The 72,089-nt window shown below is 29.0% G+C and overlaps 3 protein-coding genes and 1 long non-coding RNA gene across 15 annotated transcripts; 3 read left to right on the top strand and 1 right to left on the bottom strand.

Moving 5' to 3' along the window:
• Positions 1-2,515: 2,515 nt before the first annotated feature.
• LOC111033502 lies at positions 2,516-9,507 on the top strand. 4 transcript variants are annotated; one of them, XR_002604425.1, is made up of 10 exons: positions 2,518-3,172; positions 5,654-5,794; positions 5,865-6,045; positions 6,110-6,293; positions 6,378-6,555; positions 6,625-6,858; positions 6,962-7,312; positions 7,387-7,579; positions 7,825-7,888; positions 9,000-9,036. XR_002604425.1 is itself a non-coding variant. In XM_022314255.1 (9 exons), the coding sequence occupies exons 1-9, from the start codon at positions 2,870-2,872 to the stop codon at positions 9,170-9,172; spliced, it is 1,938 nt and encodes a 645-aa protein (XP_022169947.1). In that variant the 5' UTR covers positions 2,516-2,869; the 3' UTR covers positions 9,173-9,507. The 4 variants fall into 4 exon arrangements, 3 of the variants coding, with proteins under 3 accessions (XP_022169947.1, XP_022169948.1, XP_022169949.1); XM_022314255.1 differs by lacking the exon at positions 7,825-7,888 and having other exon boundaries at positions 2,516-3,172; positions 9,000-9,507; XM_022314256.1 differs by lacking the exon at positions 7,825-7,888 and having other exon boundaries at positions 2,517-3,172; positions 6,116-6,293; positions 9,000-9,507.
• Positions 9,508-25,864: 16,357 nt separating this feature from the next.
• LOC111033506 (protein Gawky) lies at positions 25,865-50,697 on the top strand. Of its 6 annotated transcripts, none has more exons than XM_022314266.1 (23): positions 25,865-26,118; positions 36,865-36,966; positions 38,645-38,680; positions 39,317-39,392; positions 39,474-39,694; positions 39,910-40,414; positions 40,486-40,982; positions 41,077-41,432; positions 41,538-41,737; positions 44,203-44,379; positions 44,925-45,132; positions 45,190-45,397; positions 45,464-45,538; positions 45,598-45,816; positions 45,887-45,988; positions 46,063-46,353; positions 46,415-46,594; positions 46,673-46,851; positions 47,257-47,422; positions 47,875-48,119; positions 48,188-48,443; positions 48,697-48,816; positions 49,682-50,697. In XM_022314266.1, exons 2-23 carry the CDS (start codon positions 36,913-36,915, stop codon positions 50,078-50,080), a joined length of 4,770 nt encoding a protein of 1,589 aa, XP_022169958.1. In that variant the 5' UTR covers positions 25,865-26,118; positions 36,865-36,912; the 3' UTR covers positions 50,081-50,697. The 6 variants fall into 6 exon arrangements, with proteins under 6 accessions (XP_022169958.1, XP_022169959.1, XP_022169954.1 ...); XM_022314267.1 differs by having other exon boundaries at positions 41,535-41,737; positions 47,290-47,422; XM_022314262.1 differs by having other exon boundaries at positions 41,535-41,737.
• Positions 50,698-60,464: 9,767 nt separating this feature from the next.
• Positions 60,465-70,703, top strand: LOC111033503. Of its 4 annotated transcripts, none has more exons than XM_022314258.1 (15): positions 60,465-60,575; positions 62,348-62,462; positions 63,236-63,560; positions 63,905-64,008; positions 64,402-66,309; positions 66,376-66,468; positions 66,545-66,634; positions 66,811-66,900; positions 67,197-67,284; positions 67,337-67,647; positions 68,489-68,622; positions 68,938-69,090; positions 69,532-69,674; positions 69,737-69,946; positions 70,687-70,703. In XM_022314258.1, the coding sequence occupies exons 3-15, from the start codon at positions 63,256-63,258 to the stop codon at positions 70,700-70,702; spliced, it is 3,645 nt and encodes a 1,214-aa protein (XP_022169950.1). In that variant the 5' UTR covers positions 60,465-60,575; positions 62,348-62,462; positions 63,236-63,255; the 3' UTR covers position 70,703. The 4 variants fall into 4 exon arrangements, with proteins under 4 accessions (XP_022169950.1, XP_022169952.1, XP_022169951.1 ...); XM_022314259.1 differs by lacking the exon at positions 60,465-60,575 and adding an exon at positions 61,975-62,046; XM_022314260.1 differs by lacking the exon at positions 62,348-62,462 and having other exon boundaries at positions 60,466-60,575.
• LOC111033505 lies at positions 60,475-62,141 on the bottom strand. Its single transcript, XR_002604426.1, has 3 exons — positions 62,072-62,141; positions 61,839-62,009; positions 60,475-60,557 (listed from the first exon to the last, which is right to left on the bottom strand). It is a non-coding gene; the product is annotated as an uncharacterized LOC111033505 (long non-coding RNA).
• Positions 70,704-72,089: the final 1,386 nt, after the last annotated feature.

Genomic DNA, 72,089 nt, shown 5'->3' with positions numbered 1-72,089 from the left:
ATACATACCTATCTTTATCTTTACCATTTCAAAAGTACCTAGGTATCAATACTGTAAAATAACAAATATTAATTTAAATTTAAAATGTTTAACATTTCTTATGGGTGCTCGAGCCCGTGTGGTGCGGCATTCTGGCGTTTATAAACTTGGAATAATTCATAGAGGTAGAATACAGATTTAATAATTAGACATATAATATTTTTATTTTAACTTATTAGTTATCAGCAGTGGTGTTTTTGAATGTATTCGGAGGTATATGGCATTACCCATTTACCGTTTTCTGAATTAGCGTATACCCTTTGAAAATAGGTAAACGGAAAACTGGTAAGGTTTTTATAAACTTGAAATATTGGTACGGTACGCAATAGTCAAGGTTTAACAAACTTCTATGAAAAAGGGGATAAAATATCAACGATTATTTTTAATTTTATTTTACCGACGATAGATTTTAAACCACGAGTGACTGTACGATTTAATTATATGATTATGTGAACAGAGAATAAAATTTAAAAAATACTTTGCAAGACAAACTACACAACGAATGTGAGAGCTTCTTAAATAAAGAAATTCAAATGGGACAATTTTTAAATAATATAGCAAAATATACGAAATAATTATTATTAATCATAAATTATATTATATTATATTATATTATACCTACATTTTATATTTATTTTACCTGCCGGCTACTTTATATGTACTTATTTGTGTTTTTTGTTCATTTTGATTGCTAACATTATTTTTTTGTCTTAAGTATCATGTTTATTTAACTTGTTGACGATGGAGATTTATCAAAATTATATTAAGCATTGTAAATATTTTAGGGCCCTTGAAATTTAAATTTTGAATAGTACCAGTTTTCCGCGTTTTTATTTCTTTTGTTATAAATTGTATGGACTGTACCAATATTCCGAGCATCCTGAAAATAGTACAGATATAAGCACGTATAAGCTTGTATAGTTGTATCTATACATTACATTATTTAAAAATTAAGCAATCCGTATTCTGTATTTTTATTAATTGGGAATCGCCAATTTGACATTGATATATAACAAAGTTAGAACTGCGTAACAAATAATATCGAAATTATTTTGTAGTTATAAATTTAAGAACAAATCGAGAATTTAATACATGGTTAATTGTTATTCATAAATCTTAAGTTGTTCTAACACATATCAAAAAATCTTAAAAATATAAAATGACAATATTTTCAATAATTTCAAGTTCAAACTTGGACGATAAATAACGATTTTAGTTGTTGCATTGAAATTGACGTGTACGTATTATCGAAAATTTCTAGAAACCAAACTTAATAAAAAAATGTCGTAAAATGGAAGTTCGTTACATGGAACGATGGAAGTTTCACTGTATTATTATCATTTATCACACTATGATAGATATCTACTAAAAAATAATAATAATAATCGTTCCTAAAATTTTCAATTTTGTTTGGATATTTTGAACCATAGACATATAATTAATCCATGAACCAAGATATAACTTAGTTCACAAATAAATCTATCTAATTTATTATTTTATCATAATGTATCTAAACATGTCTATGTTTTGAACATTTTAAATTTAGATAATATTATCTAAGATTTGAAATTGGTTTATCACACAGGCATGTAAGATAACGTATTTTTATTGTACATGCATCTCGATATCTATTCTGTGTTTAATTATTAGACTATCAATATTGTGTTTATTATTTTAATTGTTATATTGTTATTATATCTAAATATATGTATACAAATAAATATAATATGTTATTTAATCACAAGTGAGAAAATTACAATATTATGAAGCCGCTAGACTGCGTGACGCATGATTTGAGCTTGCCACTTATTTACTGAAAATGTCACATGTGTACAGCAGCAGTAGCCTATAGTACTCTGTAGCACGTATTGTGTCCCATGAAAAATTAATTATTTAGTCATGCAGCGTACAGTCCTATAATTAGGATGTGTTGTTAGCGGGTATCGGTTTTGCGGCGCCTATCAACGGAGGAACGATAACGATAAAAATATGATACTGTTATTTCGACGATAACGAAAACAAAACGTTAGAAGACGTCGTCGGTGACGGGTAAATAATAATAATTCGAAAATATCATAATGACATAATCGGAATAGTATTATGTACAATATTATAATATATCGCGGTCGTTTAGAGCCGGCGTGGCGGCAGCTCTCGGAAGTCAGAACCTCCTTGGCGACGATAATACGAAAACGGCGCTTACAGTGTCCTTGCATCAGTCGCGCGCGCGGTTCTTTGTTGTCAGCGGTGGCGTTTGTGCTACGCGTGGTGTAGGGTGGTGAAGGGGGCTCCCGTCGACGACGACTTGGGATAACGCGATCCGCAGTGCTGCCAACGTGGAATGTTTCGCGCGTCGACGCCACGGTGTCGGGGGTCGCGGTGTCTGGCCATTCGATAGAGCGGGGGGGAGGGGACTGCGGCGGTCGGGCCCGACCGACGATGATAGCCAAGCCCCCCAGCCCCGCCGCCACCGCTGTCAGTGCAGGACCGCCATTTGCGTTTACCGAGATTAATAATCGTCCGTGTGTGATAGCGTCATTTCGTGTGTACACGGTTTATCGTACGTATTGCCCGTCGGCCACCCGCCAACGATTGACACTCAGCGTTCCGAATAGTTTTCGGAGGAATTTTTTTCGAAAAAAAAATCCAATTTCCGGGACGACGACGAGTTTTTATTATGTAGTGACGTGATCGGCCGGGCCAAATACGCGTGCGAACAGCCAGCACAGTTAGAACCCACGACAAAGAAGTGTAGTTGGTCGTTTTCGGGCCGAGAACGATTTGCTCATCAGAACGTGTTCCGTCCGCACGCTACGATATAGACGCCGCGATGGACAGCAGCACAAACGGCGAGACGATAGAGCCGCCGCCGTCGTCTTCTCCACCTCCGCCGCCGCCGCCGACGGCAGCAGTGACGATGTCGACAGCATCGTTGACGACAACGACAACGACGACGACGATGTCCATCACGAACCTAACGACTACGATCACGACGACGATGACCACGACGAGCCCGACGGATCTCTATCAGATGTGCCGCCTGTGTCTGAACACGCTGAAGGCGGACGAAGGCGAATCGGTTTTCAACAACCAGGTGCCCTCGCTGCCCGAGAAAATCTACCGTGTATTCGGGGTAAGCGGACGGGCACTCGCCCGAATCATAATTATCTTTTTCAATATTATTTGTTTATGGCGGGCGGTCGTCTTGTTAACAGGACGGGAAATATTGTTAACAGGCCGAGATAATACGGGAAAACACGAAAATGTGATAATGCGTTCGGCGGCTTCCGATAATGGCGTTGCGCGGTTTTATCATCGCCGCCGCCGCCGCCGCCACTTATTGTTATTATTATTATTTCTCTCCCCTTTATCTCGCTCACTCTGTCTTTATCTATTCACATTTATTTATCTATTCGTCCGTCCGTGCGTACTCCGTGCAGCGTCTTTCGTTAACGCGTATCGTGCGTGTGAGGTGCGCGCGGCGGTCACCCCCCCAGGACACCGCTCGCGTATGTCCGGACGATAATAATCGGCCACCGCGCCAAACCCGTCCGCCGTATCTCGGTCGGCCGCTCATTTCGTAACGGGCGTGCGCGCGCGCGCTGACCGCCGCCGCCCGCTGCCCGCCAACGTTATTGATAATGGCGACCGCTTTATGATAGGCCATTGTTTGGCAGCACGTAATCACGCGCGCGTCCCTGCGCGTACGTACGTCCGCGTGTGATTGCGTTGTTACCGCCACCATCGTGTTTTCTGTTATTGTTATAATCATCGTAGACCGAGTGTATAGTATTGAGGTCTATGGTTATAATAATATGAGAAATGCAAAATAATAATAATATGATATCGAAAATTGTGTGACAATAATATCACTTCGCGGTGGCGATGATAATAACGATTTTCGCCGGAAACCCGACCACATTAATATTGAATAGATCATTAGAGTTTTAATAATATCATATACACTCGTTCGTAACGTATTCTCTATCAGTCTAGCGAGAAATCGTAATACTGTTGTACCGTAATGATATATTGTATAATATAATGTGTATATTGACATTTTGGCTCTCCGTGTCGTTTTTATCATTGGCACACACATGTTTTCGTACCACAAACGCGGGCGTGCGCGTGCGTGTACGTTATTTTTATTTGATATATATTTTTATTTTCGTCCTTCCCTCGTCGCAAGTCCCGCACATTTCTCCTCTCCTCACCCCTCCATCGGCGCAAACAGGTTTTATTTATAGCCGCCCCGGTATCTCTGTGCCCCTGGTTTTTTTTTTTATCATCACGCCGCTCGCGTTTCATTATCGTCGTTCTGGTTGGTTTTTTTTTTCATCACTCCTCCGTCCTTTCTTTGCTCGACGTCATTGTACTCCGTCCTCTTCCTTGCGGCACCTGAGATTCTAGGTCCGATTTTCGAAAAAATTAAAACTCCACCTAGATGAGTAGTGAGGAGGCAGACACTTTGGGATCTGCCCATTTCCGTACGTCACGGACCAAGATGTACTTAGTTACTTAGTCTTCTTAGTCCGTGTCGCACTTCGTCGCCGCCGCTGTCCGAAAACGTAAATGCGTCGTCGCACATCTGGCGAATGCGGCCGGTTTTTATTTTTTGTCGTCGACGTTTCCAATAATAATATTGTAATGCCTTTACACCACTAACGGTTGATCAGTGGGCAAACAATATTCTCTTAGTTTGCCTTTATTATTTATGCAAAACTTTTCAAACAGTAGTTGTTTTTAAGGTACCTATTACAGAATATGCAGTTTCAACAGTAATAAACTACAAGATAATAATAACCATTATCACCAATAGGTATATAGTTTTAGTCCTCATTTACTATTCAATTTATGAACAGATTTCAGAACACTATATTTTAATAATTGCGTAAAATAACACCGAATAAGTTATTAAAAATACACATATTTTCTTAGATTTACAAATGGTTTTGTAATATTGTAAACACACTATTCATTTTGTCACTTTAAGTACATTCAAAAATTATTATTTATTTTTAATTCAGTATAATATATTATTAAAATTATTTAGGTAATGAGATACCTACTCAATTAAATATTATTTCTAAATAAATTAAAATTCAAGATATTTTAATTTTATAATTACCTATTATATAATAGTTAATCTGATGATTATAGAACACATATTTATCTGTTATCTATTGTTTGTTTTCATTAACCAAAAGTTTTAGGTACCTATCTTGGTGGTTAGGTTAAATTGTAATAGTTATCCTCATTGAACATAACATTTCACTCCAAATATATGTATTATAATTACTAACAAATAATTTTTCATTACACCTACGCACAAGTCAATTATTTTATATTAAAAAAATAATAAATAACTGCACCTACATAATAATAAATTAATGAATACTGGCTGGATATTTGAAGATCTGAAGTCTGTACTTCTAGGACTCAGAAAATGTATTAATTTATAGTTGTAGATAATAACACATAAAAACAATTAAAATCAATAAATAAATCATTGTATATTGTACCTAACATTGTAAAAATACCTGGCATACCTATTGTCATAATTAAATTTATAAATATAAAAAAAAAATCAATTTTTATAACAAATGTGTTTCAGGTACAAATTACTGATGCTAAAGATTTGCCAAATAAACTTTGCTCAAAATGTGTGCAAAATACTGAACAGTGTTATAGCCATAGAGAAACATACAAACGTCAAGAACGTGTTTTATTTGACATGATTAAAAAGCCAGCAATCGTGAGAATATTTTTAAAATTTTAAAATGAATAGATTGAATTAAAATGTATTTTATTCTAAATAAATATAGGAGGAAGCTAAGAATTCACCAAATTCTGAATATGTGTACAGTCCTGCAGATTCAAATCACTCATCATCATCGGGTGTATCATCTGATCCTCGGTATATTAAGACCAATAGTTCAGCTAATAACATGAATCATAGTTCCAATTCTCCACCTTACGAAACAAATGCATCTCTAGCTTCTCATGGTAAGTTAAAAAAATACACTTGGAATAGTGTGTATAAAATTATATCACATTTATTCATATATAGTTGAAGTTATTCAAGGGTGTGATGAAATGGCAGCAGAAGTGACAATAGCACATGATTCAGAAGAAACCGTTTCAGGAGATGACACTATTTGCACTGACAATAATGCTGAGTATGGAACATATAATGACGATGAAAATATTATTGTAGTTAAAACTGAACCCGACGATGATTATGATGAAGAATAGTAAGTATCATTTCATACATTTATAATAAAACTATATAATTATTTGTTATTATTCACAACCAAACTAATATATTATATTAATAGTTTCAATGGTTTGTATAGCACTAAAAATGACGATGGAAATGAAAACTATGAACAACAAGAAGGACCAAAAGTTATTGCTAGTGTTCAATTCCCAATGGTGAATGGTACAATTGTTAATGGTACCCATAAAATTGGCCAAAAGCAATTTTCTCTAGTTAATTGCATTCCGACATCCTGGGTAAGATTCATTAAAATTCATAAAAATCAAATATTTCTGTTATTTTGACTATTTTATTGTTTTTATTAGGCTTCTAGTACAAGCAAAGACCGTCGTAAACAAAGTTGTCCTACCAGAGCATTGGAATTAAGCGGTTTCCGAACACAAGTTGCTGGTGATGATACTAATTCATCAGATGAAGGAAATGTTACTAATTGGACAGCTAAAAAAATTCGTTCCAATTCCCCTGCTGTTATAGTGAAACCTGCATATGCATGGCCTAATTTACAAGGCAGTGGCCAAACCCTAATATTTCAAACAAAAGTAAGTACCCAAATTTATAATAATTAATAATTATTATTGATAACAATAATATTGTTATATATTGGTATTATTTTTTATACTTATTATTTATTTATTTATTTAGAATCCTGATGGTACAACTTCTGAATTACGTCCACAAGTTATGCAAGTTGGTGAATGGGCCAATAATCAGGGTCAATCAAATGCTCCTACAGATCCATCAGACCGCATGGGTATGCTGTTATTTGCTGCTACTCATATTCAAGAACTATCCACTGAGAGTGATGATGGCCAGTCTCCGAGCACACCCAAAGGCGCAACTGTGGTACGTGGTAAATTAGTATCGTCAGATCAAAAGCGTAAGATATATCAGACACAAGCTACAATTAGGCGGTATTCAGATGGTCATCCAGTACAATCACAACAAGTTAATAAAGACATTAATGCTTCACCTAACATACCCAGAAAGCGTACTGTAAGTATAAAGATGAGTAATGTTTTGTATATTTATTTTGTGATTTACTTATTGTAAGCCATGTTTTTATTCAGGCAAGAGAATCGTCGGTTCAGAGAATGTGCAGCAATTGTGGAACTACATGTTCAACAATATGGCGACGACTAAATGAAGACCCAGTATGCAATGCCTGTGGATTATACTACAAACTACATGGAAAAATTAGACCACCCACCATGAGACGTGACACTATACATACTAGACAACGTAGAAAACGATCAGACAACGGTTAGCATTCTCGCCTATATTAATTAACTAGAAAAAATCAAATATATATCCTTCTTTATTTAAAAATCTAATATATTCTGTTTTTATAAAAAAATTCGGACGTCTCCTTTCTGTCTTAAACTAACACCCTTCTAGTTACTTTTATTATTCACGTTGTGTAGTAATACTATAGCTAAGTGCCAAATAATTGTATTTATTTATTTTTTTTTTTTTTTTGGTACACTAATATATTTATGCAACCGCAGCACATTAAAAACTAAAATTAAGCGGTGGTCAGGACAATTATACAAGATTTTACGCTTGCTTCAGGTAAGAATGCCAATGCGGTAAAAGTTGATGACATTAAGTCAAATTTCTTGTTTATTATTATTTTATTATATTAAAAACAGCTTGTAATATGCTTAGATTTATTATACTTTTTTTTAAATTAGTTAATTGTTTATATTTAAAAACTCACCATAATTACTAACTTCACAAAAAGTTTCATATTAAACGCATTATTTTTGTTAGCATGAACATAATACTTTTGTAATTAATAATAACATGTTACAATTCAATTGTGTAAAAATCAAATATGTTTAAAAAAATTAAGTATTTATAATTTTTATAATATTAAGTATTTTTAAAGATAGTTGTCAAATGTTAGAAATATTGGGGTTATTAAAAGTGAGATTTAGTGTATTAAAAAAAAACTTTAAATCAACTTAATAGGAAAATAGTATAACTTCTAAATGTTTTATATTATGCTTACACTTCTGATATATTGTTTATTAATTATTTATAGTACATAATAATTATTTTAATATTTAATTAATTGATGCAGGATAATAATTTTAATCAAATTTTTCATTATAAAAATTTATTTATTCTAAATATTTTTTTGTAATTAGTAAAATTTTAAACTTGACCAGATATGTAAATTAGAATATGAAATGTATGTTTAAAAAATACTGTTTTTCGTGATTATATTAAATTGGGCCGTATTGATACTTTTTAATTCATATTTTGTGATAATTAAAATTTCATTCCAACATTAAGCATTTTCTGGTGGATAGTTATAAATGTTTGCTTTTTATTTCTAATATTAGCTAGTGGGTGGTGGTTGTTATTATGTTATTATCTGCTTTACTAAGTATATAGTATCAGGATAAATGAACCTGTTAAGAATGTAGTATCTTAAATTCTTATTATTCTCATTTGTTATGCTTAATGGAAATGGGTTCAAAATTGTTAACCGTGTATTGGCCTATGAAAAATATTCCATTATTATTATTATAATAAATATTTATTTTACTATTTAATAATGTAAGTCAAAGAAGTATTGGTTGTGAATTTCACATACCCACTTACAGCTCATTGTGGAGTCGTCCGATTATGCATCAAAACGGTTAAAAATACTTAACAGTTTATTCTTGTGTAGGTATGGACATAAGCATGAATAAGAAAAAAATCAAAATTAAAAAAACAGAAGATGCTAAATTAGAAGAAAGCTATGAAGTTGATCAACCGCCATCGCCCAATTCAGCGGCTGTTCAAACTATAATTGAAGAACCTGTTCAAGATGAAACACCATTAAATCTTGTCAGCAAATAATGAGCGTGCGTGATACGCAAGGTTCGTCATAATATTCCTCATTTTTAATTTTTTTTTTTTTTGTCCTTATGTGTACATGAAATATTATAGCTTAAGAGATAATTTGAAATTAAGTATAAATTCTGTATTCTTGTCTTGCACTCATTATATCAATAGATTTTAATATTGTGCTAAATCAAATTGAGTTTTGATCTTTTATTTTTTAATCCCAACACCAAACTATAATTCATAACTTCTATTAAATTAGTTAGCATTAATTTCTTTTCCATTCCATTTTATTAATGGAGCAACAAATTAATTAATGACCAACAAATCAAAAAAAAAAAACGTCTACTTATAATATTTTGATTACTATTGTAATGATCTGTTCAGTTAAATATTTTTTATTTTTATTTTTTTTGTCATTAATATTTTCTTCTAAGACAATGTGCCCCTTATATATTAAGTTATGTACGTTTTGCCATACCAACATGATAGTAGGAGCTCTCTAATCTTAAGTTCCCATATTTGTGGTTTCCTTGCTAAGTCCATATAAAATGTCTACCTCCTTTATGATGCACCTATAACCTCCATACAATTATTTTTTGAATGTAATTCAAACTTGAGTTGTATATTATAATTTAATATTAATGTATACAAATTGAAAGTTAATCTTATGAAATGTATATAATATAATATATATAATAAATATAATATAAATATATTTATATTATATATAATATATTGTATATTATATATTATTAATATTTTTACAGATTTTTTTTACTAACTTTTTATGTATAAAAATTGGTGTTAACATTGTAAATAAAAATAATTATTTAGGCCATTTTCATTCAAAGGGTAATCTCGTGTAATAGTAATAGCAATGACAAAATAGAAATATATTCTGATTTAAATTTAAATGAAAGTATTTAGATTTTTGAGCTTAAGTTTCTATCAATGCGTTATTTGTTAAGCATTTAAATTACATACTTTTTTCTATTTTTTAGAATTTAATGGTGGTTATATAGCTTTAATCTGCAGTGGCCACAAATTGATGTCCACTTGAAATTTGTAAATGCTTAAAAATATTTGTCTTCACTAATATGGTTTTGAAAACTATTATTTTACAATATTATTGTAGAACTAATATAGTATAGTATGATGGATAAGTTACGAAATTAAAATTAGCTATAGAAATTGATAGGACAACCAACAGAAAACTTTTGTTTTCATTTAATACATAATGGCGACTGAATTTAAATAATACATACAATACATATGGATATGTATGTATGGTAGACACATGTATATAAATTTGTGAGTTTTGAAATATAACTTCTGTACTTCAATTAGTACTCACATTAAAATTAAAAAAAAAAATTATATTTATGTCTAAAAAAATAATTTTATAAAATGCAAAGTGTAAAAATTGATACATCTATTGATACACAAAAGTAAATTTGCATTTTTATACTGCACTATATTAATGTAAAGAAGGAGTTTCTTAAAAACTTGTTAAAGTATATAATGTTTATTTATTTTTACGTGCGCTTTTACTAATAACAAACTATAGCAATAATTTCCTTTCCGTTAGTTGTTGTATAAAGAATATTTTTTCAATTGGTATCATGTTTAAATATATTTATTTCTTTGTTTTGTAAACATCTATCTGTACTTATATTGATATATTTTTTTTCAAAATCTATTTTAGATTGCATTTATATTATGTAGGACTCTTGGTGTCTTTATGTTATTTCCTGGTATTTAAATCATACACTATTATATATACATACATAAGTAGTCTTTAAATTATGATTATTTTCACAATAATTTTATTACTTTAAACAAGTTAGTTTTATGTTTATAATATAGCTTCTATGACATTATAATTTTAGAGTTTACCATTTAAATAAATATATAAAATGTAAAAATTAAGTAACAATAAACATTAAAAATATTATTTTATTAATTAAATGCATTTTTATTGTCATTGGATTAATATACCTATAGTTTCCTGATAATTAAAATGTATACATTATAATATATTTATAGTTAGCCTTAAACTTTTAACCAACAAAAATTAATTAATTGGTCAAAGATGCCTAATTTTATTTTACATTTATGAATTTATAATATATAATTAACTAACTTTAACACCATTTTATCAATTTCTCAACCATACAAATATACAATACTGACCTAAATATCATAGTTAATTATCGATCACGTTCACTAAAATATGAAAATTAATTATAACATACCAATAATTTATTTACTTAAAATCAATAACATTGAAACTACAAACACTATTCATTAGAAATATTTTTATTAGAATACTAGAATATTAAAGCATGAATCATAGACTTAACTATAAATTCAAATATAATAATTTATTTAATGAAAATAAAAATATTATTTAAACATTATTATTACATTTTATAGATCTTATTTTGATAAGGCCTATTGTGACATCAAAGCCTGTCAAAAAATGCTCGCATTTAAACTGCATAAATTATTTTACGATTTTCAATAGGTACTCGCCAAACGTAATAGTATTAAAAAATATAGATCTGATCATACTATAATTTATCTTTGTATTTTATAACAAACATACAGAATTACAACCATTATCTCATCGGGTAAGTACATACAATTAGTTTTTTTTTAACAATATTAATAACGTAAACCAAAAATCTATATAATGTAAGAGCTAAGTACAAAATATAGTGGACTCGTGATGTAAGAAATTTCATGGACTGAGAAATAATTTAATACACGGAAATTCATTACATCAAGATCTTATACCAACAAAGTTTGTTACAACGAGATTTATCAAAATTTAAATCAACATAGTATACAATTACATATTACATATTATTTACATATACATAGCAAAATCATATTACATGTGTATAAAATACATTAGTCATGTTTTATTTACTACTTTTTTACTTTATTTAAGTTAAATAATCAATTCATTTACAACAAATATTAGGCAAGTAACAGTTTTCATTTTTTCCACTGAAGTCAACTGTACATTCTGTTTAAAATATGTGTTTCTTATCACATATTAATGATAATAATAATAATCTCCCCTTTTAAAAACAATTTTAAATAAAAAGTTACAGTAAACCTACACATCAATAACTGATCGACATAAAATACAACATTAATTCTGAAAACAACTAGGTCAAACCATAGATATATATCTAGTTCTATTTGTATGGTTCTCATCTCTATCTTTAGTTTAAAAATCCTCGTCTTCAAACTCATTCAACCCATTTAGTCCTTAATCTTCTTAATAAATTTAGTGTTTCGCCTCACCAATCTACCATTTTCGTTTTTAATTATATAAGATCTTGGAAAATCTGTTTTTTTTATAATGACACTGTTGGTGACCATTTATTTTTAAATATGTCTTGTACACGAACTTTTTCACCTGTATAAAATTGTTCTTTACTGACATTTTTATTATAATTGTTTATCTTTAATATTAATGATTTCTTTTGTATGATAAATTACTTTAAGCCTCAAGTAGTTTTCATTAAAATTATTAATTAATGTTCTCTAATTTCTACTTTGTAACATTTCAGCTGAGGAGTAACTTAAGTCTGCTACTGGGGTGCTTCTGTAGTTCATAAGATATAATCAAAGATCGCCTCTTCCTTCACATACTTTGTTTAACATTTTTTTAGAAATACCAAATTCTTTTTTCCGCTAGTCTGTTGCTTTGGTGGTAATTAAAACTGCATGGTACTAAAACAATATCCCAGTTTCACTCTTAAAAATTATTATTATCAGCTAGGTACTAAAATGTTAGGTATCCCAAATCTACTAAATGCCTTCTTCAATTTCTCTATTACTTCACTACTAGTATTTCTTTTAAGTTTCAATACCTTTAGCCACTTAGTGTAAAAATGTATTAGTTATTACATATTACAATTCGGTAATATTTCCCTAAACACTGCAATATTCATACCCATTTTATAAAAATGTATCTCAGGTAAAGTGACTCTTCGTACGTTTTTTATTTAAGATTTACTCAATTTTAAACATATTTTACAGACCCCAATGTGATTTTAAATTTCTGTTTTCATACTTGGCCAGTAAAATAACTGATTTGCTTTTTCGCTGTTTTGGTCATTCCGAGATGGGTGCTATGCAACTTTACCACATGTTTTCTCAATATTTTAGGTAGGTACCTTTAAGCACATTCCCCAATATAACATTTCATTTTCTAACATAATTTCATTCTTTAATTTGTAATAATGTTTTAATTCTTCTCTTGAGGTACATTTTTTAGGCCACCCATTTTTTAATAATTTTATACACTGTATTATACATTTTATTACATGTGTAATTTTTTTAATCAGTTGCTTTTTCGTGTGTGGTTGTTTGTGCTTATATCCGGCCAATAATATTTTCCCGGTTTAAAATGCTAGAAAACACTTTTGTCAATTGCATGTGTTTGTAAATAAGATGTCGCCGAGACCTGATTTAGCTATTTATTATACTGATCGAGCCTATATCGAGATAATACATTAATCGACATGAATGAAAATAGCGATAATGTACTAGAGCATATTATTACATGGTAATCGTCAGAAAAACTTCGTAATTGCGAGCTATTTATTTTTATATATTTAATATTTATCCTAGTTATTATACACTAACAGACGTGTATCTTATCTTAATAGTAATTAAAAATTCTTAATGGCAAGCTCTAAAATTGTGATACTTTGTTACACCAAGAGGAGCAAATTTTTCGTTTAGATTAGATTAGAAATTTTCAAGCATAGGTACGACAGTTTCATTTCTTATATCGTGAGCTTACTGTATTGGCTAATAACCAATAAGCTAGGTACCATCATTTGTTCAACAAAACCTTACAAATATTAGGAATTGGCTGTTTGTCTATCGGCATAATGTTTAGTTTTTTAATTTAAATGTGATATTGATAAGTACATGAAATTCATATTTTAAACAAAACGCGAATTCCCTCCTTTTCACTTGTTGCATCGTTGTATAAGATATTAATTCTTCCATTAGTGTGTGTCTCATGGAGAAGCAAATGTGGCGGTAACCAATATTAATATTGTGATTGGATATTTTCGGGAAAACTACCCCAATCCCTGCAAGATGTGACTATGTGTCAATTCTTGTCATTTGAGGTTCTACTTCATTGAAGTTTTGTATTAAGTTGACTGATAATTTATCCTGGTATTTACACATTTCATCATATGAAGACAATGGTCGATATCTTCACAGCGGGAACAGTTAAGTAAACATACATTTTGTTTATTATTATTTGAATAGCTACAATAGGACTTAGAACAAGGCCTAAAATGATGTTGAGCTGTACCAGTATAAACTCGTCGACGGTTTTAGCAAAAAAATTAAAAACCGTAATTTGTATTTCTGTTTTAATGCGTGCCTACGCCTGTGTATATTTTCGTCAATTTATTTATTTAATTTCAAAGTCGGCCTTATTGAGTAACAATTCCTAAGTGTACCTACCACTTTAAATTATTTCATATTTCCGTATGCAATATCATCAGTTACAAGCAATACCTTTCAATTTAGTGGGGGGGGGAGGATGTCAAAACCCTCCACTGGCTTTTGAATTTTTGATCTTGATTTTTTCATGAACACAGAAATAAAATGGACGCAAGTGGGTAACGGTCTGCTGTATTCAGTTAAAGTAAGGCACGTTTCGCATGTGCACGTTTTTTATTTACATTGTTTAACTTCGTACAAGCCGAAAACTTAAGGTTAAGAGGACGTGACACTGTCATATATTGTTCTCTCCTTACAAGTGAGTAACATAATAGCAAATTTACTCTAAGAAGACATCGTGTGGTTATGTTAGCTTGACAATAACAGCGAATCGACCTGTTATGAAACTTGATAGTAAAAAGGCTAAGAACATTATTTGTGTTTGTATGTTGGTTTTTTACGTTGGTTCCATTTTAAGTGACTTTTGAGCATTTCTAATTTACCCTATTTTATATACTCATAACTTACTAAAAAATTGAACTATCGTAAAAAACCAACATACAAACACAGATAATGTTCTTACCATCAAGTTTCATAATAGGTCATATCACTCTAATTTTTAAACCAACGGAGCTATACGTGATATCCCGAGAGTAAATTTTCCATGTTACGCACTTGTTAGACGGAGACAACAAATGCCAGTGTTACGTACTTACGTAGTCCTCTTAAATCGTGCCATCGGCCCATACCAACTAAATAAACGAAAAACTCATGAATTGCAGATACCAGCGCCGGCGAGAGTAATGTACTGCCCCAGACATTTTTTTGAGACGCCTCCAAATACTGGTATGAATTGTTTTCTATTTTACATAACTTATGTGAGATATATTTTTTACTCATACAATTACACTAAGTACCTATTAAACGTAAACTCTTCAATATATATTTATTTTTAGAATCCGAGAGTAGGAAATGAATGTATGGTATTTAAAATAATGTTTGTGTTTTTTTCTGTCTGTCATCGACATTTGACGTTCTGAAATTCATCAAAATCGCGAAAATTTGCAAATTATTTTTAAGTTAGACAATTTTCTTTTGATTAAATAAAGGTATATTAAATAAATTAATAGACAGTTCACCACAAGTTTCTCTTGACTAAAAGAATTTTTAGGAGTGTTTGACTTTGAATTAAAAGTATTTACGATATTGAATATTCAACAGTAAATTAACAAATCCTATTAATCGATTTTTGATATTTTGTTGCAATTCAAAAGTGAAGAAGTTCGCCATCATCATTCAATTCTACGAAAGGCTGGGGGGGGGCTAAACAGCTACCCCTTCTGCCCTGCCATTCCGCCGGCGCTGTTGATACGCGAGCGTGAAACGGGTCTATAAAAGTGTCAGATGTAGGTACTTCGTCCTTGAGTAGGTCACTTTAATGGGCATATTGTGTTAAATTTGAATTCAATCATTATTCATTGAATAAAAAATGTTTTTGAACTGATACGATCTGTCACTGCCTCTATATGATTAAAGGTATGGGTACAGATAGTATTAGTTGCCAGTGGTTAATCGGGCAGATCCGGTATAGTATAAGCATGCATCAAATTGAATTTCCACATATTTCCTATAAAGGTGGCTGAGTACGCATCAGGCGGGGTCCATAATCCACCACAGGTGGATTGCCTACCCGATAATATACTGCTCGCATTATCACAAACGAGTCTCACATAGAGTGGTAAATAGTTGGCATTTTTAACGGACAACGAAGTGCACTAACTATATATATATAATTTAATAATTATTATAACATTAGGCAGTCGCCAGTAATAAAAAAAGTGAATAATCAGCCAATAAAATAAATTATGACAACACAAGACGATTCCAATTACAGCAGTAAGGCCAGTAACTTTAATTTGTCATATAAAATAATATTATATGACATAATATATTTAATATATTGTGTATACCTACTGTATATTGTCCAACTATGGATGGGTTCAATGACATTATAATTTATAAGTTACCTATATGAAATCAAAAAAGCTATATGAGATATTCAACCGATATAATAGGTATACCTACGATAATAAGTCAATACACATATATAATGTCTACCAATATTAATAAGGTACTTTATAGATTATAAATAATAATAATATTTATTTATGATCCAAGATAAAACTAATTTTAAAAACACATATATGATACATTTATATTTATGCTTCCGGAACAGTCAATTACTTATGCTATCATTGGTTTAAAATGTACGAAGTATGTGTAATAGGTATCTATCTAATACACTTTATAGAAATTTATTATACTAGAAATTCATGTATAAATATTAAATTATGATGAATTAAATATTCTACTATGATACCTATTACCTATGTTCGTTAGGTTCCTGCATCATACTGACACCTTTTAGAGATTTAATGTTCTATATAGACTATAATATAACGAGTTATAATTTAAAAATTAAAAAGTTCACCTATCTAAATTTGGGAGTCAATTCGTGTGGACTGAAATTAGCATACTTTATTAGCAATTTCTAATATGATACCAGTGGCGGAGTTAGGGGAGGAGGTTTCTTAGGGTGCTGAAGCACCCACTGTAACTTAGTAATTCACCGGGATTGTCAGAATTAAAAATCGGGTATCAAAAATGTTGAATTTTTCACAAACGACAAAAATTGAATTAAAGGTTCAAATTATTTTACATAACGATTTAATTACTTTCAATATAAAACTAAACATTGTTGGCCAGTATAGTTTAAATAATATAAAAGAAAAATAATGTCAATCGGTGAGGGTCATTATTGAATGAATTCTGACATCAAGTATCTATCGCCTGTAAATATAATAATATTATTAATTCTTAGCGTGATTAATAAAGTTAATTTATATGACGTATTCTACACTAACCACGTAAACCTATTGTGCCCCAAATAAATGAAAACAAATTTGCATTGCATTGATGTTCATAGAAATATAAAATTATATTTTATATTGATAAAATACCATCGCAAAATATCTTTTGGGCTTATAAATAATTTAATCAATTACATATATTATGTACTTATTCTAAATATGTATTTTTAATTTTGGCTTAAATATTGGTGGATGTGATGAATTCAGAATTGGATGATGTTGATTGTTGACATGGATTGAAGGTGTTGTGGAGTATTTAGACTATAGTGATTCGGGTAGGTTGTGACTTGTTCCGATGTTGTGATATACTCAGCTCATTTAGTGAGAATGTGGTTAATGATGACTACTGACTTGAACGCCCTAGGCTGTGCATATTGGGAATTCTTACTTGGTCATTAAGAAACTGTGGGAGATTTGAGTGTGTCCGATTCTGAGTCTTGTTAAGGATAAATATATGATTTCAAGAGTTGTATAGAATTTTGTTATTTTATTCATAACTGGTTTAATTGGTAGTTTTGATCTACAGCTGTTTCTGTAAAACCAAGATTGTTTTACATAATAATATGGTTCTTTTTTTAATTAAATTTACCCTAGATGTGGGATAAATGGCTACATTTGAAATACATTTCATCAAATAGGTGATTTTGAAGTCAACCACAATTTTGCCTTTTTGATTTAAAGTCTTTAAAGTTAAAACCAGTTTTGAAGTTCAGTATTTTACATAATATTTTTTAGTACAGTGTTGTCACTTGGAAAAAACCAAAGTAAACTGCAGTTTTGAAAAATGTTGCTTTTTTTCTGATTTTGAAAATAGACACCCATCTATTTATTATAATACAGGTATTAATATGTATTATAAATTGACCATGAAAATTATATTTTGGACATATTTTTTTTGGGATACAATTTGGAAATCCATATAGAGCCATACACATTGACAAAACGACACATCTCGAATATTATTATTGGGAAGAATGACGAGCTTGCCTTAAAACTGAATACAACATTTTATCGTGTTAAGATAATATAAAACTATAATATTGCCAATATCGGTACATTTACGTTACTATTTACTTCTCATCTGTCTTTTTTACATTTTCTAAGTAAGGAATATCCCACCATTTTCTTTTTTGCAATATTTCTTAGCACTCAAGTTCAAATAGACAATATAAAATACATTAAATAATATATATATAATACATTTTAAGTATTAGCTTAGGTCTTTACCCACTATAAACACATTCTTTATTATTAAGCTACCTGTGTAGTATGTATTATACAAAATACGTATAAAACTATACTTATAGGCTACAATGTTTCTAATAATATGTAGATATCTGATATTAGATATCTGTTGAACCTACCTATAATATACATAGGCAGTCATTGAGAAATGTAGTATACCATATTACCATCGAGAGCACTTCAAATATAATTCATTTGTTTTTTTTCATTTTTCGACTTTTTATTTGTAACTAAATACTAAATAGTATAGTATGTTATGTTTCAAGTTTCAACAATATTGTTTTATTTATTTTAAGAATCTGGCAAGTTACCCATTTATTAATACACACCCGTTTAATGTACACAAACTTTTAAACTATCCTTAACTTTGTTTTTTTTTATTTCTTGATATTATGCAATATGAAAATAGTTGTTTTATGCTCTGTAAAATTTAATACTATCAAGTTATAAACATTATTTTAGAATATAGTTTAACTTTGCCGCTGATATTAAATATTATTTTATTCCAAAATTATTGGTATTTGTGTAATGTGTAGTATATCTATACATTTTACTGACAATTAATTTACATAGTTAGGTACCTCTACTACATGTATAATGATTTACACATAATATACATTATTTTAGTATTATACATGTCTGGCCTACTTCAGAAAATTGTATACTGAAAATCTATTAAAAAGTTAAAATATTTCTATTATTATTATTTTGTGAGTTATAACTTATAAGTTATAACTTAAAAGTATAAACATATTGTATTTGTATAAATACATTCGTGTTAAATTTAAGACTTATAACTATATTTTTCACATTGTTGGATTGATTTTCAATATGTTATTTTCTGAAGAACAATATTTATGGGTAATTCTAAAAAGTACATTATTTTAAAATGTTCAATAAAATCATAGACCTTAAATAAGTAGTATCAAAACTGGTGATGATAATCCTTATAAATATATTATAAAGTTATACAATAAATGATCGATATATAATCATTTTTATTTTAATTTTTTATTTTAGTTCAAAATATTTTATGGGCTGACGAGAGATTAGATCATTGTTAATTGTAGTTACGCAATAAAATAAAAACATTCCATGTAACTCATCACATAACATGATTATTAATCTGCACATTTTATTAACACATTTATAATTTGAATATATTATACCTATATTATATTATTTTGTATAATAATAAAAATAACGCTATCATGTGCAAGTCACAGATATATAATATTATGCATCACATGATAAGTTTTAGGATTATGTTTTTATATTACCTAGATGGCTAGATATATATTGCATCAATTAAACATAATATATTATAATATAATATAATAATATACATGTTGAAGGTAAACAACGATTATTATTGTCAGAAAATATTTAAAAATGGATATTCGCTAAATGAAAGTTCACTGAATTATTATTAACTCAAAACTAGGTCAATATGTTAATACGTTTGTTGAAATTAATTACTATAGGGTTGCCTCGCGAGGATTTATCAATTTAAAGTGGTGGGGTAATGCTTAGTGCAGACTCGATTTTATAATACCGTTTTGATTTAGTGAATCTTCGTGGGACACCGTATTGTAGTAGTGCGTACATCGCAGTATTATATATATAGTATTTACGATTTACCCATGCCCTAAATAGGCTATACTGCAGCTGGGCTATAATATGCCTACTATGATAGTACTACCTAGTAGTACCTACTATATTTTATTATATTATTTAACAAACAAGACTTGTACAATCAAATGAATTATTTCTTGTAAGATATTGAAATAATATATTTTACTTGAATACATTAGTCAGCATATTAAAATAACTAGGTATATAATTAATTATATATTATTGCCTAATGGTCTTCTCATTATATTAATTTGTCATCAAAGTAAAAATAAATAATATATATTATTAATCATTATTCATTGTATATAACTTTATATATTAGCCGATGATTCCAATAGTTAGGTATTAATTTATTAGATATAATATTATATAGGTACTGCATTTGGAGAATGCATATTATAGTGCGTAGAGCGTTACGAACATTTTTGCAGCGGATTAGATTGTCCGTCGTCCGTGGTTATATTATTATAATATTATATTATGAACAAAATATAAACGTCGACAAAATCCTATTATAGGTATCCCCACGAATATACGATAACGTAATTTAAATCATGGTATGCATGATAAAACTGTAGATAATAAAGGTATGATATCGTAATTCGTTTAACTAACAATATTTATGATTATACTTCTTTCAGGTAGATTATTATAATTATTGTCACTATGTCACTACTGGCTCCATAGAAATATAGAATCATAGTATAACTTAGTATACTTATTTTCAGATTTTAAATGCAACATTTTCGTTACCTATAAGTTATAATTTATTACTACCTATAAGTACATTAATATATCTAGGTGCATTATAGTGTTTATAATATAACTATTATGCACATAATGGTTAAAATATATTAAGCGAATTATTATTCTTCTGTCTTACTTAAATGTCCATAAATATATTAAATTATTAATTATTAGTAAATGGACACTGATATCGAAACAATTTTACTTCGCGTTTTTCGAATGCTTTTATATCGTATTATAATATCTAAGTATAGTATATGCATTAACAAATCTATTTTTGCTTAGGTTAACGAAAGTTTTAAACATCAATTATTAAACGTTATGTATCAACCCTTAGGTAATGAGGTACCTACGTATACAAACTCGTGTTTATACATTGTCAATTGTAATATATTGCAATAGTTTTTAATTTCATTTTCAGCCATCATTTTACTCATTTTCAATAAAAACAAAGACATAGGTAAATGTAAATCAGTATATGTTATATTTTTACAACGTAAATGTAATTCGAAAAATGTATTCAATTATAGGACCAATCCCTAAACTGCTCACTACTTACATTTAATATAGTAAAATAATCAACACCTGGAAGACTAGAGTACCTATACAGCTGTACACCTTTTAGGTCTGCCATCAAGTATCGGCGCGTACGCCTATAATTAAACAACGTACAAGTGCAGAACAACAAGACGACGGCAGACCATAGTTGACGGCTGAGATAACAATAATATTATACAGGTGAGTTAGTAAGTAAAATATTGTGTGTATTGTAATTTATAATATAAAAGAGATAAAATACCTACCAATAATAATCGACGATATAAAACCGCAGAGCGAATAACAAATTAATATAATTTTTATCTATATTCTATGGAAACATCGTCACACACAAAATTATGATTAATGATTATCAATTGGTTTTGCTCGTTTCTGTTTGGCACTTTGCGGCCGCGCTGTCGAAAACTTTAGTAAACCTATAGAACGGGTTAGACTCATAGCTTAGCCGTTCAAGTACCTACATACAAGTGTAAGAAGAAAACTACGATATCTATCTAGTTGTAGGTATCTATTATTACACAAGGCACTCTTAAAATTGCCTATAGTATAAATTTTATTAAATAAATCATCAACTATAAGTTAAGTTATAAGTCAGTAGTTAACAATAACAGTATTGGACGTGTTTAACTCTAAAAGTGTATTGGTAATATGGAGAAAAATATTAACTACCTATTAACATAGTTAAGAAAAAGTTAATATTATTATTTATTTCTATTTTTTTAATACCACTTGAATCCCAACTAATATAATGATTGTGCAACTTTAGTTTTTTTTAAATAATAACTAGGTATGTAAATATTTTGTAAATATAATATCTAGTACCTACTCTTTTTTTTTTTTTTATTAGCTTTTAGTGTAGTACCTACTACCTACTCTATTATATTATTATGTATTGTACTCCTATTTTTATTGCACACTACCTGTAATGGTTTACTGGCAATTACGCGTTATATAGTGTCAACTAAAAGTAATATTTGTTTGTTTATTTGTACGTAAACTATTGTATATACAGCGTGATTAAAACAAAATGATGAGTAATTAATACTAGTTTCGAGTACCTACTTCAGTTATATATAGAGATTTACAACAGAAAGAAAAATACTCTGAAAAATATTTAGCTTAGCTTATAATATGGAAACGGTAACGTACGAAAGAAGACACATAAGACACAATAATGACTTAAAAAATATGTACGGAAGGCCAAATATCCTATCATATTGCAGAATCAAGCGGATAGAATGATAGTTGGACATGTATGGAGATCCGAAGGAAAAACTATAACAAGTATCATAAATGGAAGAAATGTATGGAAAAGGTCTATAGGAAGACTAGAAACAAGATGGAGGGATGTTGTGGAAAAAGCGGTAAAGCACGATTGATATACTTACCTTTTTAGCAACACGATTGAGTATAGAATATGTATGCGACTCTGCAACATTCACGTTGCCAATATTTTGTAATTTATTTATTATTTTCAAGAATTATTACACCAATTATTTTTATTCAAGCTGTGAGTTGAGTCCAGCTTAATTGAAAATGTTATCGAGAAACTAGAATTTCACATAAAAGCTTTCGACCAATATTTAAATCGAAAAAATACGGAATCTCTACTTTATTATATTTTTGCCAACTTGAAAACAGATATCATGGTATACAAAATTAATTTATTATTATTATCAATTTCAAACCAGCAGGCAGCAAGTATGAATACTTAATTATTTTTATTACTATATTATTATTATCAAATATGAAATAAGATTTGTTTTTATTAAATTGGTAGATCTATGAAATTTGAGTATTAATGGCTATGAAATCATATTATTTTTTAACTCTTACCATATTTTTTGGATAATATGTTCAATACTGAAAATGGCAACATCGCAGAATTTCTTACGCTCAATGGTGTAGGTTTCCTTTTGTATTTCTATATCCATTGATACACCGACAAATTTGCTCAATCGTGTCGTGAAAAATGTGTTTTATGCTCAATCGTGCTGTAACCGATAAGATGTAACAATGATCCATGAAAGTTTACAATTAGAGAACATTCTTAAATGGCAGAGACCGATGGAATGAATTAATGGTGACAATGGACCTACAAGGCTCTCAAGCTGTTAAGAAGATATGGATATTATAATTTAACTAAGTGTAGGTATTATCTTTTACATTAACTTTATTCATCAAAGTTGTATTACGATGGATTCTTTAACTAGATATTCTTAAATTAAAAAGTTAGAAAAATTAACCTGACTTCAACTCTTTAACTAGTTAATACTCATTTTTGATATAATATAATATTATATTCACAATTGCAACTGTCTTTATTGTAAAGTGCAGTAATAAGAAATATAAAATGTGGTATTGAGAAGTATATTAAATATTAAGAAGTCACTCTATTGTATTAGGTCTGTTAGCAATAACGCTTGTAAAAAAACAAGTTAATGCATAATAAAAAAAAAATAATCTGTTTGGTATTAAAAATAGCTTTGTACAGAGAAGTTGATTATTGATAACCAATGTCCAGTGTTCTGTGCGCCTGTTTACTTATATTATTTGGGTTAATTTAGGAGAACCTAAAGTGGCTACTGGTTATAGTATCTACTATCTATTGTACATTTGTGCATAACACATTTCAATAATATACAATAGTAATTTTTACAATTTACTCTAGGTACTATACAAGGTGGCGATTGCCACTGGTTTCCAAATATTTCATTTCTAAAAATTATAGGTACCGATCTATTCATGACATATTTGCTGTGTTTCTATTTCAATTTAATATTGAATTAATTGCACTTATGGGCCTTGTGCCAGTTATATAATAATAAAAAATAAATAAATAAAAATTACTATTTGCGATAACGCAAGATAACATCTAAACATCCCCATGAGGCTCGCCTTCAGTCATACCACAGTCATAATATGTCATTCGTTTTATTCAGTATCATAAACGTATAATATTTTATCAACTATGGACTATAGTTATAGAATTATAGTAGGTAAATATAAAACTCACCCGGTTTATCTATAAAATCTATGTTCATAAGTCATAATTTATCATTTGGAAATTAAAATAGGGTAGGTATAGATAACTGTTTACAATAGTATACGAACCTAGCTAGGTATGCAGGTAGTCCCCATTACGGTGGAAAATTACATCGAAGCTTATTATTACTGGGATTATGACTGCAAGGGAGTTGGAAGAAAGGTTTCGTCAACTGCATGCCACCTCAAAAACGAGCTAGCGAGGACAAGATCGACTGGCTGCGAAGTATCGGACCGTGAAGAAGTTTTTCCATCAAGCTGAAGCTGCTGCAGCGTTTTACGTTAGTTAAGTAATTTTTCATTGTGGTCTAGCTGACGATTTTTAGAGGGTAGAGTCCCTCGTTCGTAGTTTTTACGTGTTCTTCTGAGGGTTGGTGTATACAGAGGATTGTCCTGTCATCGTTTAAACGGCGTATGTTAATTGTTAATTGTTTTTATTAATAAACGATGGTAGCTACCCACGTGTCCTCGAAGTAGTTTCTGTGGAAAGTTCCGGGGGTAGTTGGGATGAGTATTGTCGGAATAAAGGAAAAAAAAAAATTAGGTAGCTATAGTACCTGATTTAAACCAGAGGAAACATTTTGGAGGTCGTGGAGTGCAAATCCATCCAGGTCACTTATAGCGTAAATTATGTTTGTGCAGTTACAAAAAATCCTCATTATTATCTAAATAACAAAATTTAATAATAATCATTGGTAACTATTATTACGGTGTATTTATCATTATTATTCTATTAGGTATACCAGCTGTTATGTGACAAGTGTATAATAAATATTAATAATATTATATTGTAATTTGTAGGGGACTAGTGAACGACGGTTAAACCATCCTATAGTCACTTGTCGGTGCCTAACCCATTAGGCACCAACTATACATTGACCTATGATGATACATTATATTATACACTCGTAGTAATTTTGTCGTCGGTGTGCGAGCCGTTAGTCGTCATGGACGAAACGGCGACGGGAGCGCGGGCGTCTGTTTCTTCTTCCATGCGCGTCGTTTTGCGCACTCGCGAGCGGCCGTCGAGCAGGAGCAGCACCGACCGGACGGATGCGCGCGCGGTACCGCCGCATACTTTCGTTGTCTTGTCCCATTTCTATAATCACAAACAAAAATGGCGTCTGCTCTGTCTCGTTCGGATGCGATTCGCGAGTGTTGACGTTTTCGCATTGAATTAGCGTGTCGGCCGATTGTAACGACGACCGCCGCACTCACGGGCGTCGCTCTACGTCAATTCCTGTGATACCATACAATCGGATCGCATACTACACATTTTGTCGTCTGCATCACACACACACACACAAGGTAAGTTTTTTACTTTTTCCGATTTTTTTCAATCCCCGTGTTTGTTTACGCCCGTTTCGTCGTCCAAAGCCCGCGTTTCCCCCCCGAAACGCTAGATTATGACATCGACGATAATGACAACGACGACATAACAATGACAACAACAATAACAACAACAACAACAACAACAACGACGACGACGACGACGAAGAAGATAATACTAGTATTATTTTCGTTGTGTAATGGTTGTGATACGATTGCACGATATCATCGCATCGGACGTATCCGCTTCAAGCCCGCGTCTATTAGGAATTTATAGAATATATATTTTTTGGCGCCGATAGATTATCGTTGCTTCCGTTAATTACGTATCGTGCGTGCTTGCGTGTGCGTGCCCTCCATACACCTACGGCTGGAAATTGGAATTAAACCGTCGCGCGTGTGACGTGTGTGCGGGGGACAATCGTTATCAGAAGTACGCACTACCTATAATAATTTAAAGGTCAAATTATGTCGATTTTACTACGACCCTTCTCGTGAAAAATGAAAAAAAAATCGTTTTTCACCTCGACCGTTACTGCTACCTCCGCAGACACGTCGTGAATGATGATATTACGACAATAATTTGGTGATAATTACCGATAATTCATTAAACTCATATCGTTGTTCAAACCTATTGATTCGAGTCAGTATTATATTGGTTTGTCTCGCAGCATCGATAACAATAATTATTGACAGACGGCCAATTTATTCTTCCGACATAAACATCGTGTTTTTAGTATACCTAATTACACGAGTTCAAAAAAACAAAAAAAAGTGTGTTGGGCGAAGAAGAAAATATAATACACCGCGATTATTGCATTCGTTGGAAAACGGTTTTCGCAATGGTTTTCGTGCTCTACAGTCGCATTTTCGCTATTGTCTCGCGTTTTCCCACACACATTTCCCTCTGTTAGTTTTCCCATAGTCTGGCAGCAGACTGCGTCTTTAGCTCGTTATCATTATTATTATTATAATATTTGATTGTAGGCACAGAATAATTTTAAGACATGACTATTTTTCTTGTCATTGATATCTTTGAAAGAGAACGCGTTACACGAGTCCGTTTAACCCGCCGCCCGAAGAACGTTGCTGTGGGTTTTTTTTTATCGTTTACCCTATGATATAATAACAATGATAACGATTGGTGCAGAGATGGGACGCTATTCGGTTTCGTGAAATCGTACTGCGTGATAATAACAAATCGTTTATTTGTTCACATTAAAAAAATGAACGCTGCGATGTGTGTAGGTATATAGCTGGCACACTCGCGAGGCACGATTAATAAATAATATGTGGCGTTGTTTATCGTATCAAGTATTTAAATTACTTGTTATATTATTATTTAGGTAGCCGTAATATTATTATGTACCTTGATAATTATAATTAGTTCTTAAAACATTTAACATAATAAATTATTAAAGTGATAACAGGAGTCAAACCTTCGTATGTATACGTTATCTTTATAGTTTATTTTATCGGAGCCGTACAGACTTTAGGCGTGATGTGTATGCAAGATGGATGATATTAGTCTATGAATATTGTTGCTATACTGTTTCTGGTTTTTCGTTTCCCGTCGTATCTAAGGTCATTAAATATTATAATATTTTTTACAGTCGCGGCGACAGTGAGAGTTGTTTCTTAACTATACAGATTTTAAATATTATTAATTATCTCTTATTTCTCGTTTATTTTAAGTTAAAAAACATCGCGGTTTTTTCGTTTTTAACTCGTTGATTCCGTAATCATTTTCACACGTCGTATACTATTTGTTTGTCTGTGGATTCACCTTATAAGTTATAACCCGTTTATATTGTAAGAAGATCGGCTGATTTCATAGTTAACAGTAGTTTGTTCTACAAATGTAAGTGTTATTCATATGTATTAAATACAAATTTGCAAACATGGTTAGTTTAGTCTCGATAAGGTCATGCAATGTTCCACTGATTTAATAAAAATGATATCCATAGGTATGCTTCATATTGATTATGATTTATTGTGTTATATTCAACCGTTTAATCTTGTTTAAATCGAATAAATACAATTACAGTTTCAATTTTGAATAAACCTAATTATTAATATCTACGCGTTCATTTTATGATTTGTTCGCATAAATAATATTTTTGTTTTAATTTTATTATCAATAAGTATACGTCGCGGAACAAAAATAACTACCAATTATTTTTTTCGTATTTCAAACAATCAATCTTTTAGGAATAGTTAAGGATAAGGAGTAAACCTAAAATTGTTATGTATTTATTTACTATTTTTATTGTGTTAATTTTTTTATGAATTGTGGTGTACAAGCCACAAACCATTAATCTGATTAAATGGTTTGCTGTCAAAATAGTTTTATTTGAAAATATTTTTTAANAAAAACTGAAGTATCGTAAAAAAAGCTTCCAACAAAACACGGATAAAGTTCTTACCATCAAGTTTCATAATAGGTTAATTCACTCTAATTTTTATGCTAACGGCATAAAACTTGAACTGCTGAGCGTAAATTTGGTATGTTACTCGTTTGTAAGACGGAGACAACGCATGCGGGTGTGGCGCCCTCTTAATGGAACAAATAAATTGTATTAATTTATTTTGTACATCAATTGTTATATTACATATATTTATATATAAACATATATTAATAAAATGGTTTTTACGAACTGAACGATTCTTGTTTGCCCTCGAAAAGCAATTTTAGAAATAATAGATAACATGCAAATGAAAATCACTATTAGGTCTTCATAAATAATTATACGCGCTCAACCAAAACATTCATTTCCTATTGATGTCTGTTATTGCTACTTTGATTTGTACCTTAACTTCCTCCTTTCTTTATTTTTTTTCATTCAAATAAAATGGAAAAAAAATCGTAAAATGGAATGATAATTAAACATTCCTATTATAAACAATACAATTTTGATGGTCCATTAATGTTTCTGTACCATCAGCTATTGCCTATAGCTTATACCTAATAAATAAATGATTTTTAATTATGTATTTACAAAAGTTATTCATAAGAAGTAGCCAGGTAGGTTATTCTACTACTTACGAGGATATTAACTTTGCAGGATTTAATAATTCGGTGGCATTGTTTAAGTCTTAATACGACGAAATCGAGTATCTTCTCGCTCGCGCTGCTTCACGTGTCTTATCACTCGTCAGAATTGTATTTCGAATGTTGATAAATATTAAACTATAGCACAATCGTGATTCGCGTGGTATTAACGTGTTTATGTAATTTGCAAGTTATAAAATATTGCCAGAGACTCCTGTAAGCCATACACTCTAAAAATTCGCTCTTTCGTAACTTTTATATAAAAAACAATTATAACTTGCTATCTATGTATCGTATAAACAAATTTATGATTTGCTATTAATTGTAAATACGATCTCCAAATAAAAAAAATATTCTTCAATTCATTCGAAATACTGGGCGAAACAGTATAGAATATAATATTAAATAAGTAGACATATTATAATAATTCGAAGTGTTTAAAAAACATGTGTCTTAGTTCTTGTATGAAAATAAACAACTATAACTATTCTCAACAATAATTAGCATGATCATACCAGCTATTTCGCAACATGTTCTCTTTTGTTGTATGTAACACTGTTGATAAAAACATGGTTGTTGAAATTGTACGTACAACGTACATCTCTTATTTTGTATGATAATTTTTATTGGTTGGATTTATGTTTTTATACTTCGACCGTTAGTAGATTTTTGTATTTTGTACAGATATGAAGAGAAATAAAATACCGTGTTTACGTTCGTCAAAATTCTATCTGTTGTGCGCTATTTTCAAATATCAAAAATAATATCGAACTGAGCCATAATTATATAAATATATAATTAGGTAAATAAATTATATTTTTTAATCAACAAGAGACATCTTTTTCGGTTAATTATTTTTGATCTGATGGAAAGATAAAAACTGCAGTTTTCTGAAAGTCTACACAACCCTTCGAAATTAAAATATCTCTCAAACAGACGGGGAATCGCGTTGATAGATAAATACATAATATAATAATTATTAAAATGTTCGATAATATTTAAATATAGCTAGATATTTGATTCCTGTTACGATCGTTATTACTAACAACTTGTTTTCGAAAGAAGAAAAAAAAGTTCTCTCAGTCAAGGTTGTATGTCTCGCGTAGGCGCTTTGATTTTGTTGTCGAATCGTTTTTCTGCGCATGTCGGTCGTGGCCCGTACTTTCAAAATCGCGGATCGTCCGAGCCGCCGCCGCCGTTGTTTACATTTTGCCGGTCACCGTCGCCGTTCGTCAATGATCGTAGACCGTGGTAGTGTAATGCATACTTTTCGTGTATCGGGTGACAACGTAGGGTATTGTGTAATTATAACAATAACATAATTATTACTATTATATTGCAAAACGTACACTTCGCACAGACCATAATTATTATTATGGCGGGAGAAGGGAATGATATTATTTTAATAATACATAATGGCCGCGTCGTGTGGAAGGAGTGGAAGAAAAAAAAAATCCTATTGACGAAAATTACGCAGTTAACGTTGTCTATCCGTGCAGGCCAGATCAGACCCTGAGAACGACGACGGTTACGAGCATTGGAATTAGGAGCAACCTTGGTCGTGCCCGAAGCGTATTTCGTCGTTCTGAGCGTGTCCCCGGTCTCGCGCCGCCAGTGCGGTCGGAAGCTGCTGCCGTTGCACCGTATTTTACGAGATACGTTCGTTGGTTCGGTCGGTCGGTCGCACCGCAGTGTGACCAACCGTCATCGGCATACCACGCAACGGCGGCGGCGGCGGCGCGGCGTCGTATTTTTTTCACGATCCATTGGCCGCGCACGAAAACACATCGGCCGCCGCTCCCCTCCCATCGTGACCCCTTCTGTATAGACTTGCCCAGCAACAGCAGCAGCTGCTGCTGCTGGCTCTCGACCATGTCTTGCGCGTGTTTATTTTTATATTATATTATTATTATTATTATTGTAATACGTTTGCGTACCCGCCGCCCGTGGTGTGGTGTGTTGATACCAACTATACCAGTACCGATTTTTATAAAATCAATAATCTCGCTACATTATATTTTATAATATATATTTCGCATGGAGGAGGCATCATTATTGCAATATGCTAAATAATAATACTATCATGTTTATTTACTATTGATTCGTTCGTACACAAAATGCATTAAAAGTTCATCGATGGGTGGATGGGGGTGGGGATGAAACGGGGTTGACAGTGTTGGTGGCGGGAGTCGAGTAGGGTTGTCCGATTGGCCCCAAAAAAAAAAATACGTAACAATATTCTGTTTCTCGGCCCCGACGACGACTTTCACGTCGCACGCAGCGGTCAAATGTCAACGACCCCGCCGTCGTCGCTGCCGAACGATTTTCTGCGTTACCATTTTTTTTTTCGTCTTTGGATTGTTGTTTTCCGCCTTTTCGCGTAACAAAACTACAATAATAATAATAATAATAATACTAATGCAGTCCGCCGCGTAACGCACGTGACGGTCGTGGTTTTTCGGGGGAGGGGAAGCGCATTGACTGATGCGATTTCCATCGGTTGTTATCTTTTTCGGATGTCTCGGTAGCGAAAAAAACATAAATCTCTGCATAATAAACCTATCTAACTGTAACGGACGCGGCGTCGTCGTCGGAGGGGAAAGTCCCGTTTGTTTGCGCGTGTAAAGCGTAGCGAAAGGGAACTAGAAAAGAAACATGAATCGAAAACATTCACGCCATAATTATTGTATCCGTTGGCTACAGTGTGACCGCCGTATCGTCGGCGTAGGTCTTACATTCCGCCGTCGTACGCACCGTACATATGGAATACATTGTACGCGTACAACGTTCGTACAACAAAATTGTGTAAATGGGACTAATGGGAGTGTATCGGTTACTTTCTAATTGCGCGGTCCGTCGGCGAGGGCTGCGTTCGCAAGTAACGGATACCTACCGTTTCATAACAATGGTAACAACAATAACAACAACAACAACAACAACAACAACAATAACAATATAATAACAAAAATACACGACGTCTCCTCGGAAACTCTGGTCTCGTGTTTTCGGGGTGTATAATATTGTACATCGTGGTTTTTTTTTTTCCAATTTCAACGACTGCGCATAAGCTACGGCTGTCGTAGTAGTGTAATAATATTGTATTATTATAAATTGCACTTACACACAGACACACACCACCACCACCACCACCCTATGGTTATCGAGCCATGACCGCGCGACTACTGTACAATATTATTGTAAATTATACAGAGCGAGTGTGGCGCGCGCGAGTTTGGCGTTTTCTCGCGCGTCCCGGATCAATTTTTATTGTCGCGCGGCGGCGGCGGTGGCGAACGGGCGACGGTAGTTGTGACGGCGGCGGCGGCTTCGGCGTCTCTGAAAGGATGGGGGTGGGGGTGGTGGTGGTTGTGGCGGCAGCGTCGACGGCGGCGGCGGCGGCGTTGCTGCGGTGTCGGAGCTGCCGGTGGTGCGGTGGGGATTTGGTGTCGGCGACGGTGGCCGAGGGAGTGAAGATTGGCCGAACGGAATAGGTGAACCGGATCGGCGGCGATTGGCCGACACTAGAACGATGCCCTCTCGCGCACCGCACGGTCGTGCCACTGTAGTTTTCGGCGTCGTTCGCGTTTTCGTTCGCCCGTCGTTGTGTTTTCGTTCGTCCCGCACCAAAACGCGAACACTCTTCACAACCCCACGAATATAATAAAGTCATTATAATATTGTTATTATTTTTGTTCAACGGAAATCAACAAAAATTGCGCATAAATCGTTTTAAAATACATAAAAATATTAACTATTAAGTACCTAATAATGATAATTAAATGATAATCCACACATTGTTACAAAATTGTTAGTGTTAAGTGAATAATCTCTAATAAAAACGCGTCTGTGTTAATAGTGTAAGTTTGACAAATATCTTAATCCCTGTGGAATATTGGATATATCAGCCTGAAGGTAAATTATTATTTAATATTGTTTTATTTTACTTCCCTCTCCTGTTGGGCAACCACAGTATTTACATTTTTTCCAAACAGATCGTCTGCTGCGAAATATTTTCGTTTTTCTTAATATTGTATTTTACTACGATGGTTAGATATAGTTGATTTCAAAGTGTAGTGTAAAAATTGCAACAAAAAAAAAAACGTCTTTTCCTTTTTAATACAATTTAGGTCTAGGAAATAACTGACCGATTTTTTTCTAAAACTTGCGAGCTGTGGCTCGTGGTATAATTTGTTGACATTCAACTGTTTTTCTAGCAACAGCAAGTATTCGGATTTATCCAAAACACTTAGGAAAAATATTGTATATATATCGACCCCACGGATTGATTTTTATTTTTTTACGAGCAAAGAAATTTTGCAGTGATGACGTCGTTTTATTGCGAATTTCCCGTAGAGACGCCGTTATGTTGGCACCACTGTGTTCGGGCCTGATATTTTTGATAATGTCGAGCGCCAGTGCGCCTCAGATTAGTCGGCACTCGCATAGAATTAAAATAATAAATAATTTTATCAAGTCATGCTAGTTTGTGATATTCATGTGTAATTTCGTCGATTTTTGTCTTTTTTGGGCTTCTTGATTGACTTTTATTCTTTTTTTAATTCTAATATCTGTACCAAGTGACTGAATCGTCGGAAGGTATCATAGTCACTCAAAGGGGGAATGTACTATGTATATAAACCTTGATTTAAATTATTTTAAAAAAATATGTATAAATTATTCTGTATTTTTTCAAACACGATTTGGTTTATAACATTGATTGTTTAATGAAGGAATAGTTATCAATCAACTTCCAGATTTTCTCGTCGTACATTGGTTTTTTTACTCCAATAACATTATGGTTTAATGAAACTTTTTTTGAATATTTTGTTAGTGTATCTTTTATTTATTTATAATATTTTTTTTATTATTAGTTAATATGATTAAGGTACTGTTTAAATTATAATTGTGATAGGTATTTGTGTTTTTAGGTCCACATTGTGGACATCTTCAATCTACAATAACACCCAAACGATATAAAAACTCAACCACTCATAAGTTTTAATTTCTAAAAGAGCATAACTCACATAATCATTCTTAGGTAACTTTAAATTAGTTTTTTAAGTTAGAGTTAAGGTAGGTACTCAGATGTAAATAAAAACTTGTTCATATTTTGGATTATTGTTACCCAACAATGTAATAATAATATAACAATTATAATTCTTTAGTGTAATGATGTGAAACATATTTAATGATTGTTTATGATCATATTTTTGAACTCTCTCACTGAACCTTATATATAATTTTAAATAATTTACATTTTGAATAATTTATGGGCCATGAATCAAATAACTAATAAAACTAAAGATCACACACGAATCAGTAAAATACAAAAGTTTATATTTGTTTGTGCCTAAATATAGTTGTTAATTAATGATGAGAAATATAATTAAATGATTATTAATTATTATGATTATAATTTTGAACTCTCTCACTGATTTGTCAAGGTAAATAAGTTATCATCTGTTTTTTTTTTGTTTTTTTTGATTCTTATATTAAAATGGTATATAATATTGTATGATGAGAAATATATTAAATGATAAAAAAATTATGAATATAATTTTGAACTCTCTCACTGAACTTTTTATATTATTTTATATACCTAATTTAAACTTTGAATAGTGTATTAAATTATATTTGTGGACCACAGGACCCAGAACAGTTATTATCGCCAGATTATTAATACAACATTTACAAATCAGTTAAAAAATACAAACGTTTGTAATTGTATGTGTCAAAATTGAATTGTTAGTTATTAATGATGAGAAATATAATAAATGATTATTAATTATTATGATTATAATTTTGAACTCTCTCACTGATTTGTCAAGGTAAATAAGTTATCATCTGTTTTCTTTTTGTTTTTTTTGATTCTTATATTAAAATTGTATATAATATTGTATGATGAGAAATATATTAAATGATAAAAAAATTATGAATATAATTTTGAACTCTCTCACTGAACTTTTTATATTATTTTATATACCTAATTTAAACTTTGAATATTGTATTAAATTATATTTGTGGACCACAGGACCCAGAACAGTTATTATCACCAGATTATTAATACAACATTTACAAATCAGTTAAAAAATACAAACATTTGTAATTGTATGTGTCAAAATTCAATTGTTAATTAATGATGAGAAATATATTAAATGATTATTAATTATTATGATTATAATTTTGAACTCTCTCACTGATTTGTCGAGGTAAATTCATTATCACCTGCTGTTTTTGTTTTATTGATACTTATATTAAAATTATTGTATGATGAGAAATATATTAAATGATTAATTGTGATCATAATTTTGAACTCTCTCACTGAAATCTTAATATTATTTTAAATAATTTTAATTTTATTTATGGTTAAATGACTAATAAACATAGACGTACACATATCAGTTAAAAATGCAAAAGTTTATACCTGTTGTATGTGCCCAAATACAATTGTTAATTAATTATGTGAAATATATGTTATATGATTAACTGTGATCATATTTTTTTAAAATTCTTTTATTAAATACTCATAGTAAACTTAACTTTATTCATTTTTTTGTCTAACTGTTACTATTTTAAAATTGTGTGTAATGTCATAATGATGAGAAATGTATTAAATGATTAATTATTGTGATTATATTTTTGAACTCTCTCACTGAATGCTAAGCACTTTTTATGGTACTGTGGCTTTTTAAACTTATCAAAGTTTTGATTCACTACGTTTTTGAGTTAACGAGGTTAGTTTTTAGGAAAAAATTTGACTTCAAGAGTTTTTAAATTGTATGTTCATATTATTAAAGTGTTTATTCTTAATATAAATAAAAAACTGAATCTAGTGACAATGCATCAAAAAAATAAACTAATAGTATACACAATTAGGTTAAGCTATTAGAATGCACAAGCCGATTAGAATTTTGATTAAAAAAATTATCTTTCATCCATATTCAGAATACAGAATGTTTGTGTTATCTATAGTTTTTATTTGAGTAAACAAGGTTTTTTCAAGGAAATAGTAATTATTTCGACTTATTGAGGTTCCACCGTATATATTTTATTACAACAAATACGTATATCTTGGCTGTTGTGATCAATAAAACAAGTGTATTTGAATGAAGAGCCCTGATGATAACAGGTTTAAATGTCTCCACACACTGCTGCGGTGGAGGTAAATTGTTTCTGGATTCACCATCATTGGTGTGTAGGGACCTTAATATTTAATTCTTAGTAATTATATTTATAAGATCTGATGCATAATATACATAATTGTATACAACTTAATATAATTTTGGGTGAAATAGTAAATACATTATTTAAATAATAGGTACTTAATTTCATAATACAATTTAGAAAGAAATTAAATATTTATATACGTTCCTAGGCACTTTCTTAATTATGTTGTCTTAAATTTGATCGTTTTCTTCAATTGGTAAATCATTGAACAATATGAATGTTAAATGAAAAATCAACAATATATTACTATACTACATATTGTTGATAAAATCAACAATTTACACTTTCCAGTAACATTTTACTATTGTCAACCACTGTGTTTAAACAGATGCCTATTTTCATACTGTTTATTAAATCATTCCGTTTAGTATTATACTGTAAACACCTGTGGTAGTAGTTAACCAAGAGCATATTTGTTAATTTAATTTTATTTTTTAATGTTTCAGACTTGGTATATGCATCAATTTGCCAAAGAATAAACAGTTGTAAGCCTAATGGTTATAATATGTGTATCTGATATAAATGATTCAAGTGCTGTACAAAAAGAGGTAAGTTAAACTATTACATTTTTCTAATTATGTTTATTATGTACTTAAATAAATCTGTCAAGATAAATTCCTTTTTGTTTATCTTAAGTTTCATTGTTAATGATTTTTTAATAATTAGAGATTTCATTTTTAAGTTTTTTAATTGGATTTTATTTTTAAGTTTTTACATTTATCATGATGCGTTGAGAGGAAACAATTTAAACAATCGCTATCTATATCTGAGTGATTTAAAAATTTTAAGACACAAAGATCCTATTTTTTTTTTTATTGAACTTATGCTCGGCGACTAAGGCCATTAGCTGTTGTATGGGTTATGAACTGTGGTAGGGGTAAAGTTGGTACTGTAGGTTGTTTTTACGATTGTTAGGGTTGTTATGGTGGGTAGCAAACACGTGTATGTTTGGCATGGTTTTTAACTACTATGAACCTGGGTGGTCACCCATCCGAGAGCTAGTAGCTGTGGCTGTTATTTACTCCCAGTCGCATTCCGCGACTGGTAGCAGCCAACGCGCCACGCCAAGCCACAAAGATCTAATTGTTTGAAAGAATATTAATATTAAAAGGGAAATGTTTGGTACTTAATATGTGCCTATTTAAAACTTGTGTAATGTACCTGTGCAGTGTGCATGGTAATAATATATTTTTTTTAATAATATTAATTTCTAAAAAAATGATAACATATATTATATATGTCATACCAAAGAAATCATTGTAGATGATATGCCTAAATTATCCTGTACATCTATTATGGCTCAATTTGTATCGATGGACCATCTACAAAAAACTCAAAAATTAACAACTTCATTAAGTATTAATCTATTTTATAATTGATTATAATGTAATGTATTTATTTATTTGCAAAGTATTAAAACCAAGTTGTGACAATATAATACAAACCATTTTTTATTTGTAAACAATTTAAATAAGAAACAAATAACATTCATACATATTCATGCTGATAGCAAATATGTTAATTATATAAAAAGTTATGGTATTGAAAAAATTAAGAATTGCATATTTTTTTCCAATTTAGATAACCAGACTTCATTTCCTTCTTGGGAGTAGTAAGCTTTTATGCCTCTGGAGATAAGATATAGATTTTTTTCCATAAATATTGATACAACATTTTTATGCTGTGATAAAAATAAAGTAAAAAATAGTCAAGGAAATGTTTTATTGAATTTAAAATTAACTTATCCATTAGAGCAGTGGTTGCCAAACGGTGTACCACGTTCTACGGTCTACGGTTGTCAATGAGTATTTTTTTTTGTTCTGTCTTTCATGTTATCCACAGCAGGGCGGCACCGTGGCTAAATCGGGTCTAAAAAAAGGTTTGGGAACCGCTGCATTGGAGTACTGAATATTGACCATTGGCCTACTGATTAAAAATGTAGGTATGTTTAAAATCCATGATATTGGATTTGTAAGAGTTGAAAAAAAGTATTTTCAAAATAGGGGTACCAGATAACAAAAGCATTATGTACGAATATTGCCTGGAATTTTAAAATAATATTAGTCCATTTATTTTAGCTGTTCTACATTGTGTACACTGTTTTGGCAAATGGTATTATGTTTAGGAACACTGTTGTCCACCCTACTTAGGACAGCTTAATATAATATACAACAATGTATAATTCTAAAATATTTTAAAATTAATTTAATATCTTTTTTTTTTTAGGAGGAATTGAAGACAAACGGAAATAAGAGCTTGATGGTAACTATTAATTAATTAAACAAGTATTTTTTGTTTAGTTGTATAAAATAAATGTTATAAAATGTTTAAGATAATTTATATTTACAAATTATATTTTTGGTGGTTTCATTTAAAATAATTAAAGTGGGATTCTTAAAATATTTTTTTTTTTATTATTATTTATTCTTAATTTATACAGAAGCTCTATGCGTCAAATTTTTATATTACATATTTTCCACATTTATTGTAGATTCTTTAGAATAAAATATACAAACAACTTGTTAAACACTTTATTTTCTGATATGTATAGTATTTAGATAGTTATTTTTATATAATATCGTTAATATTGTAGTTTGACTCTTCTATAACGTTTCATATTATTTAACTGAATTTGATTTTAATTTTTAATACAATTAGAAATATTGTGCTTTAGCAAATGAATATAAATTTAATTTTGAAATTCATTTTGATATTTCCTAACCTTAAATTGTTATGTTTATATAGTTATTATTTTTAAATTACTGGCTTAATAATTACTTTTTTACCTTACATTTATCTGGTTTATTTTATAATAAGTAGAAAGAATAAATAAAATTAAATAATAATTAATAAGAATAAATCTATTGAATAAATTTATGGAAATTTCCTTTATTTTAGGATGATATTGTGTGTGCCACAACAGTTACCTTACCATCCAACTTCAGTTGTGGTAAAGCCTTGTCTTTAAGTACAGGTTAGGAAAATAATTTATTTAATTCCGTTGTGTGATTTCTTAGAATTATATATATATATATATTTTTTTTTTAACTTTTAGAATGGTGTAATGTCATTGATAAGGCTGATCACTTTGCTGAAACAGCAAGAAATAAGATTACCGGGGTGGTAGTTGGAGGAGGAGCTGGCTCCCTCTGCCATTCCCGACAATCATCACCATCGTTTGTATTGCATTTGCCCACCATCCCCCTAAATTGGTCTGTGATATCCAGCTCAACATTTAGATTTACTAGAGATCCTCCGTCCCATCAACAAACACAGGTAAATGATTGTGTTTTTTGTATTTTAACTAAAAGTACTGCTAAATGGTCTCATTAATGAACATAATATTACTGATTTTTACATTATTTAGATTTAAAGTAACTAGTAACTACTGATTGCATTATATTTTAATATTATTATTATTATAAACTAAGCCTCTGGATGAAAATATTTTCTAAAAATAAATTGATAATACATTCTATTATTTGTTATAGGATTTGTATGGTACGATGGTAACTGCCAGTGACGTTAATAGTTCTACAAGGGGGGGAACTGGAAGACGAACCTTGCTGGCTTGCTACTCTGGTGCTCACATTAAAGATGTTACTACTACTATTAGTTTTAGGGTTAAGTCTAATTGTTCAACAAGTGATAATGACAGTGATGATCAAAGCGCAATGTACAAAACCATTCCATTTAACAAACTTTATGTTGATCCGATCGCACAGTACAAACGAAATTGGGGTATTTCCACTTTATGTCGTTTGTTAGGAGGTGGTGAAACAACTCTAGCATCTGGTAACGGTACAGCTACAGCTGGTTGGGGAAATCCAGGCACTACACCAGTACCTGCATCTGTCACTGGTACTTCAAACTGGAATACAAGTCCACTTGTTGATGGTCAATCTCCACCAAATGCTGTCTCTAATGGCCCTTGGCAACAAAGCCCCCAGTCCTCTAGTACCAGCTCAAATAATACTAGTCAAACATCTAACATAGGTATACTGGAATATTATTTTCATGAAGTATTATTTTTATGTGCTTATATTAATAATGCAATTTATTAATAGGTAATAAAGGACAAAGTTCAAACCCTGGATCATCAAGCGGCAATGGTACTATAACTACATCACAGACCACTAATCAACAAAATACTACATCATGGGCTCAGGCAGCTGGAAAAAATCTACCTGCCTCTTCAGTACCTCAGGTTACTGGTAATTCATCGTCAACAACTACAACAGCTAGTACTGCTTCTGGTGCAGTTTCTAATCCTCAATCTAGTAACTCACCTCCAACAAATGGTGGGAATGGAGCTGTTAACTCTTCAACTAAACAACAGTTGGAGCAAATAAATACAATGCGAGAGGCTTTATACGCTCAAGATGGATGGGGTGGCCAACACGTTAATCAAGACAGTCAGTGGGATGTTCCACATAGTCCAGAACCTAATACTAAAGATGGACCATTAACTGGATTAACTGGTGGTCCTGGATGGAGCAAGGTCAATAATGGTACAGATTTGTGGGAAGCAACTTTACGAAATGGTGGTCAACCTCCAATACAAGTAATTTATTATAATTTTGGTCAAGAAGTAAAAACACCTTATATTATTTTTAAAATTATTAATCTATAAATTGTTTTTTTTTTATTATTTATAGATCCCAGTACAAAATGCATCTAAAACTCCTTGGGGACATACTCCTGCATCCAATATTGGTGGTACTTGGGGTGAAGATGATGATGTTAGTAGTGTAAGCGGAACAGAAGCAAATACTGGTAACTGGGGTATAAATCCGACTACTACTATGAGCAATCAGTGGGGTCAAGGACAGCCTCCTCCGCAAGGACCCGGTGGTCCAATGTGGGGTGGACCACCTAAGAAAGACATTGGACCCGAAGGTCAATCCTGGAATTCTGGCAACACTGCATGGAATGATCTCAATCGGCCACCAGGATCTATTGATCAGGGTCCCCATCGTCGCGATATTTTACCGAACGGAATTGTAGACCATAGGTAATTGTGTGTGCAAATATTGTAATTGAGATAACTTAAAATTGAAACTTTACTGTTTAAATAATACAATTTAATTTTATATTTGTATTTATTTGTTAATAGCAGAGGAATTGGTAGTGATGCTCGTGGTGGTATAAGTGGTCGTTTGAATGGTACTCTATCTGGTGGTGGTTCTGGTATGGAACCTATGTGGGGTGGACCACCACCACATCATATGCAACATCATGTTCAACCTCCATCAGTTGGACCCCCACCTTCAGTTATAGCCACACCAGGTGCAAAACTTGGACAAGGACCTGTGCCAGGTAGTTATATCATTGTTTTCAATATTTTATTTCATAATTATAGGCACCTTAAATTTAAAAACAATGAGTTTTACTTTGATAAGTAAATAAAATTTGTTATTAATAAGAAGCTATAAAAAAAAGGACTGCATTTTAATGCTTTCTAATCAAAACTAATTTATCTCTTCAACACATTAAAAAATGTTTGGTTTATGACTTACACTATGTGTTTGTATTCATTTAATAAGGATAACACTAATCTACTTACTTACTGGGGCTGCTTACTTGAATTAAATAAAGGCATACAAATTATAATATGCTGTTCAATGTTATGTTCTGTTAACATGGATGGAGGAGTTTATTTTAAAATTTAGTATTTACTCATGTATTATTATTTTGTATATATTATTACTATCAAAAATATTTTTTTAGTCATTTAAAAAAAAACATTAAAAATGTTTGTCTTTGTGTAATTTTTCTACTTGAAATTATTCATAATAATTGGATAAATATTTTTTAAGTTATTATTTTAGATTCTGAGCAGAGCGTGACTGTATTGATTTTACAATATCTGTGATTTTTTTTGTGTCTGTCATTCACTTTAGGGGCAGTAAAAATGCTTTAATTTTCTATTTCAGTGTCTTTTTTAGTAGTAAGTTAAACCAGTTATAACTTTGAGGGAGGGCTGGGGTTCAAAAGTAAAATATTGTCAGTTGTTTTCTTAAGAGTTGGGAAAAATAATAAGAAATAGCATGAATTTTTATGCAAAACCAGTTTTTGACGAAATTAATTTAACCCATTAATATCTAATTGTAAAATAAATTATTTTTAACAGGAATACTATCATAGATTTACTGAGTATTAGGAGAATTGTTTTTCAAATGTATTGATTTTATATCATTGAATTCAAATTAAACACCTTCATTACAATGATCCACATTATTTAATGTACACTAGAGCAATATATCCACTTCTAATCTTTATTGATTTAGTCTGCCTTTTTTATATGACATTTTTAATACTTAATTTAATTATTTTAAATGTGAATATGTAAATAAAAATGTTAGGTATACACTTTAAAACAATTTAATATGTTATGCTTACTATTTATATTGGTTTGATTAAATCATACATTTTGACCCCTCTAGTTTATTCATTCAAAATATTTTTAATTTTGTAAGTTCTAGTATGAATTTTAAAATATTTATTTTAACTTAAGCATCATTTTTTGATTTTCTTAGATTAAATTGTAATACATTCTTGAGAATGGTATATATTTTTGATAAAAGTATATCATTTTAGTATTTGACTTTTACTGTTAAAGGTTAGATTGACATGTTATACAAGCTACAATTAAATGTATTATAATTATACTTAATATTGACAAATTATTCTATTCTATTTTACTGCAGTGTTTTGTACTAAATAATTCTCAAATCTCTACGAATATAAAATATTTTAAACTATGATTAAACATTTTTAATCATATAACTAGTATAATTTATATTTTAAAAAAAATAGATAAAATAAAATATGAACTATTAGTATTGTTAAATTTGTATGTTGTTCACTTTATGTGTTAGTCTTGTATATGTTAAACTATAAATATGTATATAATGTATTATTAGTAATATTATTGATATGGATTTGATGCATGGTTTACCAACACTGAATGTAAAATAATTATAAATCTTCAAGCCTTAGTACACATTCTGGTTTCTATGTATTTTAGATTAGAGGGTTTTTCTTTAAAATTTTATGTAAATTATAATTCACGTTTAGTTACCAGACTTGTGTTCTGTTATGTGTGATATGTTCAATACATTTATACCTCTTGATAGTTGAACTCAACTGTATTTGATTGTCTTATCAATTAAATGAAGGTGGTGGTTAAGTTAAATAATTTTATTATTTATTTATTTTAGGTATTTTATAATGACTGTTTTACACAAGTAATTAAATTGAAAATATTTGTTAATTAATTATATGTGATGAAAGCGTGTAATACTAGATGTTAATTTTGTGAAGTACAAGAACTTACTTACGATCTTTTTCTTAATTTATTTTTGAGTACCATATTATAATATTAAAAATAAATTTCAAACATTTAAATGAATTCATTATTTAGAAAATTTTGTTTTAAAATTTATATTTAAAAGTTATTTCAATTCATGTGTTATAATACTATTGATTTTTTTTCATAAAAATAGTATTAGTTATAAAATGAGATCGTACTTTTTCTTATTTATTATTATTAATTTATTATCTGTATTAATAATTATAATATTTTTTTTTTATATATAAAAGAGCTAAACAGGCTGAAATCCAGTTAATATTTAATTTTTTTAAAGCTTAATTAGCTTAACTTTTTGTTTAACGCTTGAATATTGTCACTGGATGATAACTAATTGAAATATTTCTCATACACATGGTTGTAAATAGATTCTTTATGAATTGAAGCAAAAAGTTCTTTATGCTGTTTTCAGTAATTAATCAGTGGTCAGGTCCACCACCACCCAAAGATTTAAATCCTATGAATAACAACAACAAAGGAAATGGATGGGAAGAACCATCACCCACAGATCACAGGCGCAATTTATTAAATTATGATGATGGCACATCTTTGTGGGGAAATACTCAAACTAGGCCCAATGTGCCTGGCGGTAAGACAACCAAACCTATTAGTGTTTAGTTTGATATATTTTAGTTTATCTTTTTTTTAATTTGATAAAATGATAAGATTAATTCCCTTAACTGTTTAGTACAGAGAATAGTTGTGTAGTTAGATGTTTATATGTGGCAAAAAAATAAAGGTTTGAAGATTTATTTGTATTACTATAATTTACAATTTATTAATTATTCTGATTAAAATACTCATATCTTTTCTTTCTTTTCTTTCTTTTGTAATTTCATATATATATTTATTATGTATTTACATACAAATAGTAAATTGTATAATTTTATAGAAAATATATTTGTTTAACTATAAACACATTGTTGTATTGAAAATAATCTAAGAATGCCTATATTGTTATAAATGGGAAATCTTTGTGGTTTATTATTACACAGATTGAAACAGTTTTTTTTTAGATTATAAAATTGAAATTGGAATATTTATTTTTATCTGTACATTTTTTAATCTAGGATATATTAAATATAATGTCCTACTTTAAAATAAATAAAATAATTAATAATTGGTTTTTTATAGGTGGTTTATTGAGCACTCAACACAATATGAGTAAACATTGGGGCAAAGCTGATATGGCTGCAGCAGTAGCTGCTGCATCTGGTCGAAATAATAATGGTTCTGGTAACATGGGTAACCAATGCCCTCCAGGTGTTCCTCCAAATAGGGCAGGTATGCCACCTACTAGTAAAATGGTTGATCAACAACAATTATGGCCTGGAAATCCAAGGTAACTTAAGTCATATTATTTTTAAATAACAACTCAATAAATACTTAATATTTTTAGAAATGGAACATGGGGAGATGTTGGTGGAGGAAGTCAACATGATTTGAATGTTGCTGGTCCTTGGGGTGACGATAAAATGGGTTTGAGTGGAAATGCAGGTGGTCCTTGGCCCAATTCTGAATGGGGACCAGGTCCTAAATCCAAAAATTCATGGGGTGATTGTGGTAACAATGATATGGATCAAAGTTCTTGGGGACAGAAGAATATTGTATGTACTTTAATGTTTTACTTAAATTTCTGTTTCTTAACACATTTATATATCTTTTACAATTAGGGACAAAAGAATCAAAATAAGGACTATATATGGCAAAGTAAATCGTACAGAATTCTTGCTGAAATGGGAGTCAAGGTATAAAGTTTTATTAATATTCATTTCTTGGCATTTTTAATGAAAAATAAAATTTTCAGAAAGAAGATGTTGAAGCTGTTACACGTTCTTATAATATTAGTATGGAAGAAGCTTTAGAGTTTCTGATGTCTACTAGGGGCCCTGGCGGAGGAGGTTTAGATTCATGGAATTCACATAGTGGTCGTGGTCAACACCCAGATGATCAAAATCCATTTGATCGATCTAATATCAATCAACAAAGATTTAATTCACAACAATTGCCTTTTGCTGTGCCATCTGTAAGTTCAATTAAAATTTATGAACATTTTAAAGTTATGCATTTTTCACTTTTTTAATTTTGAATTAAAGATTGGAAATAATTCTAACCAACAACAAGCCATGCTTCAGAAAATATTAGCCCAACAGCAGCCTCCTGCACAACAAAATACAATGCAACAACCATACTCTCAGGTATAGTTATTACTGTCAAGTGTTAACCATTATAACTGACAATTTTAATACAAATTAATTAATTTTGTATTTAGGGTGGTGGTTCAAGGCAAATGCAAAACCAACCTACCGCACAACAGTTAAGAATGCTAGTGCAACAAATTCAAATGGCTGTGCAAGCTGGATATTTAAATCATCAAATACTAAATCAGCCATTGGCACCACAGACATTAATTATGCTTAATCAGTTATTGCAGCAGATCAAAATTTTGCAACAAAATGTTCAAATACAAGCAGCCGTTGCTAATAATCCCAAATCTGGCCCTGCCATGGTGACAGCTGCAATAGCCATCAATAAAGCCCGGCAACAAATAGCATCATTACAAGTAATTTTGTTATTAATAATTCATTGGATTACTGATGTTAATTAAATTCATATAATTATAGAATCAAATAGCGAACAACCAAGCCATGCATATGAAAGCACAAGCCCACCAAAACCAGTCCAACTTTTCTGGTCTTTCTGGTTTAATGGGTGGGCAAGTTGGTGATTTCTTCAAGAATGATCCGTTAACACTTTTGCAGTCTGGTTTTTCCGATTTGGCGATGAATAAAGATTCTCAAATTGTGAGAGACCAAATTTTGTTATTCTTTCAACAATTTATTAAATTTTTACCGACTTGTCTATTTCATATTACTTTGTAGAGTGGACAAGGATTCCAAACAAGTCAACAATCAAGATTAAACCAATGGAAGTTACCTAATTTAGACAAAGATGACTTAGGAATGGGCAATGACTTTAGCAGAGCACCAGGAGCCAATTCTAAATCTACTCCTGGGAATACTTCCCCTACATTTAATTCATTACTCAGCCAAGGAGATGGGTAAATTTTATGTCTTTTAAATGTGTTGTATTTGATGCTGTGAGATGAATCTATGATAGGACAAATAAGTGATTAGTAATTTTGTTTAAATGGGCTATTAGAATTTCAAAAACGCCCAAAAAGTTTTAAAAATAATTTTTTTAATTTTCAGAAAAATTTAGTTTATTTTTAGAGTTGATATTTTTAATTAATTAATTAACAGCTGACTTAAATTTACTATCTAAAAAATAAATGTCATCATAAAACATATGAAATCTAAAATACTTTGAATATCATACTGTTTTAAAATTGTTCAGAAATTTCCCACATTTGTTATAAAACCTATTAGTAAATTTATACCTTGGCTTTATTCAGTAAAAAAGTATTTAGTAATTCTTTTTTTTTTCATTTACCAAATAACTATAGTACTTGGACTAATGTTGGTGCTCGTTCTGATAGTGGATGGCCAGACAATGCAGAAGACAACAAAGATATTTGGCCAAACAATGGATCTAACTCTCAGTCTAATTCTACGTCATCTGCGTTTGCTACTGATCTTGTGCCAGAATTCGAACCAGGGAAACCGTGGAAGGTGAGTACTATTATGGTTTACATTTTTGATTGAAAAGAATCATCTGTCAAAGATCTAATGTCTGTTTAAGTAGCGATTAGTATGATATATTTATACCAAGCCGTTTACTTTTAGTTTCCTTGATTTTAATATTATAGTGAATTGCCCTATTATATTTTATTACCATGACCTTAGTTTCATAGTACCTTAGTTCACACTATTTTAATATTAATTGAACCGAATGTGAACCACTCAATTTGAATTTGAATTTGCACTTGAATTTGAAAACACCAAATGCAGGTGTCTTTTTTGAAGTTGTATGTTGTATCCTACTGTAAATATTCAAAGTTTTTATTCAAAAATAATTTTATAAAATATCAATAAATAGCACAAAATGCAAATTATTCAGAAAATTAGTTTCTTAATTTTCTGCTTTTATAAATTTAATTGATTGAATTCTATGTATATTTTAGGGTAATCAAATGAAAAATATTGAAGATGACCCTACTATTACACCTGGTTCAGTAGTACGTAGTCCACTATCATTAGCAGCCACAATGAAAGACTCAAATAATTCGGACTTGTTCAACAGTGGTGGGAAGACTTCACCTACTAATTCTCAATCAGCAGTTGATATGCCATTAACACCTTTGTCTCTTTCATCTTCAACATGGAGTTTTAATCCACCTCCTTCATCTACACAATCATCATTTACTAGGTAAGGGAAAATTTTAATTTTAATTAATTTTAACTAATTTGTAATTAACAAAAATGTTTTTCTTTTAGCCCACTAGGAAAAGTGAATGGACCAAAAAACAATTGGGCTGATAGTAATCCTGGAAATGACCTTTGGGGTGGTGTTTTAGGATCTAGTGGTAAGTCTCGTGGACCTCCGCCTGGTCTGACTGGAGGTTCTGCCAAAGCAGGAAATGCTCCTAATAATGGTTGGCCTCGATGGCCTTCCAATAATACTTCATCGTGGCAATCCTCATCTAATAATGTAGCTAGTACATGGCTGTTGCTAAGGAATTTAACACAACAAGTAATTAAAATAATAACAATTAATAATTAACTATATATTCTATAAAAATGGTTCAAGTAAATGTTAATTACGAGATTGTAGATTGTATTTTTAAGTATATCATATTTTATATATTTGAACTAACTAATATTTGAATAAATATACACTTTATTTATTTAAGCATTACTCAGTAACTCAAAACTATATATTGAAAAAATATTGAATATTTAAGTAATTCTCTTAATAATTTATAATGTTTATATTTATTTAATAGATTGATGGATCAACATTAAAAACTCTATGCATTCAACATGGACCATTGTTGAATTTTCATATGTACCTCAATCATGGAATAGCATTAGCCAAATATTCAACTAGAGAAGAAGCTAGCAAGGTAAGTGCTTTCTTATATTATTTCAGTAGGTACATAAGTGAAAGTTGATTTGTTTACCAACTTTTTCTATTAAGGTGTAATTATTAAGTTGCTTATGAGATAAAGTATATCTCGTAATGGATGATTCTGAGTGGAAAAAAAATTCAACAAATACTTAAAATTAAATGAATGAAACAAGAATATTTTATTTCTGCTCAGAATCTAAAATGTATCTAACAAGGACATTCTTTTAAGATGTATATACTTGCGTACTAGTTACAAATTATAGTATGTAAGTATAGTATAATTTTTAGATATAATTTTATATTTTACTTAAATGAAGTTTGCCATGGTACTTTTGGATAAAAGTTTAAGCCACAATATAATATAAAGACTAACTTAAGAATACAATAATATGGAATAATAATTTTCTTCATTGTATCAACTTTCATTCCACTGTTAAGAAAGTTATGGTTATTAATAATTCCTAATTTCTGAATATTAATTAATTTGTCATGGTATTACAGTATAATTTTAAATTGATTAACTTTTCCATTGAAATTGTTAGATAATAGAATGTTATTAAAAAAGAAAATACATTAACTGGTCAAATAGAATGGGCATAATCAGTTTTCCTGATATAATGTTAAGAACAATTAAAAACAGAAATTATATTAATATTAAAGTTCAGTAATTATTGCATAGTTGTAATTAATAGTACTTAATTAGTAATTTAAGTAAACAATATTTTAACAATTCTATATTATTACATTCTGGATACAAAAAAAAAATGTCAAGCCTGTGTACAAAATTACTTATTGTAAATAGAAATTTTACTAGCAAAATATCAATACAAACATTTTTGGGGGCCTGATTTTTTTATTAGGCTCAAGGAGCGTTGAACAATTGTGTGCTCGGCAATACGACAATATTTGCTGAATCACCTACAGATGCTGAAGTACAAATGCTACTTACTCATCTGAGTGGTGGTGGGGGCAACACAAGTGGCAACAATTCTGCTCAACAACAACAACAGCAGCAACAACAACAACAGCAACCCAATTGGAATAATGGCCGAAACGGAAATATCGGCAACTCTCAGGGGCAACAGGGTTCAGATACTTGGGCCAATAATCAACTATGGGGTGGCAACAACTCTGGACCTCCTGGTAATACATCCTCTCTTTGGGGGGCTGGAGCTGACCAAATTGATCCACACCGCACTACTCCATCATCTTTAAATTCTTTTATGCCTGGCGATCTTTTAGGTAGTGAAACAATGTAAAGATAAATATGTATATATATATATATATATATATTTATACATATAATCCTGACTTATAACCAAGTCCAAACATAACGTCATTTTATAATAAGGTCTTAGAACACCATGAACACTTAATCGACTTATTTATTAAGCTTAAAACAAATCGAGCCAAGTTTATATTTTAGATATTATATAATTTTATTCTGCTTGCCATTCGACTCTGGGTAATCGTTTTGGCAGCACACCTATAATTTTTTAAGACTTAAATGTTTTTATTTTATTAATTTATAATGTGAGTTCTTCTTTTATTTTTAATTGTATACTACCAAAGTAAATAAGGATTAAAAATTAATTTTAATATTTTAGTAGTTTTGTGACTTTAGACATTAAGACGGTTACGGGGTGTTTTTAATTTATGAATGAGATTTTTAGTGATTAATTTTATCATGTTCACCAGCTACAATATTATATATAAATTTCTTCCTATGTTTTTTTTTTTTATTATTAAAAAAGGAATTAAAAATTATGATTATAAATTGTTTTAGGATAGTGTTAAACTTATAGGTCTAAAAATATTATATACATATATATATATAAATATATATTATATATATATTTAAAGTAAAAGACGAAAAGAAAAAAAAAAGCAAAAAGATTATTGTCCATGTTGTTATTATTGTTGTGTTTTAAATTAGATGGTTAAGTACAAAAATATCTTCCCTATAAATATAAAAAGAAAATTGATAATAATGTATATGCGAATGTGTTTGTATATGGGCCTTCATGTATTTGAATAGATTGTTACTAGTACAAAAACAGTATTTCGTGTTAAAGACTTAAGCGATGACCAACCATAAAATTGTTGCCTAATTTTTTTTTTAGATTTTAATTTCTTAGATTATTTAATGTTAGGAAATTATACAATTTTACCTTTTAGCATTTAATGAATTGTTGGGCATATCTTTAATTCAAATTTGTTAATAATAAAGGAGTGAAAATGAAAGAAAAAAAATTGGTAGACACAATATTCAATATAAATAAAATATTTTAAATCAAATTTGGGGGAAATAGCTTTCTTTTTTCTTTTTTTTTTTTGTGACTGCTTAAATATAAATTAAGACTGATTATTTTAAAAAAAATATTCATATACACACACACATACACATACACATACGCATACAAAATGTTGAAATACATTTTCGGTGATCATTTGTAATTTTGTTTTTGTTTTAGCAATGTGTTTAAGTCAGTTTATTCTAAATTCAAATTATGAAGACTTGAAATATAATTTATTGGAAAATAAAATTGTAAAAAAAATATATATATTTATGTTATACATACAATATTCCAATAAATAATGTTTTTTTCATGCACAATAATATGATCTCTAAATACAATCAATTTTGTTGCAATACAATATGAAATTTGTTAAAACGTTCATTTAGCAATATTTTTTAAAAATAATTGATTTAAAATATTTTATGTTGCAGAACAAAAAAAAATGTCAATTAGTTCTTTAAAATTTCCCTCCCCATCCCCTTTGGAAAAATCACCAGTAAAATTAGTTTAGCCGTAGATCTCAATATCTGTTGGTTTATTTTATTAAATAGTTTTTTTTAAGTATTATAAAGTATTGTGGGGTAAATGTCTTTTTGGAGAAGTGACTTCCCAAAAGTACCATTTTTAAAACACGTATGTTGATAATTTTAAGACGATCTAAAACCAATACGCTTCATGTGATAAATAAAATTGTTAAAAGATGCTTATCCTTATACTGTGATCTATGAATATGAATTTTTTTTTTATTATTATTTTTATTATTATTATTATTATTATTATTATTAAAATACAATATAAATTAATTTTCTTTCCGACTGACGAATTTCATCACCAGTTAAAAATTTTTGTTCTGTACTTCCATATATTTTTTTTTTCAAACGTGCCATTAAACTACAAATAAATTATTTTTACTTAATTTTTTTGTCATTTAAAAAAATAACATTTCTAAAAATTGTTAACACAATTTGTTTGATCTCCTTTTTAGTGTTCTATTCTCTTACACTTTTCTGTATTCTTATTTTTTGGCACATCAATAATATATACATATAAATTATAATAAATTAATGTTCCAAAAAACAAAAAAAAAAAAAAATACATGAAAAACGGACAGTGATACTCTCCCAATTATTATTAAATTTAAGATTGATTGTGTTCAGAAGGCAAGTAGATATGTCTTCCATAGTTTTAAATTTAAATTTAATTTAAATAATTAAGAATCATTAATTGTTTTTTTTTTTGTGGGGGAAGGGTGGTGTGATGCACTCTGCACTAGAATTAAGTTTTAGATAATTTTTAAACACACGAAATACATCCGTAGATAAATTGTCTTTGCCAAGTAAAACCAAAAAGTAATATTAACCATTCATGTTTATTTTGTTATTATTATTATTTTTATTTTTATTATTATTATTATTATTATTATTATTATTATATTATTATGATTATATATATATATATTTTTTTTTTGCTAAAAATTAAAATTAAAACTAAATAACCAAAATTGAAAGAAAAAATGTAAAAAAATTAATGTGTGGTTAATTTTTAGTCAATAGTTTTTTAAGCTAAATAACATTATTTTTAAGATAATTTGTCACAAGTGTTAACTATATACAAATCGTCCTTCTATTTTATAGACTATTTATAATTAATAATTATTATAAAAAAGTTATTTTACATAATGGAATCTTTTTCTAAGATTAGATATAAGTTAAGGTGTGTATGAGAGTCGGGGTTGTGTCAGGGGTATGTAGTTATTATATAATTATAATTTTGTGCTTTTATCAAGGAGCATTGTGATCTTGTATTACCACGAAAAGTCATAGTCAAATAATTATTAATGCATTATACTAATATATATATATATATAAATATATGTATATTAACATTTCACTGCTCACTTATTTGTGATATTAAAAAAAAAACCCATTCACAAAAAAAACCAATTTAACACTCCTGGCATTTTTTTTGTCTAAACTATTAAGCAATAATCACTTTTATTACGCGTTTTGTGTGTATGACCTATGTGTAACAAATACTATAAACTTAAAATGAATCGCGACGACTTATTAAATCCTTACTTGTCCCTTACCCATTCATCTTATTATTTCAATGAGATAGAAAAACAATTTTCCTCAGAATTGAATGCATTATACATTATACATATTGAAATGTCGGTCCCATATGTGATTTTAACTTAAACATTCGTTTTAATTTTGATTGTATATTCGGGTATTATATTTCCTACCGAATTAGTCTGACCCGTAATCATTCGCATACTCTTAGCCATTCATGAGTGCATTCCTAAACATTATAGTCCTTTGTAAGCAATACTCATTTTGTCCATTTGTTTTCTTTAGTTTTTATTTTTATATAATATATATATATATGTATAAATGTATATATATATGTATTATATAGATACATAATTTGATGTTATTGATTATTCTTTAGTTTATTTACAAAGTTCCTCGTGGGTGATTACCTCAGTAGAATTTAAAAATTCTCATTAAAACCTTTTTATTCAATTGAATTGACCATGTGTGTGTCATGTGCATTTTATTGTATTTTTGAATACGACATATTAAAGGAATACAAAATATATAAATATAGCACGTTTCATAATCAAAAAAAAAAACTATAAAAATTAAAAATTAATATAAATAATAAACTATTTAAAATTAATAATTTTTGAAAAAAATAAGTAAAAAGGGGGTTTTATTGTGGTTCATATATGTTTTATCCCTATGTGTTAACTTTTCTTTACCTATATATATTCATCATTTTACCTATTTGTTATGTCGAATTCATATCGAAACACAGATTTGTGATTAAAAAGTGCCACGATGTTCAATTAGTTAAATATTTAAAGAATAAAACTGATTTAAAAATTTTAAAAAAAAATGAGTATAATATTTATGAAAAAGTTATTTTTACTTAAAGCGTTATTTTATTTTTAATGTAACCCTTAAAATCGCTGAGCCTATTGATGGATAATGATGTTTTTATGAGACTGATAATGAATATTGAGAGTGTCTCTCGTACCCATGCGACTAGAAATGTGTGAGTGTCTCTAGGCTCGTAAGAAGTAAAGTGCGGTTTTTTTAATCTATAGGCAAATAATTATGTAAACGATTTCGGGTTTTTGTGTACGTATTTCGATATGTGCATATGCGTATGGTATTTTCCCCTTAAGTCGTTAAGTGTGTTTCTCCAATTAATATAAAATGTTCTAAACATATGAATAATTATAAATTAGGGATTAGACTTTGTTGCGTAATTTTGAGCTTGCATTTTTCTCTTAATTTTAGATGACCGGGGGGTGGGGTATTAGTATTTTCATATATAATAAATTCATACTAGTTGTATTTGTAACCATGTGATTGAAATGAATAATAAAATTTGTAAACGTTAAGTGTAGTGTTCTGTTTATTTTTGTTTATTATTATTAATATTATTATTATAGTTATAATTAATGGTTTTTTTTTCTCGGGAAATTGGTGAATTAAATTTATTCTATTGTATGCACAACGTAAATAATGTTAGTCGGGTGTGTTTATGTGTTCAACTAAAAATATTTACGTTATAATAATGTTGTGTACTCCTCGAACAACACTATTAACCACTGCCCCCTACCACTGGTTACCCGGTATATTCTGCTTATATTCGAGCACTATATATAGTGTCTACTTATTCATGTTAAAATATTTTGTTGAAATATATAAGATATGTTACCAAATTAACCAAGTGATTTCTTTACCAGTATCTATTATTTTTCATGTTTTCGTTGAATGTTTCATATGTAACAATATATCGCAAATTGTATTTCCTATTAAAAATAGTGCTGTCTTATTTAATCATGTTTGTCGTAGAAAGTGTAGCGAACGTTCAAATTATAATAGAGGGTCCGCGAAGGTGTGATAATTTCAATACCACGATCCCGGTAATAACAATATGTTCTCATGAACCAGCAGTCATTACAAGCAAAGAAAAGACTAAACAATATTAAGTATTTGATATGATAGATATTCGTTTATTAACAGAATAAATTTATTTATATATAAAATATCTAAACTAGTCCAGTTCTTTAACCTTACTTAAACAACAGACAATCATAGTGTTTGTTGATAGTTTGACAATAATAATAATTACAGTTTAATAAATTATTTTAAAAAAAATATATATATATTTAAAAAAATACTCAGTTACTAACTTTTTTACTGACCAAAATACATAGGGGTTTAACATATCTGTTATATTATTATTATTATAAATCCGATAAATATAATATGTTATCCGCTTTCTGTGTGTTTTATTCGTCAGTAATTATAGGATATTTTGTTCTCGAATGTGATTTTGCCGGTTAGACTGAAAAAATTTTTATTTTCTCGTTGGGTTTTGTACGAAACAATAATGTTATTATTTATGATGTATGTGTGTGCTGTGAGTGGTTACTAAGATTTGTAAAAAGAAAAAAGATAATATTTTCCAATTAAAATCTCATATCTTATAAATTATTTTTTTTTAATCATGTAATAAAATTAATTTTTCGGGACGTTTCCATTATATTTTAATGAATAGCACATTTTTATGTTCAGGGGTAACTGAAGTTTTCGTCTTGTTTTGCTCAAAAGTAATAGGTCTCTGCGCACTATGATTTCCATTTTAGTGATTTTTTGCAAGTCTGTTATTAATCAATTATTTTGCTGCGGATACAGTTAACCAAAAAAAAAAAAATAAATAATAATAATAATATAAATAATGATAAACAGGGTTAATGTTATACCAATTTTTTAAATTTTCTTCTCGCTTTATTCGCCGTATTATTATAATTATAATTATTATAAAAAGAAAAAATGTTTCATATTTTTTTTCGTGAGTATTGATGTTGGCAAAATGAAAAAATAAAACTTAAAACTGCTGTAAAATAAAAGAATATGATATATGAATAATACAAATTAAAAAATAGAAGCTCAATCCGCGCATATTTCTCTTATAACACCAAATAAATATAAATAAAACAACCATTGTGATATCAATATATTATAATATTTTATGGATATCGATATTATGGTATATACTTATCTATGATAATTTGTATTATTGTATCAATATCAATATCAATATCGTAATATACATATATTTATATGAATTATATATTATTCGTGTAATATGGCGATGCGCGATGTTCCGTTTTCTCGACTGGTCATTTCTAACACTATTTCTCGTTTTTCATGGTGTCTATGTATATTATATATTCAATGGTACATTGAAAGTTGACCGGATGGAAATTTCGTTGTGATATCACTTAAACTCGTGCAAACGATACTTACAGACTTTATATTGACGGTGTTATTGAGAAACCCATACCTAGGGTTGATATATTATATCAAATCTAGGTGCTAATGTTGCATGTAGACATCACATTCCGATTCGCTTCCCAGCCGCCATCAACCCCCTCTGTCTTCCTTAAAATGTGTTTCTACATATTATAAATACATATGTAAGTGTGCGTTTCGAACTCCTCAGACGTTAACAAATAAAATATGTGCCTTACCACAATCGTATAAAAATAATAAAATATTTTGTGTACCTATCTATTCTCCTGCTCTCTAAAAATTGTTGTCATATGATGGATTTCCGATTCGATATAGGTATATAATAATTAATATTACCCTTATCACAATGTTATTTAATCGGTATTTTATGTAGTTCACAGTGCGTGGAACATCTTGCATATACTATGTACATCGTGTTTTATTATGTGTATATTTGTGTATGTACAAAAAGGACCAAAAACTTAAATCTGTGAGTTTCAACTTGTAAAAACGTATTTTGTTTGTTTTTTTGTTTTTGCCAACGCCGATTTTCATAAAAAAAATTATATTTACAAAAAAAAATAGTTAGTCGATTTATTTTAATTTTTCGTGTGTGCCGCTAGTTTTATTTTACACAATATATTTAAATAACTCTAGTCATGCCTAGTGGTAAATATATATCGTATTATATTATATTATACTTGGGAAAAAAAACATCGTTGAACTATGTTTATTTATTTTATTTTTTAATCTTATAATAATTGTAATGTATTATAAAAATTAGTTAAGAATATATTATTATTATTATTATTATTATTATACATATATAAATATATATATATATATATATTTATGTATGGATAATATATCCAAATTGGTCACAGAATATACTTAGAAATGAATAATGAAATTGAAATGTTTTAACTTTTAAATCGTATTAATTTATATAATAATATATACCTAGACGGTGATGGAAACTTATTGACCATTATATTATTATTTAATAGTTTATATTTCTGCTTTGAGAAATAAAATAAGAAACCGCCTGAAAATTAACTTGGACGTCTTTTTTTATTATTATATACATTATATAATAAAAAAAATAAAAATTAAAAAAAAATAACGAGTATCGGAGACTTAAATTTAACGAAATCTCAAAGTTCACTGCTGACATTATCAAATGGATTTGCCTTATATCGTATGTTTTATAAGAAAAATACATATTTTATGGCATTTTGACCCATTTTATTTTTATTTTATTTATTTTTTTTTAAGTGACTAAGTGGCCTTTTAGTGGTATTTTTTGTTTTATTTAAGATGAGACGTATATATTATACATAATATATATATATATATATATTTAATTATTATGAATTTTAAATGTATTACCATGTAATCGAGTGATAATAATTGCAATTTTTTTAACCAACTAATAATTTTTGTACCTGGCTGTTAAAGATGTCTGATCGAATTTTCACTTAAATATCTTATGGGCGCGAACGAACCTATAAAAACGACGTACACATTGTTTTCCTTTCTATTTGTGGTTTTAAAATTAACTATGCAATTATTATGTAATGGTTTGTATCTATTAGCTAAGACCAAAATTAGAATGGAAACATACATTTACGTATAAATTTATTAATATATATATATATATTACAACTTAATTATTAATAATGTTTAAGAATTATATTTAATGATTAAAAAATATTATGTATTTAATATACTATTGAGAAAACATTAATTTTTAGTAGCTGTTGTACGTGCAATATAGGTATATTGCTTTCTCTCTTGGTTATAATAAATGATATTTATCTTAGCGAATATTATTAACCCATTTTGATTGTTTTGTAATTATTCGTAATTCAATAAAGGTTGTAATTAATTTTCTGTGTTTTTTTTATTTATCATTTCTAAAAATTATGCTTATTGCTTATGTGTGGCGCCTACTTATTATATTCTAATGGACTAAGTTCGTGTATTTTATCCTGCAGTAGCGTCATTCCTTTCAAAATTAAGTATCTTGATTCTTGGCATCAAATGAATACTTTTTTTGGAATTTTTAAAATATTTTGTTTTATATAACTACTATAATTATATATAGTTATAGTATAATATTGTACATACAGGTATGCAGATATTTTATGAACTTTTACTTATATTAGCTGATACCTGCATGGCGTTGCCCGATGATTTATCTCCTCTTAATATTTATATGACATGTAACGACGAGTGTGTGGTATTTGGCTTTTTTATATAAAATATTCGATTAATTTTTTTGTTCCTATAAAAGCATACAAAATACGAATAAAATATATTATAATTTAAATTTACAAAAATTTACAATTTAAATCATCTGGATCTGTTATTTTTTAAACTCAATAGTTTTCGGGGAAATCTACTAATGCTAACTGTAATTCACAACTATGATTCTGCAATAAATATTTGACATATTATTAGTTAATACTAATTATTATATTATAATATTTGGTATTATTTATATCTTATAGGTACTTAGCAAAGTACTTAGACTGAAATATAAAAACTCCAAAATGTACATTTATGAACTCGAACGCTGCAGTATCTACTATTATATACATATAAATAATAGACTATACTCGTACACTATAATATTATATAACTATATAATTATTATGTATACAATTTAAATGCCTGAAGGGTTAGATTAGAAATAAGGTATGTATATTAAAGAGGTTTAATTATTTAGATATTATTTTTTATCTTATAATATATTTATATAGTTTTATACATATACTATATAGGTATATTTAAAGTTATGAGTTACGACAAATAATATTAAAAATTTCATCAAGTACCTACACTGTTCAAATAAAAATGCTTACAACATGTTACAAGTCACGGTAAGTAATATAAAATATTTATAATTAAAATCAGTGGCGTTGTCATGAGGAGGTATGGTTGCTTATTAACATACTACACTCGCCCGTACTTAAGCAAAAAAATATATTAACTAAGTGTTTCAAGTATATAAAACTGGACGCATGGCTTTATTTCTTATCATTATTAGATTGACGACTCCAATGGTGTGTGAATTCCCTACAATGGTTAATTTAAAACACTCATCCCCCCACAACTGAAAATAATCCTGGCTACATAAGTGATTAACATAGGATTTATAGAAACTTATAACGTATATGAATTCCGAACACTCTGCAATACTCAAAGCTCAAATGCCATTTATGATAATTTAATAAACAATAATAATTACAATGCAATTCATACCAACTCCTATCTATGCTATTTCCAATAATAAACAAAAAATCAGTTATTCATAAAAAATATTCAATTCTAATATACAAACAACTAACTACTGCTATTAATTACTTATACATGTCCAATCTGGAGAAATTGTTCTGCTATACATTAAAAAAAAATCCAAATAATTCAAAATTAAGTGTTAAGAATTATTACAAATGCTCCCGGATTCATTAGTTAAGAAAACGTTCATAAAGACCTCCAAATTGTTAAAATTGTAGACCATTACGCACCTAATCAAAAAATTACCATAATTCATTAGGTACTCAACTCAACATGCTCACTTCATAATCATCCACCATCCACCACTTCAACGACGTATAAACGCAGTCGCCTAAACGACCTCATGAGTTGAATCCTACCTCCAGTTTATAATCTGTGTATGTTTTATTGTTATATAATTTTGGAATTTTGCATTTAGTTATTGTAATTATGTAATTATATAGATAAATCATCTTTATATACATCTGTTCGTACCTATATCTATTTATAATTATCTTTTTAAAGTAATCACAAACTAATATTGTTCTGTATTATCCAAAGATATAGATAGCCATAAACTGGGAATGTTGAATTTTATTAAATAAAAAAATAATACAAACGTCTTAAGCAACATTTAAAAAAATAATAAATAATTAAGTATTTTTCATTCTTTTTTATTGAAGCTTTTTAATTTTTTGAATGACAACCCAGTTTTAATTTTATATTCCAATGGAGAATATTTTTTTGAGGAGACATATTGTGTTATTTGCATATTGTGTTGCCACCGTCTTACACACGTATATGGCAGCAAATGTTCGTTGTAATTGAAATGAATTGACCTATTGGAAAATTTAAAGGTAAGATTAATATGTAAAGCCCCACGTAGGCTTTTATGATTATTGTTATTTTTAAGTATGTTATGACTTTTGAAACGACATTTTAAAATGACCATAACTTAGCTACTTACTTGCTTCTATTATAGTTTTACCTTATATAAATATATTATAATACTTGATAATACACACCCCGTCCCTCGCTACCTATTTAATTTCTGACGCATGCGCAAAAATACGTTTGGACCGAGACTTCAAGCACAGACCGCGTGTTTACGCTTCAGCTGTAATGTTGCTCTATAGTCTATGCCCTATCCAGTATGTATCTAATATCTAAGCTACCAGGATTGGGGTACTTGTTCCGTATTTCATGGAAGAAAAAAAACTTGATACCGGTATTTTTTTCAGCTTGAAATTGATTTCGGTTTTTAACGGTTTTCCGGTATTCGAAATCGGTTTTAAGCTTAAATTAAGCCATGTTTGAGGTGTCAAGTTTATACACTTATTACATGTTAAATATAATCTGTGCTATTATAAAAAATTGTCTTCGAAATATTTTAAAATAGGTTAATGCTTTTTGAATTTTCAATTTTTACTACGTTGACTGAATTAAAATGTTATCCATACAAATATTGATATTTTGAAAAAATTTAAATTAAAAATCATGACTTAAATGTAAAATGAGCTAGTATAATATATTATTAATTGTGCTTTTTTTGCACAAACAAAATTTGTTGCCCCGGCGAATTGTATTGGCGAATAGGCACATTAATGAAAGTTCAATAATTGCATTTTAACTCACTGGCCATTGCAACTTGCAAGTAAACAATTCAATTCATCAATTACAAGCATTGAATACAAGTCAAAGAACTTGAAAATGTAATAGAATATAGGTTCTAGTTAAGTTGTTGTAACTCATGTGCGTGTAAATTTTTAAAAAAAAGTTGAGCGTAAATCCACAATAAGTTTTTTTATGAGCGTCTGTACTTTGTAGTTAGAATTTTGACAATTTTGGACATGCTTTGGTAGGTAGTTAATTCAATAAACAAAATATCTAAATAATATATAAATACAGTTTTTTTTATACTTGTTTTATGTTCAAATTTCGACGAAATATTATATTAAAAACAATAACAACGATTCTAGTTATTTTGTTGTCATTTTTAAGATATTATTCGTAAGTAGGTATATTATTATATTTTAGACACACAATTACATTTTAAAATGCCCCCCTCCTCTTACCCACGCAATTGCACTAATTGCTTTTAGTCTATGTCAGATACATACACTTTTGTATATTTCGGGTGTCTCAGTTACATAATAATAACGTATAATACATATTTTTCGTTTAATTATGGCTATAGATATCTTCAATTATTGTGGTTTAATTAGTGACGAACAAACTTCAAGTCATATAATATTCCGCATTAGCCATCTTCCGTAGTAGGTGGTATCAGCCTAAAACAATGTTATCAACGATCAGTAAACAGGACAGGTAGCAAATAGTTCGTTTTCGTTACCTCCACCCTAAATTGATCAATGCCCGACGCCTCCATGAAAACACAGTTACCCGAAAACACGCTTTAATCTGTGGTAGAGATAACAAATTAGTAAACAAAAAGTTTAAGCAATTTACTTCTTATCAGTGTCCGTTAAGATTTGAGTTATTCTTATTTTATTACCTACCTATTTAATATTTTGATTTATATAATTTAAATGTCTTGTGTCTGCCTGTCCGTAGTCTCCCATTTTTCTTCTAATAAATTATCTTTTTTAATTGCCCTTTGTTCTCATAGGTAGAAACAAACTGTAGGTACAAACGTCGTCTATCAAAAAGCGCAAGTTACAGAGTAAAGTCGGTACACTCAGTTATTTGATTTAAATCACGGTGATTAGTAGATTTATTAATCGGTAAGTGTAACGTTTAATTACGTGCTTTTAATATTTATATAAGTGATGTACTGATATAACTTTTTATTGAACTAATGTGTGATGTTTTTAACTTTTATGATTGTTATTTGTTACTGGGAATTTTATTTTAAATAGATGAATCAATCTCGTCCCATTTTTCTACTACCTTATGCTGATAGGTACCGCCTATCCTAGTCATCAGATAAGACTTCTGAAAACATATTTGAATACCACATAATGTTTTCTTGAAAACGACTTAGCCATATTTTTGAAATTGAACTCCTTACCCATTACTATTAGATTTTTGAATATTTCAAATTTTTAAAAATGTTAATTTTATTAAATTTGAAAATTAAATTATGACAAATAAAAATATATTTTTAGAAATGTTATCAGATAAATAAGGTTAGAATAAAATTGGCTGCAGATTGATACTTTTGACCAAAGAAAAAAAATTGACATTTGTATAATCCGTTATTGACTTGTGTAGAGCGTTATTTTATGCACAGTTGTTACATAGATACTGCAGGGATAATGCACCTTAAGGGTTGAAAATATAATTTTTTAGCTATAATCTTGTGTAAAAATTGTATGCTGTTAATTAATTTATATCGTAATTGGGTGACTGCCTATCTAAATAAATACCTCAATTTCCTTCCCAGTTGCTTCATGTTTTAAATTTTTAACAATACATAAATCATATTTTATAATTATATTTATAATTTATTAATGGACAATAGTCAATAATACATACATTAATTTTCGTTCATTAGCGGTTTGAAAAATTGATAAAATGGCTGAGGGATCAAATACTTCAAAATTTGTGAAGACTTACGGGAAACCTAGACGTACCCAACTTTTAGGACAAAATTCACTGTGGAATGATGATTTAAATGACGATTTTGACAAATGTTTGGGTATTGAGGATGTTCCACAATCAACATTTATTTCACCAGAACCAAGTGGCTCAGTTACCATGTTCAAGCCTTCTAAACATAAAAAAAAAGATGAAAGCCAGAAGCATTCTATTGGTGGATGGTCAATGCAATTACATTCTACTTTAGATGGTCATAGAAATAATTTGAGTTCAAAAAAGAGGTGAGTTATGTCTTAAATATGAAATAAAATTGTTGGCTTTGATACTATTAAAACAACAAATTAAGGATTATTACACATTTTTAACTAAAAATATAACCTTAATTTACCTCATAATACATCTTTGTTTCATCACAAGACATTATGTCTAGGATTAATTACATATATTGTATATCAGTTTGTTAATTTCATTGTGTTAATATGGAAACTGGGTATAATTGGTTGGTTATTACATTATATTTTTTAAATTTTTACTGTTGCATTGAAACCAATAACAATATAACATTGATTATGATTTTGGTTGAATTATTTGTGTGTAGATACTAATAATTACATTTGTGTTTCAGATATACAGAATACAATTTAGATAGTAATCATAAAAAGAAAAAACTATTGTTAAAAAGTACTCAAAAGAAAAAGGAAAATTTGAATACTGTAAATAATTCAAAAGGTATGAGATAAAATATGACTGAATACAGTTAAGAATAAGCTATACAATTATTTTTTAAGCAATTTAAAAATTTGATTATAATATAAAAATATATTTTATTAGCCAGAGTAACTTGCTATAATACACCACCATCGACTCTTAACTAAACTGTTGTTACCTATATTAGCATTGTATTTTATTTTTATTACATACTAGTGAATTTTTTTGAGACATTATATGCTTAATTTTTCTTCTTTTATTGCTCAAAAGTTTTTTAAAATGTTATTTTATTTTGGTACAGTTAACTAGTTTATTTTATAATATTTTATTATACTTATGAAAACAAAGTGATACAATATTTATTAATTTAGATAATTGTTCTAACGTTTTTAGTATATTTAATTTTTTTTTTAGCTGGAGTTACACCGATCTCGATCAAGAAATTAAAAAACAAATTTATTTTGTCTAAAGAACAATGTTCTACTCCATTACAGAAATCAATGCTATTTGCTTATGGTAACAAATTCAATAGTATTTCTTCAAAAAAAAGAAAAAAAACAAAATTAAAGAAAAATTTGCCGCATACTATCAATACCCTTAATTCTCCAAAACTTCCCTTGCAAATAGAACAATCACATTTAAATAATTCTAACATATCAAGCAAAATAGATTTTGAATATAATAACCTATTTGATGATTCTGTTCAAATATCTAGTTCTCATTTTCCACCATCAAAAAACAAGTATTCAGAAAATAGTAGATCTAATAAAAGCTCTAACAGAGTATGCAGACTTAAAAAAAAAACTAATCCAAACTCAAAAGAAAAAAATTCAAATTGGTATCAAAAAGTTATGAATATTTTTTGCGATGAAGAATCTAATTTAGAAAAATCGAGAAATCAAGATGTTATAACTACAGAGGAACACATAAGCATGTGTAGTTTTGAACCAGTCTTAACTTATGAAACTATAAAATTGGATCCAATAGAACAGCAGAAGCAATCATTACCATTATCCAATTTAAATAACTTACCATTTCAATCTTTACAATATTTCAGTAAAAGTTCACCTGGAAAGGATAATCATAATATGTTGTCTTTAGATTGTTCTCTATCAAACAGAGAGAATAGCGTCATAACTATTGATAATATTAAAGAATTAACTATTGAGGAGTCTCAACCAAGTCAAACATGTACTTTATATTATAAAGATTTGTCTAAGTGCGCAAATTTGTCGTATGAATCATGTTATCAGCTTGATAAAAGTAAAGCGATTGAAGACAATAAATTATCAAATGTTAATTATGCATCTGTAAATAGTTTAAACGATAAAGCTTTTGTCAATAATCCGAACAATGAAGACTATAAATTACTTCAACTTAATAAATGTAGAACTCCATCTCTATGTAAGAACTCTTCTCGCCTGATACAGAGCATGGTAAAAAAAGAATATTCAAGTAATAGCTTAAGCCAGAACTTTTCTGCGGACCAACTAGATTTTAGATTGCTAAATATATTAGACAGAATTGACAATAATAAGCAAGGTGAATATGCTCAAAATAATCAAACTTCGTTAATACCATTTGAAGAAAACGTTGGACTTCAATCTGACAATGAACAATCAAATTGTTCTTCTTTAGATTCTGAATCTCAGATTTTATTAGATGTTACAGCCAAGTTTTCTGATATTATAATTGATGATACAATTGGGCAGTGTGAAAAATCAATTAAGAAGGAAAGTTTATTTTGCGAATTAGATCATACATTAGACATCTCTCTCGACACTTCAAACCACAAACATGAAATTATTTCAAATGGTTCTTCTATGTTACAAAGTTCATCTAGCTTGGAACAAGATACTGTTATTTATAAAAAAACATGTACAGATGTGTTACATATAAAAGAGAATGCTGATTATAATAATCTATTATTAAATGATAAAAGTACTGAGTTAAAAACTGATGTAACCACAATCAAATGTGAAGAAAAAACCAATACCGAAAATCAGATGAATATTTCTGATAGTGTATCAAATGACATATTAGAAATCAACGAGTCAAATTTGTCTGTAACTATGTCGCGACGAAAGAGATATGCTTCTCGGTTTCAAGGCTTGGATGTCATTGAAGAGTCCAGTCAATTAGAGACCATTATGACAGAGGAAAACACAACAGTTTTTCATTTAGAACCGGGCAAAAAGTGGCGTCGCTCTATTTCAATTGTTCGGAGTTTTATGGATAGAAACATGAATGAGTCTCTAAATTTCACCAAAGGACGTAAATGGGCTTATACTGTTGATGACGTATTACGACGGCAGTCTATAAGTAATGTTCAGACAAGTAAATTGGTTCTTCAATCCAGTAAATTGTAATGTGTTTTGTTGTTTGCAGATACTAGTATTCATCAAAATTTAGATCAAAGCAATATTTTTAAGAATTCAATGTGCAGTTTCAACCAAAGATATCTACATAGAACATCTATTGGTAAATAAATGTTTATTTTAGCTGTATTCATGTTATGTGCAATTAATTTATTTGTAATATATTTTGTTGTTTACAGATACTAGTTATTATCAAAATTTAGATCAAAGAAATATTATAAAAAGTGCAATGTTCAGTTCCAACCAAAACTTGCAAATAACTTCTACTGGTAATTAAAATATTTATTTTAGTTGTATTCATGTTATGTGCAATTTATTTATTCTATTTGGCTAGCAAAATATGCTTACTTTAAGCACATTCTAATTAAATGTGTGTGAGTTAAAATAGTTGATCATTATGAAAATTAAAATAAAAATAATTTGTAATATATTTTGTTATTTACAGATACTAGTATTTATCAACATTTAGATCAAAGAAATATTTTAAAAAGTTCCATGTGTAATTCCAGCCAAGACTTGCAAATAACTTCTACTGGTAATTATAATATTTATTTTAGTTGCTTTCATATTAGTGTAATTTATAAATTATACTTGGCTAGGAAGATATACTTTCTATAAGCACATGCCAATGAAATTTTCTTACACGTTATAAGTTAAATCTGTAAACCATTAGGAAAAGAAAATTTTAATTAAATATTTATTATTTATAAAAAAAAGTACAGTTTGAAGAGGTGTGACCACAATAATCACATGTTTTCAAAACTTTAAAATAATAAATGGTTAAAATATTAGGTGTTGTAAGTTGATTAAATTTAAATTTGTGCAATGTAGATCTTGAAAATCAAAAAGCCAGAAGTTACATTTTTGATGTATGTTGTCAACAAGAATTAATACCTTTTGAATCATGGTTAAGCCCAAAGTATGTATAACATTTATCGTATTATCTATTATTATAAAATTTTTATTTTAAGGTGTACAAATAAATGGAAAAAGGTTGGAGAAGGTGTATATGGTGAAGTATTTAGCTACTCAAGTGGCAATCGATGCACTATTGTCAAAATCATTCCTATAGAAGGTGAAGTGAATATTAATAGTGAGAAACAGAAGAAGATGTTTGAAGTCTACAGTGAAATTGTAATAGCTACAGAGTTAAATAAGTTGTGGTACAAAAGTAATTTGAATCAAACAAGTTCATTTTGTAAACTCAAACGTGTTTCCTGTGTTCAAGGAAAATATCCTAGTATTTTGATTAATTACTGGCAACAATATGACAAAGATAAAGGTAAAATTAATTTAAGGTTAATGTTAATATAATATTATTGTTTTTTTTTTCGATGACATAACTAGCTATCATTTTTATAGTAGCAAACATATTTTGAAGATCAAATTGAACCTATCTCATTATAATCAATAGTGGACTATATATTTTTAAAAAAATGCTTGTCATTTTATATACCCCCAGTACTAATTTTACCATTATATATATATTTTTTTTTTATATTTGATTAAATGCTTCAATTACAAAGATAATTAGCGTAGTGTTATTTACATACTGAAAGTATTTATACAATATAAGGAAAGAGAAAAACAACATATGTCATAAACGGGAGTATTATAATTTTATAATTTATCATCTAAACCAATTAATTTAAAAAAATTGAAAATATTGGCGATGTTGGTTTGATTGAGGGCTTCTTCGAGTGATGTAGCATTTTTGAGGAGGACGTGCAGATGTGAATTTGGGGCAGTTGATGATTATGTGTTTGATTGTAAGAGAGGTTTTGCATGAGTCACACTTTGGTTCCTTAGTGATTAAGTAGGAATGGATAATATTGGAGTGGCCTATTCTAGCTCTGTTGATTATTATTTGTTCTCTCCTAGATGCATTTTCAGGGTATGTCCATTTTGCAACTGTTTTTTTGACGTTCCTTAGTTTGTTACTGGATGGAATGTCATCCCAGTGGTTTTGCCATGATGTGAAGATATATATACATTTCTTATAAACTTAAAAAATACATTTGTGTATAAATCTTTTACTTAAAATAAAGACAACTTATTTAAATGTACTTATTGAAATAATTTTTAAGTACTTCAATAATGTACTAATATAATGTTATGATTAGGTTCTGATAACGATAATCCTGACATACTGCCAGAGGATCAAATGTTTATGATTTTGGAAATGGAAAATGGTGGTATTGATGTTGAAAATTTTATTTTCAACTCGGCACATCAGTCATTATTTGCATTTTTACAGGTATTTTATTACGAACATCTTATTTTTCATTAATTTATATTTAAATAAACAACAAATATTTAATTATTAATAAGGAAAAATTATTATCCTATCATTTCAATTTGTATTAAATTTTAAGACTTATTTATTCATAAACAACTAAAAAAGCTTATAGTTTTCATGGTAATCTAAATAATTATAATAATTATATAGTAAGCAGTGGCTTATATTTATATATATCATGAATAATATGTATGATAATTAAACTTGTATTATATACAATCTGTGATCTATAGATTAATTTAAACTTATATGAGTTTGTGTATTGTTTTTCAGATTGTTTTTGGATTAGCTGTAGCTGAGGAAGCATACATGTTCGAACACCGTGATTTACATATTGGTAATATTTTAATAAAAAAATGTTCAAACAAGAAAATAGCTTATGTACTGGAGGGTGAACATTTTGATGTGCCATCTCGAGGAATTAAGGTACATAACATTTTTTGTACAAACTTATTTGGTGATACTAAAACCATTCCAATAAATATTATTATTTTAATAAATAAAACAATGAGAAAGAATTCTTAGGGTCCAATGTAGAACACTTTTAAATTGAATAAATACTAGTATCTGTTAACAACAAAACATATTACAATTTACAGCATTAGAATAGCTATTTAATTGTATAAATATCACTAATAGATTGTTGTCATGATATGTCATAAACTGTACAAGCCCATTTTCAACCTTTGGTGAAATTTATAGATTGCTTCTATCCATGAAAATCCAAACTATTAAAATAGACAACGCCATTTTTTGCCCTGCTATATCTCAAATTTAATTAAAAAATTGTATAACATAGTGTTCTTAATACTCTCAAATTTAAAACCCCTGATTACAATAAAATTAACTATTAATTTATTTTGACAGATAACAATAATTGATTACACCTTAAGTAGAATGACGTATAATTCCAATCATATATTTAATGATCTCTCTAAAGATACAGAATTATTTACTTCAGTTGGTGACTATCAATTTGATATTTATCGTATGATGAGAAAAGAAACTAAGTAAGCATTATGTTTGTATTTTGTTATCGTAATTGATTGAATTTTAAATTATTTTCATGTAGTGATCAATGGGAATCGTTCAAACCAGCCACAAATATATACTGGCTACATTATGTATTGGATAAAATGCTTATGTCAGTACATTATAAAAAAACTAACACAGTTCTACATAGTATTGGCCTTTCAAATCTGGAGCGGTTGAAAAGTGTAATATTATCCTTTAATAGTGCAAAAAGTTTTGCTGAAAGTGAAATAATATTGGAGCTAATAGGGTAATAACAATTTTCTTCAATAAACTCTTTTAATATTTTTTATTCGAGTAATATTCTTAATTTATTTTAATAAATGTTTTTGTTTATTAGTAATAAGTGGTGATAAATATGATTGAATTTATTATACTTTTGTTTAATTTACATTGTCAAAGCATCATTCATTGCCGCCCATATGAATAACAATTTTATTATTATTTTAAAATCAATAAGATGTGTCATTTTATTAGAAATGTATTAATCATTAAAGTTTTTATTTAGTTATATCACTGTAATATATTAATATTACTTTAATAATATTTATTAATTTCAAGGAATAAAATTGCTACAATTGTAGTAATCTAATGTTAATTATGTTTCAAGTTTTAGCCAAAATGTTACTTCTATGTTTTCATAATTCATTCATAAATTCAAATTCGTTAAAATCAGTTTTGAAAATTATTTAGAAAACTATCTATTTTTCTATTACCATGTAATAATTTATAATAATTTTAAACAGAATAGTTTTTTGGTTTCAATTGTTTTAATAATTGAGTGGTATTAAGAAATTAAATTATTGCACATATAATGTAGAACATAGGGGAATAATTAATTTATTAGTTTGTAAAATGTACTAAAGTTTAAAACTTTTTTACTGTTCACAATATTCAGTGCAAATATTAGTTTATTAATGAAAAACAATCTTAAATATTATTATAATTATTGGTGATTTAATATAAAAGTGTCCAAATTTTTTTTTTCAGATACAAGAAGCCATAAACAAAAAAAGTCGACTTGTTATTTATACATATTGTTATTAAAATTATTTATTTATTGTTTGACAGGCAAAGCTTGTTGTAAAAACATGTTTGAACATTATGAAATTGTATCATATTAATTTATGTGTGGCAATGATTATTTGGGTTAACTTACTCTGCTGTTCGATACTTTATGAATTCGTTTATTTTTTAATTCATTGTATGTGATCTCATTACTAAACTATAATTTTTTATGTATAACATTGTTTTTGTCTGAAATATATTGATTTTACAATGTTTTATTATTTTTCTTATGTGTGCACGATAAGACGTTTAATAATTCTTAGATTTTCAACTTCAGTATTTTTTTTGATGTGAGAGTAAATCGAGTTGGTATTTTGAAGCGGTCAAAACTGAAAATTCATAGTAGTTATCGGAGAAAAGCTATGGGAAAAACAAAAAAAAAATTAAGAAAAAACTGTTATGTTTACTTAAGTCTAGTTTTTACCAAATCGATTTTGGTTTTATGGCGTAATATTAAAAAATATATATATACAGGTACATGGCATTTTTAACTAATGTGTTTCTATACAACTTAAATTGTTCAAATATTGTGAGTAAGCTATGTATAGGCTACCGTGTCCCAAAAACGGCGTAGTGCTACTTTGAGAATATTTCAATAGGAAATGGGTTTGCTAAAAAATTGAATATATCATTGTAGGCCAAATCGCTCGCTCAAGAACGAAGCAGAAACCAATAATTTTTGCTAAGGGTGCACACTGGTAAAGCAAAACTGCTTTAAGGCGACTAAAGTCGCTTTATTATGACTAATCAAAAATAAAACCTTTATATTTTATGGAAAACACGCGCACTGATAAAACGTAGACAAAACGCAACATTTTTGTCTTCAAACATGACTAATATTGTTTTATTGAAATAGAACGTGCGCTATTTTCATTAGTCATTGTCAAGCAGTCGCGTCGCTCAAGTCGCTGGATAATTATATCAAAATTATGCCAAAGATTATTTATTTATGCTAAATTGTCTACAATATAAAGGTAATTTTACATTATATATTATATATTATACACTATATCTACAAGTACTGAAGTACGTAATTTTGCATTGAAAACATTTATTTTATTTTTTGTTTTTATTTTTAAATAATAATTTGTGAAAAAAATATAAATATCTATAACATCTGTACAAATTAAATATTTTAACTATAATATATTAGTTCAAAATATGTTTAAGCAACTTAAAAAACTTATTTGAAGCATTATTATTACTTACTTTAATCTAGGATTTCCACATAAAGATTTTCGAGCAGCAGAAATTCAAAAGATGATAAGTGTTACATCTAACTGCAGAATTCTTTAAAAAATAAAAAAAATTATAAAAATATATGA

This window comes from Myzus persicae, unplaced genomic scaffold, assembly GCF_001856785.1.
Source record: "Myzus persicae strain clone G006 unplaced genomic scaffold, MPER_G0061.0, whole genome shotgun sequence".
Taxonomy (NCBI): Eukaryota; Metazoa; Arthropoda; class Insecta; order Hemiptera; family Aphididae; genus Myzus; species Myzus persicae.
The sequence above is the reverse complement of the archived record's forward strand: the minus strand, read 5'-3'. Positions and strand labels throughout refer to the sequence as shown.

Bases quoted from the DNA above. Each gene is read 5' to 3' on its own strand.
- LOC111033502 (XM_022314255.1), top strand. From the start codon at position 2,870: ATGGACAGCAGCACAAACGGCGAGACGATAGAGCCGCCGCCGTCGTCT. The intron at 6,046-6,109 runs GTAAGTTAAAAA...ATTCATATATAG, and splicing joins TGCATCTCTAGCTTCTCATG to TTGAAGTTATTCAAGGGTGT. The intron at 6,294-6,377 runs GTAAGTATCATT...TTATATTAATAG, and splicing joins GATGATTATGATGAAGAATA to TTTCAATGGTTTGTATAGCA.
- LOC111033506 (XM_022314262.1), top strand. From the start codon at position 36,913: ATGGTTATAATATGTGTATCTGATATAAATGATTCAAGTGCTGTACAA. The intron at 36,967-38,644 runs GTAAGTTAAACT...TTTTTTTTTTAG, and splicing joins CAAGTGCTGTACAAAAAGAG to GAGGAATTGAAGACAAACGG. The intron at 45,398-45,463 runs GTATGTACTTTA...TTTTACAATTAG, and splicing joins CTTGGGGACAGAAGAATATT to GGACAAAAGAATCAAAATAA.
- LOC111033503 (XM_022314258.1), top strand. From the start codon at position 63,256: ATGGCTGAGGGATCAAATACTTCAAAATTTGTGAAGACTTACGGGAAA. The intron at 66,310-66,375 runs GTAATGTTCAGA...TGTTGTTTGCAG, and splicing joins ATTACGACGGCAGTCTATAA to ATACTAGTATTCATCAAAAT. The intron at 66,901-67,196 runs GTAATTATAATA...TGTGCAATGTAG, and splicing joins CTTGCAAATAACTTCTACTG to ATCTTGAAAATCAAAAAGCC.